Source organism: Cupressus sempervirens, chromosome 1, assembly GCF_028749045.1.
Source record: "Cupressus sempervirens isolate cs-2001-9-10 chromosome 1, ASM2874904v1, whole genome shotgun sequence".
Taxonomy (NCBI): Eukaryota; Viridiplantae; Streptophyta; class Pinopsida; order Cupressales; family Cupressaceae; genus Cupressus; species Cupressus sempervirens.
In genome coordinates, this window is record NC_143118.1 from 851744883 (window position 1) to 851816971 (window position 72089).

The following is a 72089-nucleotide window of genomic DNA, read 5'->3' on the forward strand; positions in this document are numbered from 1 at the left end:
TGTGATGACTATGAAGATTATGATCTAGAAGAGCATGAAAATGACATTATAGATCATAGAACTATCTACCAATTACACCATCAATAAGTATTTTTTGATAACAAAGACTATGATGAAGATAAGGTATGTGTTAGATCCTCAGATGTTGGTCATATAAATTTAAGAATGCCTTCTAAAGAGGAGATTGACAAAATTACTACAAAAATGATTTCTCAATTTCATAGTAATTATAGTTTGAGAAGAAAAATAGTTAATAATGAAGCTATGAAGCCTCTAGTATGTTCATAAAAAGATATTAGTCATAATATGAAGGATGACAGTAAGAAAGATAATACAATTACAACAAAAGTCAAAGACATTAAGGCCAAGAAATGGCAACCTAAAAGAAAGTGCAATTCTAGGTGAATGAAATAGTTAAGGCAAGTGTGCAAGAGAAGAACTTAGGATTTGATATTGCTGAGCAAATAGTGGTGCCTAGTGTTCAAAAGATCTCAACCTCGGGTACTCTTGTAAAACCTACTGTATGTGATCCAATAGACATGATATCTATGTTGTCTCAAATAACTATCAAAGTGCCTTTATCTAAATTGTTTATAATTGATGAACATAAGAGTAAAGCTTTATCATGGTTGGGTGGAATAGGTAAAATTAATAATACAACTAAACAAAACATCATACAACAAACCCCAGTGGTAGTTGAAGAAAATGAAATTGTGTCTCAAATTCCTCAAATGTTCTTAGATGATTCATCTATAGCTTACTTGTAGGACATTGAACCATTTTTTCTCTATTTGACTACAAAAGGAAGAATTCTAAAGAATTGCATGACAGATTTAGGAGCTTCTAATACTATTATGCCTTTCAAAGTTATGGAAGCCCTACATTTACAAGTAGACACCAAAAAAGGTAGATGTAGAGGTATGGATGCTAGGGAAGTGCCTATTATATGTACTATGGATGCATTATCCTTCAAATTAGTTGCATACCTTGATGTAGAATTGACAATGTCAGTCCTTTTAGTTGATATTCCTCCAAATTATGGAATTTTGCTATCCAAAAAATGGAGTGTTTCTATGGGAGGTAGCCTGAAATGTGACTTATCCTATGCTACATTCCATATAGGTGACAAGGTTGTTAAGGTAGATAGGGATCTAAGGGTCAACCATATTTTTAGGGATGATGTCGATAAAGATTCCACATGGTTTCTAGATACTAGTGTAAATTCATTCAATGCAAAGTTGATTATCCAAGAATTTGAGAAACTCCCAGTTGTGATTGCACATGAGGTTGAATGATGCATGGATTCACAGATTTTGAGGACCATATATTTTGATGGGGCAAGTTATAAAGAAGGTTCAGGAGTAGGAATAGTGTTTGTGTCTCTAGATTGAAACACTTTCAAATATTCATTCACATCAATTTTTCATGCACTAATAACATAGCAGAATATGAAGCACTCTTGTTGGGATTAAGAGTTGCAACTCATCATGGAATAAAGAAGTTACATGTTATTGGTGATTCTGAATTAGTAATTTCCCAAGTAAGAAAACTTATGCCTCTAAGAATAAGAGATTGAAATAATATAGAATTTCTATATGGTACCAAATTGATTCATTTGATGCTTTTGGTATCTCTTGGATGGAGAGGAGTCATAACAAGATGGCTGATCTATTTGCAAATGTGGCTATTAAACCTAAGGATGTATCATCTGCTGGAATTTCATAGATTGAGGTACACAATTGGCCTTTAATACTTGATAATATAGAACATTGGCAAGTTTTTGAGGATGATAGAGATATTTTAAACTTCTTGTCAACTGAAGAAAAATATCATGGATAAGAACTAGATTGTAGTGTCCTAATTGAAACAACAGATGACAAGGAGACAATTTTTGGCCAAGAAATTTTGTTGTTGAAAACAAACAAAGTACCCAAAGGATTGGTAGTTTTGGAAAGCATGTTTGATAACCAAGATAGAGTGAATTCTAGGATTAGGGATCAAAAACCACAACAACTTGAAGAGATAAACCTTGGTACTTTTTAAGCCCCAAAGAAGGTTTATATTGGTCAAAACCTATCTGCTGAAATGAGAAAGCCTCTGATTGATTTGCTAAGAAAGTATAGACATGTTTTTGTATGGTCTTATGATGATATTAAACCCAATAGAGAAGACCTATTCCAACATGTTATACCACCTAAGGAAAATGTTAAGCATTATAAGCAAAAGAAAAGACCAGTAAATCCCACCTTAGCTCTTAAAATGCAAGAAGAATTGATGAAGCTAAGGGATGGAGGAATAATTAAGCCAATTAGGGACTCTACTTGGGTCTCAAATTTAGTGCCTATTAGGAAAAAAAATAGAGACATAAGGCTTTTTATGGATTTTAGGAACATAAACATTGCTTCCTTGAAAGACAACTATGGTTGTCCAATATGGAAGCCATGCTGCAACAAATTACTGGTTCAGAATTGATGTCCATTATGGATGGATTTTTAAGTTACAACTAGGTTCTTGTAAATGGAAAGGAGTAGTTTAAGACTACCTTTACTACTTTATGGGGCACATATGCATATGTAAGAATGTCATTTGGGTTAATTAATGTAGGAGAAACTTTTTAGAGAGCCATGGATGTAGCTTTTCATGATTATATTGATAAGTTTATTGTAGTGTATCAAGATGACCTTACAACATATTCTAAGAAGGCTATAGAGCATTGTAAACATTTGGGAAAAAAAATTCATCAAAGCCCTAGAATATGGAGTATCCCTAAACCCAAAGAAATGTACATGTGGAGTAATAGAAGGGAGATTGTTAGGTCACATAGTGTCAAAGGATGATCTAATTTTAGGATCTAGATAATTATATGCTAAGTGAAATTGCATAAAGGTGCACAAATACTTAATGTCTAATGTATAACTGAAAATGCATTAAATATTAAAAATAACATGATCAATAGGAAGAGAGAGTTATATCAACAGAGATAGAGAAAAGAGAGAGAAAAGAACCAATTTGATTATGGAGTTCATCTGATCTAAGCAGACTACATCTCTGGGTCTAGCTCAACTGAGTGACCGATGTATTATTGATGCTCCCAAAGTTGATTTACAACATATTGTAGTCCATCCACAAAGTCATTATACAATTCCTAACTCAAACCATCTTGCATACAAGCTATCAAGGCGCAAGATTGGTTTCTAAATAGCAAGAAAGACCTCGCATGAAAAGGCTTTACTACAGAGACAAAGCATCATTACATCACATTCTCTTTATTCCTCTGTTAGTACCTGATATGGTCATAATTTTAAAACTTGTAATTTGTGTTTTTGAACCACTTTGAACCTTAGTTCAAAGTAGTTCAAAGTAGTTCAAATGACTCATTTTGTAGGTTCAACATAAGCAAGTTTTAGATTGGTCCTATGGATTCAGAATGCAACGATTCAAATGCTCTGCTCCAACTCATGATAATTCAATGAGCCTATAAGCTTGTTGGTTTGATGTGGCTTATTCTATGTTCAAAAATGTTCATGGGGTATGATAGGTTCGAAGCAGTTCAAATGGGTTCGAAAATGCAGATTTGTTAATTCAGAATGGTTCAAAAATTGTGTTCAACTTAATACCAGAATCCAGCCTTTGTTCATAATTCAGTTTCAATCAGCTCAATAGTTTCAAAAGATGCAAAAGTGTAGATCAAGATGAAGGTTTGGTTTGAAGGATTCAATTGCAAAACTTCAAGTGTAGAGTTTTGAACCACTTCGAACTGAAGTTCGAAGTCGTTCAAAGTGTTTCAAAATAGTTCAATTTTCTCATACAGGTTTAATTAACTATTCTGAGAGGTTCACATGTATGATTCAGTGGCTTGGTTTAGAAGTTCAAAATGGTTCAAAGTGATTCAGAGATCAGGTTCAAATGTCAAGTTTGATGGTTCAATAGGTTCGATGGCATGACAGTTCAAAATCACAATTTTGTATACTGATAAACAGTGACTTGTAACTTTTCACCCAGACATAATTTCACAAATCGCTCTGGTGAGAACATAAATGACTAGTCTAGCACCAGCATATCCAAAAATGAAGAAGATCCAACGGTGCAATCACAAGTTCAGAAGAGTTCATCCCACAAGTTCAAATGAGTTTGAATGGTTCAAACAGGTTCAACGGGTTCGATTATTCTAACAGTTTTATATACCTCCACTCAGTATTTGATAACTTTTGACTCAGACTTAATTTTCTCAATCGCTCTAGTCAAGTTGTGCGGAATTAGGATCTCACTAACATGTCTAAAAATGAAGGAAATCCAATAGTGGAATAATTAGTTATGGCTCCCGCACCGAGACCCATTTGACTGTAAAAAAAAATCCGCCTAGCAGCAAATTTTATTATTATTATTGGACTGATTTATTCATTTACCACTTGTCCAAATATGCTAAGATGACATTTGATTTAGTGAAAAACCTTTGAAAGCTAAATTTCATAAAAATCAAAGAAAATCTATCAAGGAAGGTGAAGAGAAATGGTTACAAGATTCAGTTATGGAAACTAAAAAGGTTTCATGGGAGATGAAAAGATAATAAATAAGCCAGCAGCAGAAAGAGCAAGGGTTCCACTTCTTTCAGTGCTGGAGACTTTGATGTTGTAGAATAGAAGAGTTGAGCTGGTGGGTTACATAGATTTTTCTCTTTGAGACTGTAGACTTTTTGCTACAACCAAGAGGGAAATCTTTTAGATTGTTTCTAGCATTAGTCCATTTTCTTGAGCAGGCCATGAGAAGCAGAGACATGGTTTTCTTTCTTTTCTTTCTGAACTGTGTGTCAAGAGAGTTGTATTTTGTTTAAAATACAAAGAAAACCTCAAGATTGTATTAATGGTGATTGTAATAGTGATGCATTTTATGCTTTTAGAGGAGGGAGACTTGAGAGTTAATTGTTTGTCAAAACTTTGAGTTTGAGCAATCTACTTTCCACTAATTGTGATATTTGTGTCACTTTGGTTTTCTCTGAAATATGTTGTTATATCTCCATATCTTCATTTCTATACTTTCTCAAGAAGATGGATAATGTGTTTCTTGATTTCGTCTTTTTTAGCATGTCAAGGTGAATGGAATTTGTGTCATTTACCATTTAATTTCTTGTAGTTGTTTAGTTTTTCTCGCATCTACACTATATTTACAGGTAGATGTTTGATATTCTTTTGTGCTTTCTGGTTAAAAGCATCCACATTCGATTCATTGAATATCCTATATGGGGAGCTGTACTCTATAAAAATTTAGAGGAAGGTTATCAATCCCTTGATAACCTATCTAGCTGTTGGTGTTAGCTTGTCCTTCCACTTTGGCATTCAGGGTCAGATTTGCACATATTCTCTTGTAGGACAATCTGTTCACTAATAGATTTTTGGCGACTCTGCTGGAGAAAGAATCACAGTTTCAGTGTTTTCTATTCTCAGAAATCTAAAGGTATCTCCCTGAAGATGGAGGTTGGCGGCTCTATTGAGGAAGAATTCTAGGAAGTCTTCCTTGCATATCAAGCAATCTTGAAGGATTGGGTTCCAAAAAAAGAAGAAGATACATTAGATATATTTTTCTTCATCCCAACATTCCAAAACAATCCTATCAGAGAGGTTACCAAAGAACTTGCAAAACAAGTGGGCTGGTTAAAATCTTCCTATGGTGCTATTCTCATCAAGAAGAAACCCCATGTGCAAGAATCAGCAAGTGAAAATGAGCAAAGCAGTAATGAAGAGCTTGTAGACTCAAATGAGAAGGCACTACTACATTCTTTCTTTAGCCCAGAGGTAGAATCTCACAAATCCATAGTACCACAAAAATAAGAAAGATTAGTTATCAAAAAAGATGACCTCACTGTAAAAAATTCAGATTGTGGTAATGAGGTTGAACACCATGAAGATTTGATAAATGAAGAAGTGGATGAGATGCTTGGTGTGCATAGCAATGATGCTTTACTTCCACCAAGTGAAGCTGAAAGTGATACATTCGATTGTGAAAATGGTGGTCAGCCCATTGAAGAACCTTGTCACTCTGAAAATGGAAGTGATGTTTGTGATGAGATAAAGATACCTTGGGCTGAAGTTTCTCATGATGAGATTCTTTTTGAAAAACTTGATGACTCAACCGAAATGCTGAAAAATACCTTTCTCAATGAGGAAGAAGATATTATGCAGAAATTTCTATCATCATCAAGCCAAATCTTTCCTCTCAGGCTGATTCAAGTATTCGTCCAAATCAAGTTGAAAATGAAACATTGGTAAATGAATCTATTTTTCAGTCTTCTATGCATGGTTTCTCTAATCTAGATTATAGAAGCAATTCTGATGACACCTTTGGAAAGAAAGAAGACAACATACATTGCATGCTTGATGACAGTTTGTTTCTTGGAAGAAGTGGAGATGTCATACATTCAAGATTTTATCTCACATTAGAGGAGGCATCTTTCTGCCTTGAAATTGATCATGATATTAAGAGCCACATGCAAAAGGTGACTATTAATGACAACATTTCTAGATATCATGCATCTTTTCTTGAATAAACTTCAACAATCTTTCCTTTTCAATTTGAAATGAAATCCTATCTGATGAGTGTGGAAGATCAATTCTCAAGTCAAAAGGAATGCTATGATGAATTGTGGTTGTTTGGGAAGGAATGTTTGCAAAGCACATTTATATGTGCTTTTAGCTTGCATTTTGGCATTGAAGATGTTGCTTGTACGTACTGGTATGGTGCTGCTCAAATGAGACATGACTTGCTGCTCTAGAAAGGATGCTACTTCTCCCCGCCGGTAAATGGATTTGCATAGATTTTTCTTTCTTTTGATTCTCTTGGTAGGTTTTATTCCTACCTTTGTAAATATTGTAAATAAGTTTTTGTTGTGTATAGCAATGGTTGGAATAATGTGCAAGCTTCGTGTTTGCTGGTAGTTTAGGTGTTGGTTGTTGGTTTTGTTTGTTGTTTTTTCCCTGCTCCCCTCTGCCCTCTCTACAAGTAGCTCTCAGTTTTCTTTTCTTGCTGACTCTATTGGCCCAATGGATAAGGCACTATTCTTTTCCCAGAGATTGCTGGAGTTCTCTATTTTTGCATCAAAAATAGTTCTGCAGTTAGAGCCCCTGTTAGTACCCAATATGGTCATAATTTTAAAACTTGTAATTTTTGTTTTTGAACCACTTTGAACCTTAGTTCAAAGTAGTTCAAAGTAGTTGAAATGACTCATCTTGTAGGTTCAACATAAGCAACTTTCAGATTGGTCCTATGGATTCAGAATGCAATGATTCAAATGCTCTGCTCCAACTCATGATAATTCAATGAGCCTATAGGCTTGTTGGTTTGATGTGGCTTATTCTATGTTTAGAAATGTTCATGGGGTATGATAGGTTCGAAGCAGTTCATATGGGTTTGAAAATGTAGATTTGTTAATTCAAAATGGTTCAAAAATTGTGTTCAACTTAATACCAGAATCTAGTCTTTGTTCATAATTTGGTTTCAATTAGCTCAATAGTTTCAAAAGATGCAAAAGTGTAGATCAAGATGAAGTTTTGGTTTGAAGGATTCAATTGCAAAACTTCAAGTGTAGAGTTTTGAACCACTTCGAACTGAAGTTCAAAGTCGTTCAAAGTGTTTCAAAATAGTTCAATTTTCTCATACATGTTTAATTATCTATTCTTAGAGGTTCACACGTATGATTTAGTGGCTTGGTTTAGAAATTCAAAATGGTTCAAAGTGATTTAGAGATCAGGTTCAAATGTCAAGTTTGATGGTTCAACAGGTTCGATGGCATGATAGTTCAAAATCACAATTTTGTATACTGATAAACAGTGACCTGTAACTTTTCACCCGGACATAATTTCACAAATTTCTCTAGTGAGAACATAAATGACTAGTCTAGCACCAACATATCCAAAAATGAAGAAGATCCAATAGTGCAATCACAAGTTCAAAAGAGTTCATCCCACGGGTTCAAATGAGTTCAAATGGTTCAAACAAGTTCAACGGGTTCGATTATTTTGGCAGTTTTATATACCTCCACTCAGTCTTTGATAACTTTCGACTTAGAAATAATTTTATCAATTTCTCTAGTCAAGTTGTGCAGAATTAGGATCTCACCAACATATCTAAAAATGAAGGAAATCCAATAGTGGAATAATTAGTTATGGCCCCTACACCGAGACCCATTTGACTGTCAAAACAAATCCTCCTAGCAGAAAATTTTATTATTATTATTGGATTGATTTATTCATTTGCCACTTGTCCAAATATACTAAGATGACATTTGATTTAGTGAAAAACCTTTGAAAGCTAAATGTCATAAAAATCAAAGAAAATCTATCAAGGAAGGTGAAGAGAAATGGTTTCAAGATTCAGTTATGGAAACTAAAAAGGTTTCATGGGAGATGAAAAGATAATAAATAAGCCAGTAGCAGAAAGAGCAGGGGTTCCACTTCTTTTGGTGCTAGAGACTTTGATGCTGCAGAATAGAAGAGTTGAGTTAGGGGGTTACATAGATTTTTCTCTCTGAGACTGTAGACTTTGTGCTACAACCAAGAGGGAAATCTTCCAGATTGTTTCTAGCATTAGTCCATTTTCTTGAGCAGGTCATGAGAAGTAGAGATAGGGTTTTCTTTCTTTTCTTTCTAAACTATGTGTCAAGAGAGTTGTATTTTGTTTAAAATACAAAGAAAACCTCAAGATTTTATTAATGGTGATTGTAATAGTGATGCATTTTATGCTTTTGGAGGAGGGAGACTTGAGAGTTAATTGTTTGTCAAAACTTTGAGTTTGAGCAATCTACTTTCCACTAATTGTGATCTTTGTGTCACTTTGGTTTTCTCTGAAATATGTTGTTATATCTCCATATCTTCATTTCTACACTTTCTCAAGAAGATGGATAATGTGTTTCTTGATTCTGTCTTTTGTAGCATGTCAAGGTGAATGGACTTTGTGTCATTTACCATTTAATTTCTTATAGTTGTTTAGTTGTTCTCACATCTATGATGTGTTTACAAGTAGATGTTTGATATTCTTTTGTGCTTTTTGGTTAAAAGAATCCACATTCGATTCATTGAATATCGCTGTACCCGATAAAAATTCAGAGGAAGGTTATCAATCCCACAATAACCTATCCAACTGTTGGTGTTAGCTTGTCCTTCCACTTGGGCATTCAGAGTCAAATTTGCACATATTCTCTCGAAGGACAATCTGTTCACTAACATCCTCCTACAAGAATTCTTCTTAATTAGAGAAACTCTCACATTCCTCTTGGCATCAATTGAATCAAATGAAAAATGCATTTGGAATGCCCTTAGAATGGCTCTTGAAAAATCTCCCCTCAAAAGCTTTATATAAGCATCTTTTATACATAAGAGTTAGCCAAAATAAGGCTATAACAAAAATTTTCAATAATAGGTCCTTCAATTAATTTCCCCCTCAAAATAACCCTTTAGCCCTTTTTAAAAGATTTGGCTTATGACAATTTTAGGGTAATAAATTAACCATAAACCTTATTTAACATAAGGTTGGTAGGTTGGTTAAAAGATAAATAGAAAATGCCACATATGCATTATCAAGTGCTATAAATAGTTTAGTGGTAATTAGATATTTTATCAGGCAGCCGATTGGGGTTTCCAACCCTATCGATGGCCACTACGTTTTCCAACTTAGTGGAAGTTTAAACCTTAAATATAATAAGGTGCCCATGATTCTCAAATGACATGTATGGTGTAGTGACAATTAGTTTCCATTAGAAATGGGGTAGTTGTGGGTTCGAATCCCACTATGAAATTTTGTCACCGCTAGCCTGTCCAAATGATGAGGTCATGCTAACATCATCCCAATTTATACTTTTACCTAAATTTCAAACTACCATATCTTCCACATATGAAGTTTGATGAAACAAATGCTGCTAGAAAGCTCTTGATGAGATATTCAATTTGAAATCAATTGTTCACCACTTCTGAGATGTTTATTTCTTCACCTTTTTTTATGCCCTCTAAACTAGGATTTGACTAAACTTTATCTGGCTATAACTTGAGCAAATGAACTCCTTTGAAGCATTTTCAAGTTCCATCAAGTTCAATTTGATGAGTTCTTTAATCTAACATTACTTCTGAGAGACATTGGAATACTTTAATTTTTAGTGGTAGATCCACCTGGATCGAAGGATGGTGTAAAGATTGACCCTAAAGAGTAGCTACCATTGATAAAGTTCCCAAGCCAAAAAATGTAAAAGTAATACAATCATTTTTGGGTAAGTTAATTTTTGAAGGATATTTGTTACTAATTTTGCTGAGATTAGTATACCAATATCTAAAATGCTATAAAAGGGAGTTGTTATCAATTGGGGTGGTGAACCTTCAAAATATTTTCAAGACATGAAGACTACTATAAAAATGCCCCAGTCCTTAGGACTCTTGATTATACAAAACCAATGCATATATATTCTTTTGCATCCTTTCATACTATGGTAGTAGTTCTATTGCAAAAAAATGAAGAAGGGTATGAGCGACCAATTGCATTTTTTAGTAAGTCCCTTCATCCTACTAAATTGAAATATGAGATAAATGAAAAATAGGCTTATGCCTTATTAAAGGCTATCAAAGCTTCAAGGTATTATCTTATAGGTGGCATTTTTATAGCATTTGTACCAAGCACAGCTATTAAGTACATATTTTCTTAGCGGGAAGTGTCTGGTAGGCAATGCAGATGAATCAATAGAATTTAGGAGTTTAAAATTAACATTCAAATCACCAAATTGGTCAGAGGTTAGGGATTATCAAAACTCATGGCTCAGTCAATCTTGGATGCCAATCAAATAAATGTGGTAGTAGATGATCTAAGGTCAGATTTATGTGATATCGATTAGTGTGAATGGTATACAAATGTTATATACTACTTGCAATACATGGAAGCTCCACCCCATTTAATATATAATGATAAGAGAAGCACAAAATTGCATGTAATAAGATACATTATTGTTAGAAATAGTCTGTGGTGGAGGAATTTTGAAGGACTACTACATAAATGCATTGATTAAGAAAAATCCAAGGAAATATTAAATGAGATGCATGCAAGAATCTATGGAGGACACTACATGGCTAAAACTACTGCTCATAAGGTAATGAGAGCTAGATTTTGGTGGCCCACTCTTTTCAAAGATACACAACTACTTGTTAGGAAATGTGATGCATGTCAGAGATTTGCAAGTAAGCTAAAGTTTTCTAGAAATACTCCTTTAAAACCATTTGAAGTTCAGGCACATTTCCAGAAATGGGGCATGGATTTTATAGGAGAAATTTCCCCTAAATCAAGTACTAGTTATTCATGGATCTTAGTACCTATAGATCATTTCACAAAGTGGGTAGAAGCCATTGCCACAAGAAATGCTACTAGAAAAGTGCTGAACAATTTTCTTTTGAATAATATCATTATAAGGTTTGGGTGCCCTTAAAGGAGTGTAACTAACAATGCAATGTGTTTTAGGTCAAAAGAATTCATAAAATTTTGTGATAAGTATGGCATAACTAGGTCAACATCCTCACCATATCATCCACATGGAAATGGACAAGCTAAATCTTCCAATAAGAGCTTGTTAAATGTTATAAAAAGGACTCTTGATGATAACAAAAAAACATGGGATGCCAAATTGTAGTTGGCAATATGGGCTAACAAGGTGATAATAAAGAAAGCAATATGTGTGGCATCTTTTGATCTAGAATATGGAATCCAGGCAAGAATGCCTCAAAACAATTTAATAGGCCTATACAATTACATTTAGATGTACAATGAAGATATCATTGATGATATGCAAGAAAGAATGGATGAATTGGTAGGATTAATTGAGACCAGAAAAGTGGCTTCTCTTAGAAATGAAAAATTGCAGTTACAAGTCAAAACATTAAATGATAAAAAGATAGTGAGTAAGAAGTTTGAAATTGAAGACCTAGTTCTCATGTGGAATGCTAGGATTGAAGATAAAGGGATGCATTAAAAGTTTGATCCTATATGGCTAGGTCCCTATCTTATTGAAGCTACATGGGGACAAGATTATTATATTTAGAAAGATTTATCAGGAAATATTCTTGAACTACCAATTCATGGACAGTTCTTAAAGAGGTATTTTTGCTGAAAATACTTGTTTCTTCCATGAACAATAGTCTTAGGGTTTTCTGTATATTTTTTAAATCTTTGTAAATTCTTGTGTGGCCTTGTATAGTTTTTCCTTTCTATGTCATTGCTCTCAAAGAGTTGTCATGAAATTTTTTTCAAGTATGTGGTCTACTTCTCCTAGGGATTCTAAACTCTCATATGAACATGCATATTCATCATCCCCAAAAAGAGCCACTTTTGGTCTTGTTTTCACTTCAAGTTTATCTAAATATATCTCTAAGTGAATGTTTTAGGTTCCTTTTATGAGAATTAGGGTTTGGTGATTTTAAATTTTGTTAACCCTAGAAGAACCCTAATTTTTGTTTCATTAAGTGTTTCCCTAGAAAGCCTTTGGTTTACGTTTACATAGCATGCCCTTTCAAAAAAGGTGTGCATAGGAAAATATTTTAAAGTACATCTTTTATTACTTCCCTAACACCTTTTAAAATTTGTTTACATAGTCTAATTTTACCCTAAGTCCTTGAAATTATTTTAACCTAAGCTTTCATTTTAATATTTTGTGAGATTACTTGAAAAAATCAATCGAGTAATGATAACCCTTGATCTTCCTTAAGATTGAGGGGTTGTCACTTTGTCACCATAAGAAATCACAAGTTATTTATTGCTAGTGACATATCGACCAGGCCTACAAGACCCAATTAGTGAAGAAACAAGATTTTAAAGTGAATGGCCCACACTATCAGATCCTCTTATGATTGATGGTGGTCACTTTGTTGCCATGGGAAACCACAAGGTTTTTATCCTTGGTGACATAGAAATCACCTACCACATCGATATTTGACATGACCAACCTTTGAATATGGAACTTTAATTTACATGTTATTAACTAGATATCAAGCTATCAAAATGTCATATGCCACAGAGGATTCACACTAAAGGAAATGTAATGTTGATCCGAATTGTCAGATATTCCCATTATCAATGGTGGTCGCTTTGTCACCATGGGAAGTTGCATGAATTTTATCCTTGGAAACATAGATACCAACAAGAAATACCATGGACCCACATCATGTACAATGAAATAATCATATGAGCTCTACCATTCAATGCAAAGATGATCAACGATGGTTTCTATGTTGCCAATGGGAGTTTCTCAACTTTTACCCTTGGTGACATAGAAAGAGCATGACACATGGGTCAAATGTAAGTCAGCAATAGTGAAATAAGAGGCTTATATGGAAGGATTCAATTGGATTGACCACCAACTTGGATGGTTGAAGCTGATTCAATAAAGGTTTTATTTCTTAATCTTTAGATTTTTCAAGAATTGATGACATGTTTCCAAATTTGAAAGGTGATGCTGCTCTGTTTCTCTATGATCCATTTATGAGAATTAAAGCTCCTTATGTGGATTAAAACTAGGGATATAGTGCAAATATTAGATATTTTCTTCGTACAAACATATTTTTTATTTTCTAAGGAGCTAGAACCTATTGAAGAGCTATTTTTTACCTATTAAATTGTGAAGAATTTTCTATACCAATGATTCACTATAGAATTAAAAAAGAAGGAAAAAAAGACCCAAGTAAGTATCTTAGTCCGTATATTATTCAAATAATTCTAGTTTTTCTGCATTATTATCAAATATGCCTCCAAAAAATGGTTTCTCAGGGAAAGTAGAATATGCCAATAGAAATATACATGATGATTTCCTCAAACAATTGAGTGAATCCATGAATGAGTTAGCCCAAATTAAGAAGATAGTCCCTGTAAACCCTAGGCTATAGATTGTAGATAGTTTGTAGCATAAGGGGAATTGGACTAGGGATTTCATAACGTCTAAAATAGGGCTCTAGTTGTTTAAGAAATGATTCTCAAAGAAGAAATTGTTTTCCACCTACGGGAATATTTGGAACTTTGATTTAGGAAATCTAGTCATCCTTGGGATTTTCATGGATTTTGACCTTCTCATAGCTATAGCCCAAAACTATGACCCAGTAGCTAGGATGGTGAGGAGAATAGATGGGGAGTGTCTGATAAAAATTACTACAGAAGAGATTCAAGAGGCTTTTGGATTGGAGGCAACCAAAGATTATCATGAGATCATTGATTTTTAGGGGTTAGAGAAATAATACTTGTCTCAAAAAGATCAAATTAGACAAGGTGCATTGAGAGGACACTTGGCCACAATTGGCAATTTGACTTTTGTCACAACATCAACAAAGAGCCTTTGAAGAAGAAATTTTTCATTACTAGGGCCATAGACATTTAGATGACCTTTATGTAGGGTTTTTAGTGAAGATGAACAAGAGTTTATGCCAATAAAGTTCATGTACGTGATGAAACAGATCTCTTCTTATGGTGTGGATATCATTTTTTATTTTGCATCTTATGTAGTAGAGGAAATTCACATTGGACTAATTGGAATTGCAAAGAGAAAAGTTGAGAAAATATTTGGCCATTATTCATTGTTGATACATATGTTCTTGTATAAAGGTTTTGCTTTCTTAAAAAAAGAAATGGAATTAAACATAGAATATGAGGGAGAAGCTATACCAGTCCAGTTATGGAGTGCAGATTGTTGGAATTACAATAGGAAAGGTGAACTTCTTAGAGGGGGATAAATCACTTGTTTAAACTTAGAACCTTAAAACTTGCACCACACATCCATCTCATACATTAAATGTACAAACTAAAATAACATGTAAATAATGTGTATCATGAACATGTAAGCAAGTAAACATTCACACACATATAACACTAGATATGATTAGCCAGAAACCATCCAAGTGAGAAGGTAAAATTGGGGTGGGGATGACACCCATAAATCTTCACTACTATAGTAATAAAGTGTATCCAATGAAGGTTACAATGTTTTTATCATGATACATGATCTACCCTATGAAAGCTCTACCCTGTTAAAGAATTTCAACACCCTATTAGAAATGTGCCTTGCTAAAGGACATTAACTTACAACTAAGTAAGCACATTTTTAAAAGATTTCAATATAGCCTATTAGGACTATTCTATTAAGATATTTTGACTAAAATTACCTATTAAAATGTCTCAACTTTGACCCTATGGTTAGCACTTGATTGCTTGATATCACCTCTAAAAAATTGTCTTCTTGATCAGATGTCTCTTTGCTGTATACTCTTCTCTTTCCTTTGTTCTACTCTAACAAGTTCTTGTAATGCAGTCTCAAATCATAACTCCTTAACCACCATGAATTCTGTATTTGTGCATGAAAAATTCTCTATACTCTACTTCAACACCTTACACACATGCTAGAGGGTTTAGGGTTTGTCCTCCTTAAGAATACTTTGCTTACTTAGGGTTAGGTATGAATCTATGGCTGATATTCATTAATTTTTTTGCTCAATCATTCCCATTTTCTAATTGGATGCATGTAATTACATGGGGAATCCAACTTCAAATTCATCCTTATCTCCAAAATATTGTAATTTATCCTTAAGTCGGCTCAAAAATGGTTTACATAGTTGTTTGTGCCATTACAAACAAATATGTCAAAACTGTCTTACTTGGCATTTGATGTCTCTGATGCTCAACATACACTAATCTTTTTGCTATGACTTATCATTTGTATCACTTGACATCCACTATTTACTTGGCTCCTAAATCTCTTGGCATACACTATCTACTCAACACTTGAGTAACTTAGCACATGAGTGGCTCAACACTCACTATAAACTCGACATGCTCTTGTACTACTTGTTCAACATGAACTAAGTAAATAACTTAAGTGTGTTGACACTCACTTGTCAAAACCAATCTGAGATCAACAATCTCCCCCTTTACATGAGTGTCAAAAACACTTAAGTATGCATTAATATCCTTAATCTCATTAGCATAACATACCTATAACTTAGCTTGTATACAAACTTCAAAATTTCAAAATTTTGCAATAACTTATATACATCAAAAGTTGATAGCTCGCACTAAGTTGATATGTCTATTTTATATCCAAAATTTTGTAATCCTATTATGTAAATATGCCTCAAATGATTCTCTTTGACTTCATGTTGTTTTTTTCTTTCTCCCCCTTAGCTTAATCTATCTTTTCTTTGTTCCTTTTCCTTGTTTCTCTTATCTTATGTCTCCCCCTTTGCTTACTCTCCTTATATCTCCCCAAAATTCTTATTCTCCCCTTGAAATATTTCTCCTCCTTTGTCTTATTCTCCCCCTTTGACACTTATGTCAATGGGCTATACACTTATAGTGTGTTTGTCCAAAAAAGATTTATGGACATCTAATATTATGTTAAGAGCTACATCCTAGTTCTCACATACTACATCTAATGACTTAATTTTGATAGCTAGCTTAGCAAAAAGGTGGACTAGACCATCTAGAGTAGAAAGATTTGGGTCTTTCTTCATTAAGATTTCAACATAGCCTAGTTCCTTGTGCAAAATTTCTATATGAGGGGTGAGAGTGGCTTGGATGCTATTTAGTTTGGCCCTTATATTGGCCTCATCTACTAATAATGTAGCTAGCTAAATCTGGGTTTGAAGAAATGTCCTAAAGTGCTTCTCACCCTAAGCTAGATTCATAGGTACTTTAGTACTTGATGAACTAATCTAACTTTCCAAGTTGAAGATGTGACTTCTAGTTTCTTGGGTGAAGAGTGATGGATTGCACAATTTAGTGTACAATGAGAATATGTTCTCAAGTACCTTTTTTTGTCACTTATGTTTGCACCCTTGTCCAGAGCCTATGCATGAGGACAACCTAGTGAAACATGGAAACAACCTCCAAGTTGTGGGACTTGAACTGTGAGGTTGAGTCTCCAGAGAAGGCCAGCTTCCTCTTACTATCAGGGTGCACCTAACTACTCTTGGAGGGGAAAAGGGAGAAGGAGAGCATGAAACAAATCTACCTAGCCTAATCTAAAGAGGCGATGCACCAAAATAGAGTGTTCAGACCAATCTTTGCCCATATATGCACTATTGAACCAGAATGAAACTAAGGATATACACATTTAGACTTGCTTTAATCAAATATCCACATGCAGATCAAGATGATCAAGATGAATGTCACAAGGAAAGAGAGATTCACTTATATACTATTCACAAGCCAACAAAGATACAGTCATGCAGATTAAAAACTTTCACAAAATAATGGTGAAAGCAAAGAGTTCTTGCACTTTCATACCAATGGCTAAAGGAGATAAAATAGAGAATCATACAATTTAGAGGCATAGGGGAATTTACACTGGAATTGCAGAGCAACAGTAGATAAAAGCCAGAGAAAGGTTTGAACTCAACAAAATCTACAAAAGTTACCTTTATAGTTTAGGCATAACTGAGATCTCTTCTAGCTAAAGTGACTTCGCAGCTACCTGCCATTAAGTCCTGCAGAGGACAATCAAGGGGAAATCTGATATGGACGTGGATCCAGACAAAATGATTTGGAACAGGGCCCTAAGAAGACCAAAATGGTGCCATAACTTTGCTCTGACCTGGTAGATGGATCGAAAGATGGGTGGTGGAGTGTTCTTCTCATTCTGCATTCATTTCATGGTAGTTGGAATCGATCATGAAGATTAGATTGCGCAACAAAACCGATTACCTTCATTTTTTGGGTTGTAAATCAGAAAAGTCAGCGAGTCAACCTATTTTTGGAAGCAGGATGGACCACATGGACCAACAGCCTCTTTTTATTTTGTCACCTCGCGGAAGTCCTACATAGTTGACCATCTCTTTGTCATGCCCAAAATTTACTGTTAAAACACAACAATTTTTTTAAAAAATTGTATGCTTTCTTCTTTGTGATTTTAAACAAATAAATTATTAATTAAGATAAACCAATAATTATATATATTTATACTCCAAATAAATCTAACCCCATATATAAATCAATTCTCCTAGCCACCCTCTAATCCCTTAGTACATGATTAAATATAGTTCAATAACCCGATGTAAGTTCCAACAATTAAAAAAATATGAACTAATTATAAACTTTTTGTTGATTGTTCCACTCATCAAACTCATATTATGTCTTATTGAGAGTCGTATTGATTTTTTAGATAAGGTGATCATAGAGTTTTCCATAGAGAATTACACTACTAGCGTCAACTATGACCAGGTACTCTCTTTTGGGAATTCAGGATTCATACCTTCTAATAAGAGGATAAAACATTATCTCTTTACTAATTCCTCATACAATCAAATGTTGGTTTGACGTAAAATAGTTAATCTAATCATGCTCATGTAATAATGGGATTATATATATATATATATATATATATATATATATATTAGTAATTTCAAAATTTCTTAAAGCATTTTCGAATATCTCCCTTAATAGTGCTAGTTGTAAGTTTACCAATCTCCCAAGCGAATCCTTTCATTTGTTTGGGTTGTTTACACTTGTCCTAAGATTGATTACAATTGTGTTATTTATCAACATTCAATTCTTATAGGTATAATTGATCCCTTAATGATCTTTAATTATTATAATTATCATTTTATTGAAATTTATATCTTTTATTTATTTATTTATTATTATTTTATTAAATTTATGAATTTAGCTATAAACAATAATGTATATTAATTTCACTTATGTCCTTAAATCTACGCTACCCATCATACTAAGAGAAATTTAAAGTCTAACATATTTACTAATAATAAGCATCCTTTAATACTAATACTCTAAATTATATCTATAATTTACCCTTAACCACTTGCTATCTACTCCAGCCTAAGATTCACACAATGGTCTAATCCAACCATAATACTTAGGATACAATTTTACCCTTCTTAACTAAGTTTTCAACCAATTTATATTAATGATATTATACCCCACCTATTTACCACTAGGAAACGCCATCATGGCTCAAGGACCTAAGGTGGGTACCCACTATCCCATTCTCTAAGGCATGATGGTGATGTGAGGGAAAGGGGATGCATTTACTAGTTGTTTCCAAAGAAAACTAAAATAGATCTTATCATTTCCCAAGAGATGGCATCTAAGAGGATAGTGAGGCCATGTTTTTGGCAAATGTGTTTGACTTCCTTACCTTCAAAGGATAATAGGTGCCAAACTTAGCCATTGCAGCATGGTATAAATGTTATGTTTTTACTATCAAGTTCTTATAACATTGCTAGCCAAGGACACATCACCTATACATATTGTTTTGGGCACCAAGTAGTCTTAATCTCCTATCTTAATGTTCCCCTTCTTACATTGGCGCCAAGAGTGTTTAAAGGTTGCCTAGGGGTTAGTCCCTGACATGGGGCAGTAACATGTCACTTTCAAATAGAAGCATGATTTCCCTCATTTATTTTAAATTTTATTAGCCTTTCCTTTACTCATCGTCCAAGACTCTAGGAGAACACTTTTGTGTTGGCCCAAGGTGAGGCACTTGGGATTTGGGGCTATCTTTAATGTTAGTGATGTATACTTTTTTTTTTTTTTTTTGTATTTTATATTTGTGTGAGATTTTTCTTACATAGGTCACCTCTTTGTTTAATTATTAGCTATGTATCTAGACTTCTTATTGTAGCCTCTAAATTATTATGTGTATTTTACTTTGTCACATTTTCTTAAAGAATGACACAAAGGTCATGGGCATAATGATGAGAAGCTCTCTTAAATGATTAAGAGCTAGCTAGTGTGAGGATTTCCCTTAGGTCAAGTTATTGATTTGTGCATATGATCCTAGGAATATTCTTTTCATTATAATATTGCTATGTATTTTTGGGAATGAGTTTCTTTCCTTTCCATACATTTTCTAGAGAACTAAAGTGCATCTACAACCAACCTTTCTTATAGAATTTTAAGCTAAGTCCAAAAAGGAGGTATTTCCTTCTATGTCTTCAAGGTGATGAATCAATGAGTTTTCTATTATCTATGTAGACTAGGGTTTCATTGTTTTAGATTACTTAAATGCACCCAAAAGTTTATATTCCAATCACTAATCTTCCAATGGATAAACTCATTCTCAAGAGAGGTTAACTTTCTATTAAGCAAGATACATCTCCATGTAAGCCTATATATAAACTATGCATAACTTGATACTTCTATTGCATCACAATTCATAATAGAGAACCATAAATTGAATGCATTTTAAAACTAATATTCAAAATATAATAATGATTGTTTCTAAACAAGAAACTCTCTCATATATGACTAAGAAGATAATCAAGTATTCTAATTGAAACTAAGAACATAAAGATAGAGACTTATAATGCAAATAGTTATGAGAACCTTCAAATTACTTCCTTTTCTCCCATGAACTCATACCCCACAGTAGTATATACAAAATGAAGATTTTCTTTTATAGCCCAATACAAAACAAAAGAACAAAAACTATACTTTTACAAATACAATATTTGATGCCATGAAAGACAATATCTCCTTTCAGACAAATGACATATCCCTTCTTCTCTACTATGCAATCATTCATTGCAACTATATGAACAATATGGAGAGTTCTCCATTACAGCAAAATGACAAGTTTTGTCTTCAAGCAACGTCCATAAGATGGTTATTCCAAGCTTGTTTCCATTGCTCCCTTGAGCACAAAATCTACAAATACATCACAAATAGACAACAAGGACCATGGGTGCTTTCCACCCAACCATAGGTCTCAAAGAGACCACCCCCGCGCTAGGGGAACAAGGCTCAAACCGGGTTACATACATCAAAAAATTTTGCATGAAGACACAACACAAAACAAAATCAACACCCTTCCATGGATTGCACAATGATTCACCATTGGAATCATAAAGCGTTGGGTGAAGGTGGGATCTTCAAGGAGGAGAAATTCATAAATATCATATTGCCAATACATTTTCCCTCTCAAGGCCACCACAACATAAACAACATATTTCCACTGCATTGCCTCTCAACGCCTTCAAAAAAACTATCTTCTCCTCATCCACCAAACCTCCTTGTACCTCCCAAACAACAAGATTCATGGCCATGAAGGAGCCCATGCTCCATAATAACAACCTCATCATGAGGTAAAAACAAAATTTTCTTTCTCACCTGCAATGTCAAGCCCAACTTATGTCCTTCACCCAAGGCTTCTCTACCCTCCCAAGGGTGAGTGAATCCTTCACACCCATAATCACAATCAATACTCACATTCAAACAAGAACAATAGAAAAAAAAATGAAGAACAACAAAAAAAAACCAAGAAAGGATCTCCAAAAGCACAAAACACATTCACTTTCCATTCCAACAAAAACAAAACCAAGAAGGTGAACCAAGAAATTTACAAGAACATCACACATTCTCACATTGTCACAATACATAATCAATGCTCATAATGCAACAAGAACACCACACTTTCACACAATACCCAAAAATCCATATCACAAGATTTACAATGCAAATGCATTCTCTATTAATGAACTCTCACACTTGCAGATTTGTTTAACCATGCTAAAAGCAAGAAATGAGAAAGAAACAAGTTTTGAGACACCAACCTTGGTCCAAGCTATGCTAAGGATAGTTGTAGTAGAGCTCCCTTAATCTCCCTCCAAAACCTAACAGTCTCTAAAATTAGAGAGTGGGTAGACACCCCACTAGTTTGGCCAAGACTCTCTAATAAAGCCTTCTCACTAACTTATTTTAGCAAAAACACTAAGCCACTACTTCTTACAAACTTGTCTCCTCTAACTTTTCTATTTTTGACTAAGTGGGAACATGGATATGACAACTCCAAATTCGAATTGATGGAAGAATGCATGGGTAAAGGGGCCCTCTAGGCTGTCTAAGCACTCACATGGTCAAAAATAGGTTCCTATCTTGATATACTATCACATGGCTATCTTATTCTCACATAAAAGATACTTTGGGACCACCTAATGACCCCTAAAAACCCTAGCCAAGTCCAAATTCGAATTTCCTTTGATTGAGACTCCTCATGGCATTTTTCTATGCGAGGTTAACTTGGGTACTACATTGGGGTTAGGTTTAGGTTAGGTTACTTCTTGCCAACCCTGAATGACATGGCATCTCCACATGGACAACACAAGTGTCAAATGACACACACAAAACAACACATTACATTAAAAGTGACTTGACTCCAATAATACATGAACTAAGCTATTACACACATATACAATTCACATACATGAAATAAAACACATTATAATGAGGTTTAAATCTTTTCCACTGATTCAACCTTGGCTATGTCATGTTTGTAGTAGTTTGAGCCTTAATTCCCTTTAAACCCATGGTCAAATTCTTGCACACTAAACTCAAGCATCAGTAGTCCAAGCAAATCATGTAAACAATAAGTACATAAGTGAAATAATCATTATCTCATTCAACATTAGACTTGCATATATTTCATCATCTCAAATTATCTTTCTATTTCTTGATCATTTCAAATATAACCTTCAAAATATTAAAATATCAAAACTTACATATCACATTCGACATTTGAGTTCCATACTTCATTCTTTTTAATTAAATTACTTTTTCCTAGTAATTTCCATGTAAAATGCTCAAAATACTATAACATCAAACTTTACTTATCATAACATGGTCAATTAAATATTCTAAATAGCTTCATAGTCTATTTTTATCATTGCGACAATATGCTAAATTTCACAACTATTGAATCCCTAGGTATGTGGGTTAGGTCTCAACGCATAACAAAATTTATCTTTTAACTCTAATTTCAACTTTAAACATTACATTCTTACATTACGAGCATTTCTACCATTCAATTTCTATTAAGGCAATGTCCATAGCTTAAAACATGAATAAATGCATCAATTAGGTCATAATATGCAGAGGTAATTGTGGATCATCAAAATGCAAATATCTAAATGACATAACCCTATAGTCTCAAAAGTGTATAAATACATAGGATTAAAATCACTGTAATGCAATTATCTCATTGGTATTATGACGGATCGGGTGAGGCCTCACACTCTTCATCACTAACCGTGTCAACTCCTCCAACTCCAGCTGCGACAGTTACACTATCTGCCAGCTGTTAACTGTCAACGTTGGTTGGACCCACGAGACATGTGTCACCAAGGCGCTATGTCGCTATGGTTAAAATTCTCATAGTTCTCCATAGCAAGATAGCACCCATCATTGATCTTTCTTAATCTGATGATCACGGAGACTCGTCATGTTCCGCACTTTGCTTTTCAACTTCTGGGCCCACAAAATGCTATCAGCACACCTGGTATCTACCTGGCACAACCTGGCATCATCCTTGAGGTTCATGAGATAATATGAGCCCACTTGACATGTGTCATTGAGACGCTATGTCGCTATGGTATATAGTGTGCAACTTTCCATAGTGTGATAATGCCAACCATCAATCTTCCTAAAATCTGACAATCGTGAAGACTCATCGTAATACTACACTTGTTCTTACCCAGGCCCATCATACTTGGTGCCATCTCGGCAACTGCACCACACTCGAATAACACCTGGCAATCCTTGGCACACATACCTTAGTGAGACCTGGCCCCCTGGTCCATGTGGTGAAAGGGTGCTATGTCACTATGGTTAAAATTCTCGTAGTTCTCCATAGCGAGATAGCGCCTGTTGTAGATCTGCCTTAGATCTACGGTGGTCCACAAAACTATATAACTATGTCTCGAGCTGGCTGAATGGATCAATGAAAAAATGCCACTGTATTCTGACCCATCTGACAACTACCATTGAGGATGAGATGTACTATCACTTTGAAGAAGGACAGGCCCATTCCATGCGTCGCCGAGGCATTATGTCGCTATGGGTATCTATCGTGCAACTCTCAATAGTGACATGATGCCAATTGTGTATCAAACTCACATCTATGGTGCTCAAACTCTTTGCAGGACTGCATACCTAGTTAATTTGATGGGCCAATAAGATCCACCTACATACTCTGACCTATCTAACATCTGCCACGAAAGAAAAGACACATATTCATCCTGCAGTCCACAAGATGAAAATGAACCCACATGCCATGCATCACCGAGGTGTTATGTTGCTATGGTTAAAATTCTCGTAGTTCTTCATAGCGAGGTAACGCCTGCCGTAGATCTGAACTGAACTAACGATGAGTAAGATAGATCTGACTTTTCAATGCATATCCAATAGGAACTAGCCACATGTGAACTATCTAACAAATCCTCACCGATATCTAACAAGGCACACCTTGGACCCACCAGACACGTGGCAGAAGGGTGCTATGTCACTAACGTATCCACCGTGCAACTTCTCATGGTGAGATAGCACCAACCATAGATATTCTTTAGATCTGACGACGGAAGACTTGTGAGATGCAAAACATATTATAAGGTTTGATTGGGTATTTAAAATAATAATAACTCTACACACTAGCCATTGGTGGGTAAAACACTTGAAATTTGAATCTTGGCGGGGTGTAAAAAATGATAACATTTCTGGCGACTCACAGGGGATGTGAGCCTGCTATGCATAAGACTAGTGGCCTAAAACATCCATTGGGCTATAGATTCAAAAAGATGTAGATCCTGTGCATTGCAAAACCCTAACCCTAGTTCTGAGAGAAGAAACCCAAAAATCTCTATCTCTGCAACTGGAACCAGAGACCAAAACTCCCTGCAATCTCCAAAATTTTGAAAACCTGCTATCTCGCAGAGAGACAACCCTGTGCTCATGCACTTCTTGGAAAATAGGAAATAAAAAAAGAATAGAACTAAACTAACTATATACATGGAACCCCAAACCCTATCAGAAACATGGCTTAATGTCATGTCCCCTTTTCAAATAATAATAATAATAAAAATCTTTGCTAAGGTAGGCAGGCCCAAGAAAGTGAAGTTTCGGAAAAAGGGGGTTAATCTTTGGAAACCGTTGGACTAATAAATGAAAATTATTATTAAAATATGTTTCATTAACCTCTCTTGGACGTGAGTTACAGTTATGCCCTCTTTTAAGGGGTTTGGAGGCATTTTGGGCTGATTCCAGAACTTGATTTTTGCTCATTTCTTTGTTATTCTTCAGAGGCTGCCAAACCTATGGAGAAGGAGACCCAAGAACGGGAGTTTGCAAGTTTCCAGGGAGATCCAAGAATAGGAGTTTGCAGCTTTCCAGGAAGGCTAAGGATGGGAGTTTGAAGCCATTCCATGTGCATGCTCATACAGAGTTTGCCTTTGTGCTGAATAGTGCAGATTTGTGAGTTTTCGGGTGTGTTTTTTGTATGAGTTTGGTGTTTACAGTTGAGTATTTCATACCAGTTTGGGTTGCTGCTGTATTTTAGACTTTAAGGTGTTAAAATAGATCTGAATATATGTATTGGGACGTGATTAAACTTCTGAGATAGATTATTAGTGTTTTTGTGGTGTTTCCGGGCATTTTTGTGTTAATTTCGGAAGCCCGATGAGCATAGTTTTTGTCCTACATTTGAGAACTGTTGTGTAAAAGCTATACGGATCTGGAAATGTCATTTTTTAGGCTGTTATGCTGCTGAAATTTCTGTAAAAATGTCCACTTTCAGATTTATTAATAATTTGTGAAGTTGTGAAGCTTTTGGCACTATTTTCAGCATACCCGATTTGGGGTTTCTTGAGAAATTTGGTAGATCTTTGGAATATTAGTTGTTTGATTTTAAAGATCTGATTTGAGGCTTGAAATATCATGTAAAATCAGAAAATGGACATTTTACTTAAGGTAAATCCCATTGACTGGGATGGGAAAAATCTCACCATTAGGCCTACTTAATTGGAAAGCATTGGTTTGCTTGCAACTGATAATTAGATAAGGACTGTAAGAATTTGGCTTAGGCCAAAATTAACCCAAGAACAAAAGATCTCAACAATAGCACACAGTAGACCAAAATAGGCAGAGTATGATCAGAATGATGATATTCGTTCAATAATGGATAAAACCAACATATTATGAGTACACTAGGAGTACCTGAATATAAAGGCCTCAGGAGAGCTTCTAGAATGCCTAGAAGTTAGCACCATGACATGTCATACAACCAGGCACATGTCCACCAGATATGGATTATCCTCCATTAAGCATGAGAATAAGTGCAATTATGTGAGGATAAGACTACAATGGTGTAGCGCGGAAATCAGTGGAGTAGACAACATGTGCTAAATGAGGAGTGCGGAAAACAAGTGAATGATGCATACTCCTGTGTTGTAGACACCATGTGCCTAATTAGAGTTGCGTAACTCAATGAGAGTTCACAAACTCCTAAGTCTCACCTAAAATAATAATAAAATAATGCAAAATAATTAAATAATGCATTAACCTAAGTAAAACTTAAGTAAGTGTAATAAGTAAATACTTATTTACACCAACACCCCCCCTTAAGTGCAAGTTAGGGGAATGCCCTTAAGCTTACGCAATCTAGGATGAAATGCAAGATGGGTCCCGGCTACTAGGCCATGTTAGGTACCCATGTACATAATGATATGCAATCTCCCATAAAGCGGGGAAAGAGGGAAAACCTCATGGGAAAAACCCTCCCCAAAAAGAGAGATAGATAGGATACATGGATGGAAGGAGTAATCAAGACCCCCCAATTATGACATACATCCAATATATACATAAGAGAATGATGAGAAGAGGTAGAGAGATAGAATAGGCTCCCCCCCCCCAAAGAAGAATGACAAACAATGAATGCTCCAATGAAGAAGCTGATCCAAGACTGCAGAATGGTGTTCCTCCCCTTAGGAAGAAACAATGCCAAGGGTAAAAATGAGACGCTTCCGCTGTGTGTGGAAAGAATCCCATGGATAAGTGATGTCTCTGAAACCTGCTCATCAGGCTGAAGAACCTATCCCAAAGAACTATCTGTCCCTGTAACTGATGAAAAACCCTGCTACAACTGCTGATCATAAGTATCCACATTCACTTCAACCTGTAAGGATCGATCCTGTAGAGAATGAACAAGAGAGTCTGAAACTCTCATGACAACTAAAGAAGGTAATTCTGCATCAAGAAGAAGAGGCAGATCATGAATACTATCCCCCAAATCTGTCACTAAACCTGTATCAGTTCAGTCCGCATGCATACATCGCCACAGTGATAGGTCCAGAACAGCAGGGTACATTCAGTTTTTCTCTGCCCTATTGATTTCGAAATATAAATTCAAAAATACCCAATATGGAAAAATAAATTGCAAAGAATAAATAATATTCAGATCCAAAAAACAATTAAACAGATCCGAAATTGACCATACCCAATTTGCATATCGGTGCTTTTGGGTGCCGGTTTGCAAAAAAAATTTGCCTCACGATCAACTTTCACCCAAGATAGGCGAATTTATAGTCAATCTTCACCGATTCAGTGCTCCAGATGCAACGAAGAGGTCAGATCTGGCTCTAGAAGCTCCCAAATTTTGTGGATCCTCCAAAATTGATGTGCTGAAGCATGTATGGTCTCGAATGGCTATGTGATGAGAATTCTCCTCGGCTCTGATACCATGTAAGAATTTGGCTTAGGCCAAAATTCACCCAAGAACAAAAGAGCTCAACAATAGCACACAATAGACCAAAATAGGCAGAGTATGATCAGAATGATGATATTCATTCAATAATGGATAAAACCAACATATTATGAGTACACTAGGAGTGCCTGAATATAAAGGCCTCAGGAGAGCTTCTAGAATGCCTAGAAGTTAGAACCATGACATGTCATACAACCAAGCACATGTCCACCAGATATGGATTATCCTCCATTAAGCATGAGAATAAGTGCGATGATGTGAGGATAAGACTACAATGGTGTAGCGTGGAAATCAGTGGAGTAGACAACATGTGCTAAATGAGGAGTGCGAAAAACAAGTGAATGATGCATACTCCTATGTTGTAGACACCATGTGCCTAATTAGAGTTGCGTAACTCAATGAGAGTTCACAAACTCCTAAGTCTCACCTAAAATAATAATAAAATAATGCAAAATAATTAAATAATGCATTAACCTAAGTAAAACTTAAGTAAGTATAATAAGTAAATACTTATTTACACCAACAAGGACTACTCCACAACACATCAAACTTTGAGTGTCTTCCTAGTTTTTCCCTATCTACATCCCACTTCAGAACCAAAGCTCCCTCCCTGAAGATCCTGACCCTAGCCTTCTTGTCAAAACTCCTCTTCACCTGCTGCTGGTGTGCCTCTAGGGTCTGCATGGCTTGATTTCTCTTTTCTTCTAGCTCCATCAGTTCTACCATTCTCACTATCATGGCATCATCCTCAATCAACTCTAGCTGATGAGCTAGTTCTAGGGCTGGGAACTCCAATGAAATTGGAAGGCTTGCTTCTCTACCATATACCAACACAACTGGTGAATTCCCTATTGATCTTTTAGGTGTTATCCTGTTAGCCCACAGTGCAGTCTTCATCCTTTTATGCCAACACCTCTGATTATCCTCTATTGTCCTTTTCATGATTTTGATTAGGTTCTTGTTGGATGACTCGGCCAAACTGTTACCCCAGGATAGTAATTTGAGGATGTGCTGATATAGATATTATGATCCACTACCCATGCACAAATCTGAGCTCCAACAAAAGACTTGACATTATCTGAAATAATGGTTGAAGGGGCACCAAACCTGGTCACAATTCCATCAAGGAACTCAACAACTGAAGATTCGATGGCATCCTTCAATGCCACTGCCTCTGTCCACCTGGTAAAGTAATCTCTAGCAGCTAAAATCCATTTGTGACCAAAACTGGAAGGAGGACTAATAGGGCCTATGAAATCCAACCCCCACTAAGAAAAAGGTTGATCCACCTAGATAGGATGGAGGGGAAGAGCTACAAGTATTTGTTTGCTAGAGAAGAAGGCACATTTTTCACACTTCCTTACATACTTATGACAGTCATGGAACAAATATGGCCAGTAATAACCAGCCCTACTGATCTTCATTGCAGTTGTTCTAGCCGAGAAGTGGCCACCATCAGGACCATCATGAAGTTCCTTGATCATTCTTTTAGCTTGGTTTATATCAAGGCACCTTAATAGGGCTCCATTAAAATCTCTTCTAAAAAGGATATCATCAACTATGACATAAAGAATTTATTGTAGCCTATATTGTCTCCTTTTAGTTTTTTCTAATCCTTGAGGGTATCCATTCCCTAATAAGAAATTCTTCATGTCATCCATCCAATTCCTTGGGCCATCATTTCTTGCTTCCTATTCTTCTGTTAGTACCATGACAACTTCTTCATCAGGCTCTTGAGATAATAACATCTGATTACACAATCCCTTACCTCTTACCAGCTTAGTGACCTGGATATCGACATCATACTTAATCACTCTTGTAATCCAACCAGCCCTTTTCTCACTAATATCTTTGCTCAAAAGGAAATCCTTCACACTGGCATGGGGTACTAACAAATGAATCTTGTTATGGGATAGGAGGTGTCTGAATTTCCTTAAAGCTCTGATGATTGCAAGGGCTTGCTTCTCTACATAACTATACCTATCTTCATACTTCTTAAGCCCTTTACTAAAGAAAGCTATGGGTTGTTCTTCATTCTTGTTATTTGTTTGAGTCAAGACAGCAGAAATGCTTGACTCACCACCTATGGTATAAAGAATGAAATCCTTCTCAAATTTTGGGTTTATGAGAGTAGGGGTTGAGGCTATGGCTATCTTGATCTCTTCAAAACTTTCCTTCACTTCCTTGGTCCATGCAAAGACCATACCTTTCCTAAGCATAGCTGTAAGAGGTTTCACCATGGTAGCAAGATTTGAGATAAATCTTCTCACAAAATTTATCCTGCCTAGGAAAGTTTGTAGCCCTTTCTTGTGTTTAGGAAGAGGGAGAGCGAGTATTGCTTTTGTTCTCTCTGGATCAATGGTTAAGCCATCCTTAGATACAATATACCCTAATAATTTTCCTTGGTTAGTAGCGAAGACACACTTGCTTGGGTTAAGGGAAACCCCAAACTCTCTACATCTTAAGAATACCTGTCTGAGATGATCAAAATGATCATCTACATTTTTTGAATACACAGTGATATCATCAAGGTAAACTAAGAAAAACTTGTCGATCAATTTCTTGAAGGCCATCTCCATTGCCTTCTGAAATGTAGCACCTACATTGGTTAGCCCAAATGGCATCTTACAAAAAGCATAGGTACCCCATTTAGTGGTAAATGCAATCTTGTACCTATCAGACTCTTTAACCAGCACTTGATTGTAACCAAAGAATACATCAAGAAATGAGAATCTCTTTGAACCACTGACCTTGGACAAAATTTGCTCCATATAAGGAAGGGGATGGTGATCTTTAAGGGAAGCTTGGTTAAGGTCCCTAAACTCCACACATAATCTAATTTCCCCATTCTTCTTCCTAACAGGGACAAGATTTGCTACCCATGATGAGTGCTTGATAGGGAAAATTATATTGGCCTCAATCAACTTGGATAGCTCTTTTCTCATTAATGGTTCAATCTTGGGATTCATTGGTCTTTGTTTTTATCTCACTGGTTTTGCATCATCAACTAAATCTATGGTATGCTGAAATAACCTTGGGTCAAAACCCTTTAAGTCATCATATGTCTAGCAAATATATCATTAAATTCCTGACATAGATGAATAAAATTTTCTTGTTCAATTTCAGAACATACCTTCCCCATGTTTAAGGATTTTCCATCAGCAACCATGACTGGAGTATGGTCACCCTCATCAGCAGCTAGGTTCATGGCCCTGCCCTTTGCTTGATCATCAGAATTAAAAACACTCTCTAAAGTAATGAGACCTTTAGACAGCTTGTTAGAACTGCAATGAATGATCTAATCACCATATTGATCTTGTAGTCTTGACTGATTTCTCTCTGAAAATTCTGCCTCATTCTGTAAGAAGCTGACAATTTTCTCATCAGACTCAAACACTTGCCAGTGGGTGTTATTGTCAAGGATGGCAGGCCTTACTACCACTCTAATTTGTTTCTTCTTCTCCTCCTCAAGATTCCCTAGCACATCATAAGATGCACCTATTGCTGCAAGTCTATCAACATGTCTATTTTCTTTTCTAGGGATGCTTTGGATGTTAAATGCATTGAAACCCTCAAGTAAATCCCAAACTCTATGTTTATAAGACTTGAGCAAACCATTTTTGGCAATATTCTGATTTCTCACTTGATTAACCACCAACTCACTATCTCCATAGACCCTTAATGCTTGAATTCCTCTTTTTTGAGCAAGTAAGAGACCTTGGATCAAGGATTCATACTCGGCCACATTATTGGTGCAACTAAATTAGAGCCTAAAGGAGAAGTAATACCTTATTTGTGTAGGGGAAATTAACATTACACCAGCTCCTGATCCATTTTTATTCCTTGATCCATCAAAGTACATACTCCATATTCCACTTTCATCTTCTTTAGCATCCACAAGATTGGGAACCAGGGCATCCTTTTCCAATATACAATATGTACTGAGACGTGTCTCGAGGATCTCTAACATAGGGTCAAATTGATATGCATCAACCCACTCATCCAAGAAGAAATCAGGTATCTCTGTCACGGGAGTGGTGGGTTCCTTCACTATGTCATTCTCATCCATCTCTAGAATAGGGCAATTCCTGTTCATGGGGTTGGGGGTGTAAGATTCAGTATGATGGAGGGCTTGAGGCTCTGCTCTAATTGAAGCATTAGCTCCATATCTAGTTTTAAAAGACATATATGACCAATCAAAAGATATGAAACCACCTATTTGGGCAGTAAAGTCTCTTGATAGAAAGATGGAAAAATATGGCTTGACTTCAACAATAGAGATATCTTGGGTTACAGTACAACTAGGGCATGCATGTAGGGCCATCTCCACATTCCTAAGGATCCCTACAGTCTTGATAGTACTACCATCCAACTGCAATACATCCCTAACAATGGGCTCATATTTCATTCCCAAAGCATCAGCAACACACCTAGGCATCACTGAACTACTGGCCCCTGAATCAATCATGCAATTATGGACTAGTTTGCCTCCTATAATTAGGGAAACATAGAATGGAGGAGGTCTAACCCTTTTACTTGTTTCTTCCTCCCTTGATGGTTGTACTAGGCTTGTGGTACTTTCCATGCTAGGTGTCGGATCCTTTGGTTCAATTCTTTCTAACTCTTCCTGCAACAACCTCCTTTACATTGGTATAGTAGCAACAACATCCCACATGGAGATATTCACATTTGTCTTCTTCATTTTCTCTACCATACTAAATGGCATAGCAGTTGTTTTGGTAGAAACCTTAGGGGTTGAAACTATATGAGGTTGTGATGGGATGGCCTGAGGGTCACTTATATCATTTCTGCCATGGTTTTGCCTTTGCTGTTGAAAGGCACTTGATTGATTATTTGCTGCTTGCTCATGCGGTACTACATTTGAAGTTGAGGCCTGATTGGGAGGAGGAGGGACAACATCTTACATAGCTCTTCTTTTGCTTCTAGTGTTATGAGCAATGGAATCCTAGTTTACATTACAATGCTCCTCCATCTGATGATTCATAAAAGAGCAATCACCCTGTCTTTGCATATCTAAGACATACTTAAATTGGTCGTCCTTGTATGCTTGTTTTGCTGCAAGTTCTTGGACTTTCAAGGCTAGATAATATGCAGCCTTCTAACATATACAATAGGCATAGGAGTAGTTACAGGAGGGACAAAAATCTTGATCTTGAGCCATATTGTTTTGATGGACTATGGCCCTACTTTGGTTTACATTTGAGGTTGAAGCCTGGCCACCCTGCCTACTCTAATCAAAAGAATGGTTCCAATGATTAGGATTTGGAGGCCTACCACTATTCAAATTTTGATATTGCAATTGATGAGGCTTACTACCTTGAGCTTTCTGTCTTTCTAAAGTCACCACTTTGTTGCTCACTTTCTGCATCATAGAGAAATTATCCTCCAGCCTCCTTCCTTGGTCTTCTAACTTCCTCCCTTGATCCTACAATCTTTTATCAAGGTTCTTGTCTCTTTTTTCCATGTTCTACATCATAGATTGCATCATCTCCTTGATCTCATCTATCCCATGTGAGGATGTGGAAGCTTGAGGGACTGGAGTAAGGGATTGTGATATAGAAGTTGTGGGAAGGGGAGCCATTTCTGGTTGATGATTTGGAACATCAGGGAAGAAAGGCATAGGAGGCCTTGGAGCTAACTTACCTCCTTGTATCAAGATGTTTTCCACCCTTATTGCTATGTCATAAGTGTTAGGCAAGGTATCTCCTCTCATAGTTTGGATTGTAGTGGCAATGTTGCTGTTAAAAGCTCTAAGGTAATGCAAGAAGGCATTACCAGGGGTAGGTTTCACTGAAGTAGGTATTCTATCCCATGTCTTTTGGAATCTATAGTTAAAATCAGTCATACGTTCATGGGGGGCTCTTTTTATAGTAGTCAACTACTCTAAAAGTGACAAATAATCACTCTTATCCTCAAAATGTTTGCACAATCCTGCTCCTAATCCATCCCAATTTGTTATAGAACCATGAGCTAAACCTCTATACCATTGTAGTGCTTTTCCTTTCAAGGATGAGGCTAGGAGCCTAACTGCAACATCATCCTCTATAATGCCATGGATATTGCAGACATTTGCAACCTCTTGAATGTGTTCTGAGGGGGAGGTAGAAGTTTCACCAGTAAATTCTGGTATACTTTTGAGTGCGGCTACTGGTATGTCATGTCTTTGGGCTAACAAGAGAGGGCTCCCACAATTAAAGGTGGAAAAATTATGAGCTCTATTCAATTCCATATAGACAAGTGGTCTACTAATACATGTTGATAGTAGTCTAGGCTGAGATCTAACAGCAGGAGGAGTAGAAATAGATCTTGCAGGAGTATTTGTTACTACTGTGCTCCTAACTGGTGATAAGGATATTCTAGTCTTCCTTCTTCTAGGGTTTGAAAGTGAAAGCTCTTGGTATTGAAAATTACCTCTAGAAGATGTCCTTGTCTCAATTCTGGGCATGAATCACTACAACTTTGGTCTGGAACCAGATATGTGTTTGAAGCTCAGAGTCACCAAGTACTTTGAAGAATGAGCCTCTTGAAGGCTTAAACACTGAAGCCAGTACTATCTCTTCAGTATTAATCTTGAAATCTTCCCTTTTGACACCAGTAGACTTGAAATTTTTTGAAATTTTGTCCCATTGGGTATGCCAAAAATTATTGTCACTTAGGTTTGCACCCTTATCCAGAGCCTATGCATGAGGACAACCTAGTGAAACATGGAAACAACCTCCAAGCTGTGGGACTTGAACTATGAGGTTGAGTCTCCAGAGAAGGTCGGCTTCCTCTTACTATCAAGGCGCACCTAACTACTCTTGGAGGGGAAAAGGGAGAAGGAGAGCATGAAACAAATCTACCTAGCCTAATCTAAAGAGGTGATGCACCAAAATAGAGTGTTCAAACCAATCTCTGCCCATATATGCACTATTGAACCAGAATGGAACTAAGGATATACACATTTAGACTTGCTTTAATCAAATAACCACATGTAGATCAAGATGATCAAGAAGAATGTCACAAGGAAAGAGAGATTCACTTATATACCATTCACAAGCCAATAGAGATACAGTCATGCAGATTATAGACTTTCACAAAACAATGGCAATGGCAAAGAGTTCTTGCACTTTCATACCAATGGCTGAAGGAGATAAAATAGAGAATCATACAGTTCAGAGGCACAGAGGAATTTATACTAGAATTGTAGAGCAATAGCAAAGAAAAGCCAGAGAAAGGTCTGACCTCAACAAAATCTACAAAAATTTTCTTTATAGTTCAGGCATAACTGAGATCTCTTCTAGCTGAAGTGACTTCACAGCTACCTGCCATTAAGTCCTGCAGAGGACAATCAAGGAGAAATCTGATCTGGATGTGGATCCAGACACAATGATTTGGAACAGGGCCCTAAGAAGACCAAAATAGCACCATAACTACACTCTAACCTGGTAGATGGATCAAAAGATGGGTGGTGGAGTGTTCTTCTCATTCTGCATTCATTTCATGGTAGTTGGAATCAATCATGAAGATTAGATCATGCAACCAAAATGATTACCTTCATTTTTTGGGTTGTGAATCAGTAGAGTCAGTGAGTCAACCTATTTTTGTAAGAAAGATGGACCACATGGACCAATAGCCTCTTTTTATTTTTCCACCTCGTGGAAGTCGTACATAGTTGACCATCCCTTCATCACTAACCATGCCAACTCCTCTAACTCTAACTATGATGGTTACACTAACTACCAATCGTTAACTGTCAATGTTGGTCGGGCTCGTGAGACACATGTCACCAAGGTGCTATGTTGCTTTGGTTAAAATTGTCATAGTTCTCCATAGCGAGATAATGCCCATCATTGATCTTTCTTAATCTGATGATCGTGGAGAGTCATTGTGTTCTATGCTTTGCTTTTCAACTTTTCAGCCCATAAAATGCTGTTAGCACACTTGGTATCTACTTGGCACAACTTGGCATCATCTTTGAGGTTCACGAGATAACACGGGCCCACCTGACATGTGTCACTAAGGTGCTATGTCGCTATGGTATATAGTGTGCAACTTTCAATAGTGCGATAACGCTAACCATCAATCTTCTTGAAATCTAACGATCGTGAAGACTCATCATAATACTACGCTTGTTCTTGCCTAGGCCCATCATACTTGGCACCATCTTGGCAACTACACCACACTTGAATGACACCTTGAAATCCTTGGCACACATACCTTGGTGAGACCTAGAGCCCTGGTCCATGTGGTGAAAGGGTGCTATGTCGCTATGGTTAAAATTCTTGCAGTTCTCCATAGCGAGATAGTGCCTGCGATAGATTTGCCTTACATCTACGATGGTGCACAAAACTGTATAATTGCATCTTGAGCTGGCTGAATGGACCAATGAAAAAATGCCACTATATTCTGACCCATCTGACAATTGCCACTAAGGATGAGATGTACTATCACTTTAAAGAAGGGCGGGCCCATTACGTCATCTATGCCATGCATCATCGAGGCATTATGTCGCTATGGGTATCTATCATACAACTCTCAATAGCGACATGATGCCAATCATGGATCAAACTCACATCTATAGTGCTCAAACTCTTTGCAGGACTGCATACCTAGTTAATTGGATGGGCCAATAAGATCTGCCTTCGTACTCTGACTTTTTTGACAGCTACCATGAAAGAAAAGACACTTGTTCATCCTGCAATCCACAAGATGAAAATGAACCCACATGCCACGCGTCACCAAGGTGTTATGTCACTATGGTTAAAATTCTCATAGTTCTCCATAGCGAGATAGTGCCTGTCATAGATCTGAACTGATCTAACGGTGAGCAAGATAGATCTGACTTCTCAATGCATAGCCAATAGGAACTAGCCACATGTCAACTATCTAAGAAATCCTTGCCGATATTAAACAGGGAACACCTGGGACCCATCGGACACATGGCAGAAGGGCACTATGTCGCTAACGTATCCACTGTGCAACTTCCCATTGTGAGATAGTGCCAACCATAGATATTCTTTAGATATGACGACGGAAGACTTGTGGGCCACAGAACATATTATAAGGTTTGATCAGGTATTTAAAATAATAATAACTCTGCACACTAGCTAGTTGCGGGTAAAACACTTGAAATTTGAATCTTGGAGGGGCGTAAAAAATGATAACACCTTCTTCACATCCTCAACATTAGTTGACAATGCAATTTGTGTCAATGCTATATCACTTGATATCTTTTCATTTACTTTTCTTTGAATTTTTTTTGACCATTCTAATAATTTTGTTTTTGTATCTAGGTTGACATCACTAACCTGTTCCACTATATTTGTTAGCTATTCCATTAGTGGCTTGGTCTCATCCATATTTGGTAGAATAAATACATCTAAAAATATGTCTTCTATATCCTACAATGATTTCTTCTACTTGTACTCCCTTCTAATCAATTCTTGATGCTTCTTCCTTGCTAGGGCTTGTTGGAGTATGTCCATTTGTTCTATGGTCATTGTATCATAGTCATAATTGGGTAGAACAATTTCTTCATGATGTAGGAGCATCAAGCTTAGATTTTGGTGGAGTTATGCTTTTCATGGTTAGGGATGTGTTGGAGACACATTGGAGAACCTTTCCTCATGATTTCTTAGAGATTGGATGGATTGAGTTGAAGTTTGAGTTATTTTTACCTTGCTGCTAGAACTGTGTTTTTCTGGTTTCTGGGTCCTTGTTGTAGGCTATGTAATTATTTTTTCACAAATAATGAGAGGGTTATATTTTCAAGGGTGAAATATGGACAAGATTAATTCATTTTATCAAAGGTGCAAGTTCTAATTCATCATAAGTTGGGAGATATGGCAATTCTCTTGGAGCATCAATTTCTGGTCGTTTTGTGTGATAATTTTCTGTGTGACTTTCAGGATGGATGCACACTTATCCTTGGTGAATCAGCCTTTTCACATTTAAGGGGTTGTAGAGAACCTAAAATACTACCCAAAATTTGAATCATGAGTTCTAATTCAATTGGAGCTAAGAAATATCATGATTTTTCTTGTATATCAATTCTTGGACATTTAATTTTTGTTGGAGGTCCACTTGTGCCTCTTCAAGTATTTAATTTTAGTTTTAGAATTCTATGCCAAATTTTGGCTTATATTAGTATAAGTAGGAATCTTGGATAGATTCTTAATCATTAAGTTTGGTAGAGGAGTCTTATGTGGAGCGTAGGGAAGTCTTAGGTGGAGCAACTTGGAGGTAGAAGTTCGTATTTGAGTCTAGAGATCTATTCTTCTTTGAAAAATGTATTCTTCTTTGTAATGGCCATAACCCAAAAGGCCATACAACTAGGCATGTTGGATGTAAACTTATTTATTTGAATATATGATATATTGTCTCTCTCTTGATCTAAATCTTGCTCCTCTTTTTCATTTTCTGCTATGTGATTGTTTGCTTGTTTTTGGATCACCTCATTTTGGGGTAGATCTAGATTAGCATTGCATTAGTTGTTATCAGAGCTCAATTTTTTTAAGTGTGCAAGTAGATCACTAAAGTTTGAGGTAGTTTATACTAGGACTTTGGTTGGGAAAATTTTATCAAATAAGGGTTTTGATTTTGGAAGTCCAAGCTAATTGGCAATGGTGTAGGGTGGCAAATATACAAATTTGACCTGCACTTGTAGAGGACTCACCATTTGATTTTTTTTTTATATCTATAAAGATGCTTCAAGGAAGGAGAAATGTTGATCTAGAGTATTGGAATGCTAAGGAAATTTGCAGCTAGAATAGAAGCTATTGAGTTAGTACAAAATCATGGAAGACATCTTGATGAATATGATTCTTTTTGGGATGATTTACATGAAAGGATTTATGATCTAGAAAAGTCTAATTTGAGGTAGCATTTGAGGATTAGAAAGAAGGTTTATTAGCTAGTTTAAGATATTATGAAGAGAACAAGATAGTTCATGGAGGTACATGATGATTTTGTTGAAATGGAGGAAGCATCTTTTGGTTTTCATGAGCAGATGAATATATTTGACATGCAAATTGTAGAGCATCTTATTGTGCATAATGAGATTGCTAAAGAGGAGAGTTTAACTTATGTTGGTAAGTAATTAGATGTTATGGATGTGATTGAGGACTAATATATTGTTTCCATTTCTGATCTAGAGCTATATGTTCATTTTGTTATGAATGATATTGATCTTGATGTTGCTTGTGGTAAGAAGATAGATTTACTTGTTGGTAATGTGGTTGAGGGTTTTAAAGGTGTTATTGATGTTAATTTACATGATGTTGTTGTTTTTGGTATGGATATGAACTTATATGTTTCTATTGAGATGCTGAAGGATACAAATGTTGTTACTAATATGGATTTTCATGATGTTGTTAATCTATATTTTACTGGAAGAATGATTATATATATTGTTATGAGTATGGATGACATAGGGTTATTCTTGCATGTTGCTAATATGGATTCATTTACTATTGATTTGGTGGAGGATTTCTATATTATGGATTTATATGCTTTTTCTATGATGGATCTGAGTTTATATATTGTTGCTGATCTGGTTTTCATGTATGACGATGATGTTATGGATAATGTTGATAATAAGTTGCAAATGGAGCATTGTGATTTTTAGTTGAGTTTGTATGTCAATTAGTTGGATGAGATTATAATTTTTGAATGGATGAAGCATAGATGTTTTATTTTTAGATTTTTTCTATTGACTTTGATGAAGTGGAAGCCTTTGGTAAAGATGAAGTTGGTTGCAGATTTTTCTTTGGGGATCAAAGTATGGGACATACTTTTCTATTTACCTGGGGAGTCTGATGTAGGAGCATCGAGATTGGATTTTGGTGGATTTATTTTTTTTATGGTTAGATATGTTGGAGATACCTTGGAGAACCTTTTCTCATGATTTCATAGAGATCAAATGGATTAAGTTGAAATTTGAGCTATTTTTACCTTGCTACTGGAACTGTGGTATTTTGGTTTTTGGGTGCCTATTGCAGGCTGTGTAACTAATTTTTCACAATGTATTAGAGGATGAAATTTTTAGAGATTAAATAGGGCCTATATTTATTTCTTTTATCAAAGGTTCAAGTTCTAATACCTCATAAGTTGGGAGATATGGAAATTCTCCTCGAGTATCAATTTTTGGAAAATTTGCACAATAATTTTCTATGTGTGACTTTGGGGATGGATGGACACTTATCCTTGGTGAATAATCCTTTTTTAATTTAAGTGGTTGTAGAGACCCTAAAATTCTACCCACAGTATGAAGTACAAGTTCTAATTCAATTAGAGCTTGGAGATATCATGATTTTGCTCAGATATCGATTCAAGGACATTTAATTTTTGTTGGAGGCTAACATGTGGCTCTTCAAGTATTTAATTTTAGTTTTAGAATTTTACACTGACTTGTGACTTAGATTAGTATAAGTAGGGATCTTGGGTAGAGTCTCAATCATTAAGTTTGGTAGAGGAGTCTTACATGGAGTGTAGGGAAGTCTTACATGGAGTAGCTTGGAGGTAGAAGTTCGTATTTGAGTATGGAGATTTGTTCTTCTTTGAAAGATGTATTCTTATTTGTAATGGCCATAACTTGGAAGGATATATGTCCAAGAATTTTGGATATAAAATTATTGATTTGAATATATGATATATTTTCTCTATTTGGTTCTTAATCTCACTCCTCTTGTTCATTTTTTGTTGTTTGTTTGTTTGTTGGTTTTTGGATCACCTCACTTTAGGGTACATATAGATTAGAACTACATCACTTCATCAAGGTTCACATATCCATATTGAATTACTTCTTTAGCCTTTGATGAACTCAGGCTTGGCACTAAGATCTACAATGGAGTTGCATCTGTGCTTGACTTTTGAAGAGTTTGAGTGGAAGGAGTGCCAAATGCTTGTAAGGTTACTAGTGTTTGGATGGAAACTTGCTCCATCACCTTAGGCATCAAATCTACCTCTTCAAGCTTGCCCTATTCTATCACAATGACCTAGCTTGCACCTTGATCCTGTGCTATAGGTGTAGATAACTCTATCTAACTTATTTCTTGCTATTTTATAGTAGTGGTTTTTACTTCCACTATATCCTTCTCAATAGTATCAACCATTACTAATTTACCTTTAGGTTCTTTGACCAAAGTTTGTGCATGGGTGACTTTAAGGATCATCAAAGATGGTTCTTGTGGATTCACCTTTTGCTTTTCAATTTTAGTCACTAATTTTGCAGTTCATCCAACTGACCAGTACATGATTATCAAAAAGTTTTTCCTATAGTGTGGAATGATTTAGGATCTTCTTGAGATCTTGCTCTATTGATGTTCTAAGTTATGACATCAAAAACATCCTGAATAGTTACTACTTCAGTATCCATACTTGTTACATGTTGAGGACTGGCACTCAACAATTGTGGTCTTGCACACTCTGTTCTTCATGTTGCTCTTCCTTAGTTTTTTCCTTGTCATCTATTTGCATTTCTTCTCCTCCCTCAATAGTGTCATCATATTTATCATCTTCTTCATCATCCTTGATCTCTATGGGTTCATGATCTTCTTCCTTGACTATAGTTAACCCATATGTTACTTTCCACATTTGAGTGGTCTTCTTAACTACATCTTCAATATATTTTATAAAATTCTAAGGCTCTGTATTTAGTTAAAAACCTAGCTGCATATTTCTTTATAGCCTTAGCAATCTATGCCTTAGTTAGTTCAAGGATTACTTGTGCTAGAGATGTTTCTATAATTTTTCTCTTCAAGTTTAGACAATAGTGCCATTTCTACTAAACTTTGTCATATAAACTCTTTGGCATTGAGTTAGCAAGTTCAAGTGGGGTAGTTTTGAACTTTTCCATCATAGAATATATGGCTTCCTCCACTTGATTTTTCTCCACTTTACCCAAATTATCAAAATCAACATGTGTAAATCATGATAAGTCTACACTATTCTTAACATTTTCTCATAAATTTTCAAGATCTAATAGAGAATTGTGACTCAACACCTTAAATTGGCTATTGTCATCTGATTCTATTTTCTCCTTATTATATTCTACCTATGTAACATATTTCCTTCTTGTGCTCTTTTGCTCTTGACTTCCTTGCTCTACTGGTTTAATCTTTTCCTTAGCCTTTTGAGCTATTGTGCATGTACTAGCCCTTGTATTGGGTGTTGTTGGCTTGGCTTGGCTTGGTTTAAAAGTATTTTTAGCCTTTTCCATAGGTTGTGCCTTGTACTTCCTCTTCTTTGTATTAGTGGATGTAGGTGCTTCCTTAGCTTCTTCTTCCTTAGCACCTTTAGCTAATTTAGTCTCCTCCTCTTCTTGCTAGTCTTCTCCCATACCTTGTGTTTGGGAATATTCTTCCTCTATATCTTCTTCTTCCTCTTGCATGACACCCTCTCCAAATTTATCTTTTAGCTTCTTTGCTATCTTCTCCTTCTTCTTCATTACAAAATTTATCTTCAATTCCATGGTAATTTTGGACTTTTCCAACTCATAGTTCCCAAATGGCTTGGCATTTTTATCTACTTCTTCTACAAGTAAAGACGTTATAGCTGTAGAGGCTTCATCCACATTTATTTTATATCCTAGGGGTCTCAACCATCCCACCCTTGGTGTAGTAGCTTGTACAAAAGTATAGTCGGCATCCACTAGGAAACAAATGTCTTCATAGTGTTTCTCTACTAGTGACACTGGTATTCTTAGTCTCTTCATCATTGGTAGCTTGAAGTCTTCAAAGTAGCTAGTCATCATAGATTCAAAGTTCTCTCCCAATTTCTCAATGTATTCACCTATTTGTACTACCACTAATCTATTGGTTTTCCATAAAATTGTTCCAAATGTAGGTAATGTGTTTTGCACATAAAATAATATGCATATAAGTATAGAACCAAATTTATATTGTACACTCTTTGTCTTTCTAATGGCTCCTAGGTTCTTAACCAATTGTTACAATTGTAGCTCTACTAGATCATATCTGTGATCTTTCTTTGCAATATTGTATCCAACATATACAACTATATAGGGAACACTATTTAATCTAGTAGATTGGTAAAACTTGTGTGACATAACCCTCACAACAAACTCTATCAAAGGATTAGTGATTATTTCAATTGTCATGCCTCTCTTGTTCCATACAACTCTAGTGTTCTTTTCAATCACCTCCTTAGCATCACTTCTCAATTTCTTAGTCTAATCTAGGGTTGGGTAACTAGTAACCCTATGGATTATCCTTTTAGTTAGCTTTATAGGTTCATTATCTAGCCATAATGAACTATCATGAATTTGGCTAAGCACTATCCTAATCCATTTAGTTTTAAACACATTTGGAAAATATAGGGCTTGTGTAAACCCTTTCCTCTCAACAATTTTGAATACTTTTTTCAACATACCATTATCATAGAGTCTATTGTATTCTTCCCTACTCTCCATATCACCAATGTTATCTATCATACAATTATAGCATTTTCTCACATCTTGCACCATTAAAACATTCAGTGGTATCATGGATAACACACTAGAAGGGTCTTTCTTGTAAGAAATATCAAGAATAGATTTGAAAATTGGTTTCTTAACTTAATTACACACTAATTGAACATTCAAAACTTCCTTTACCTCTACATTCTTTGAACTTGATGTCATTTGTGTGAAACTAGGCTTTACAAAAAATTAAATAGTGTAGCTCAGCTCTTGATAAATACCTTATGAGATCTAATGAACTAGTGTAGAATCATTTCTTAGATCTTCTGCAACTACTTTGAATGGATTTCTAGGTTGCCTTCTACTCTCCATGCTCTTTCTTGAATTTGAAATGATGTGAAATGAGTCAAAAATTGATCAAATACCCTTTGGAAATCTTGCAATAAATGTTAAGTGCTTACACAACTGTAAGCTTGACATCAACCAATTTTATGCTCACTTGGAATCAATTAACATTTCAACCACTCAGCATCCATTACGAGCTTGACATCTTCTAGAATTTTAGTTGGCACACATAAGAAATATTTCATGCTTGTCAGTGACATGAAAAACTTAAAGATTTATCTTGGATTTATAATTACATCTTGTATCTTTATTCATGCTAATGTAATCTTTTTCAATACTAAATCCTTTGGAACTAATGTATGATATAACCTTATGTATATTAGTCCCACACACCTCTTGATTGCCTAGTTTTATGAGGCATGATCACCTGACCCATTAGGTGAAGTAATCCCTTCTCTATTTGATTACTATAATCATATTTCTTCTTCCATGTCTTATTCATTTCATTTATGATATTTTCAACATCTTCCTTGCCTTTGCCTTTGTCAAACTCACAACTTGGTGCCTTTGACCTTTTTGAGCAATACCTACTGATGTGACTAGTCTTCAAGAAAATAAAACATGTTGTTTGACTCAACCACCTATTGTAGTCACCTCTAAAGTATGTCCTAATACAATTCTCAGGGACATGTCGATATTCTTGACGATAATGACAACTATATCTTTCATTATACTCCTAGTTATAAGAGTTGCCATCATTCCTTACCTTTGTTTTCTTGTTTGATGACCACATGGGTTTGGATCTGCACTAAAATGCTCTATGTTCATACTTATGATAGTTGTAGAAATATCCTTCAAATATTTTTGTGTGCATGATCTTGGTTTTGCATTCATGTGCTTGATGACCTTGTTTGTCATACTTATGACAATGAACCATTCTCTTATGATTGACATTCTAATTTGTAGTTCTACGCTTGCATATATTAGCAGTATGTCCTTTCTTACCATAATTATGACAAGTAGGTTTTTAATTCTTACCTTTTTTGTTCCTTTCTTTAGCACTTTTGGACAACTCTCCTTCTTCAGTTCTTGTGTATCCCAATCTAGATGTATCATTATTGGATCTAAGAGATCTCAATAGTTGCTCAAAGTATTTGATGGCTTCATTTGGCTTATTGAAAATTTTAGCAAACTCCTTTTCCCCTTTTAGGTCATTTTGTAGTTGTCATTCTGCAACTTCAATGTAGTTATCTCAATGTGTTTGGCATTCAATTCATAGTTGGCATTCATCATTTGACTTAGGGTATCCAATTGTATTTTGGATATCTTGGTTAGCTCTATTGACTTCTCTTCTAGTCTATTGACCAAAACTCTTTTATCATCTTCAATCATGGCTTTATCTTCCATGGCTTTCTTCTTTTGTTTAGTCACCTCACATAGCAATATGGCTTGTGATTCTTACTCTAACTTGAGATTTCTAATTTCCTTATCTTGGGCTGTATTCTTTTCCATTAGATCTACAACTACTACATCAAATTCATTTGAGTTTTCATCCACAAACAATTTAGAAGTGTCTATCTCTTTGTATAGTGTGTCATTCTCTAAAATAGCAATTTCCTTCCTTCTCTTCAAGGATTTCTTTAGTTCTTCTCTTGCTTCATTCAGTTGATGTAGAATGAGATGTATTTCAATCTCCTAATTCTCAATAGTGTTTCCCAACTTGTAAAATTCCATTTCAAGATCTTTCATCAAAGTTGCAAAGCTTTTCTTTCAGAGAACAAGGCTTTGATACCAATTGTTGGAATTATAATAGGAAAGGTAAAATTTTGAGGGGGGGTGAATCAACAATTTAAACTTGGACCCTTAAAAAATTTCACCACACATCCATCTCATACATTCAATGTACAAACTGAAATAACATTTAAATAATGTATATCATAAACATGTAAGCAAGTAAACATTCACACACACATAAAACCAGATATGATTACCCATAAACCCTCCAAGCGAGAAGGTAAAACTGGGGTGGGGATGACACCAAAAAATCTTCACTACTATAGTAATAAAGTGTATCCATGAAGGTTACAATGTTTTGATCATGAGACATGGTATACCTTATGAAAGGTCTACCCTGTTAAAGGCTTACAAAGACTATTAGGTCTCACCTTATTAAAGGATTTCAACACCCTATTAGAAGTGTGCCTTGCTAATGGATTTTAAATTACAACTAAGTAAGCACCCCATTAAAGAATTTCAATACAACTTTTTATGACTACACTATTAAGAAATTTGGACTAAAATCACCTGTTAAAATGTCTCAGCTTTGATCCTATAGTTAGCACTTGATTGCTTGATAATAGATCACCTCTAAACAATTTTCTTCTTGATCCTTCTTGATTAGATGTCTCTTTTTTGTATACTCTTCTCTTTCCCCTATTCTGCTCTAATTGGTTCTTACAATGAAATCTCAAATCATAACTCCTTAGACACCATGAATGCTCTACTTGCACATGAAAAAATATCTATTCTCTACTTCAACACCTTACACATGTGCTAGAGAGTTAGGGTTTGTCCTCCTTAAGAAGACTTTAGTGACTTTGGGTTAGGTATGAATCTATGACTGAGATTTATCCATTTTTCCACTTAATTCTTCCCATTTTCTGAATGGCTACATGTAATTGCATAGGGAATCCAACTTAAGGTTTGTCCTCATCTCCAAAATATCATAATTGATCCTTAAGTCAGCTTTAAAATGGTTTATATAGTTGTTTGTGCCATTACAATCAAATATATCAAAACTATCTTACTCAACATTTGAAGTCTCTGGTGTACAACATTCACTAATCTTTCTACTTTGACTCAACATCTATATCACTTGGCATCCACTATTTACCCAACTTTTGAATCATTTGGCATACACTATCTTCTCAAAACTTGGGTGACTCGGCACATGAGTGACTTGGCACTCGACATGCTCTATAATATATGCATGTTGTGCTTGGCATATACTACTTAGTCAACTTTTGCTAAGTAAATAACTTAAGTGTGTTGACACTCACTTGTCAAAACTAATATGAGATCAATAGATATGACCTGAGATGCAAAAGAGGCTATCTTTGTGAGATTTGATAGATACTTTGCATCGAGATTAAGGAACCTCATATTAAGGGACAATCCCAGAATATCTAAGGCACTGCTAGATTTTATTAGGCCTATGGACAACCTTGCTAGTTTGAAGGTGTTCCACAATTGGGTAGATATCATACCATACCCTATGTCTATATTTTTTAGAGTGTATGGATTCCAAGGGACTCCCCATATATCTCCCTACCAAGTACATCTAAAGGTGGGAATGGCTGAAATTCTATGGAAGATAGGTGGATTAGAGGAAGCGCAACTGACTAGTCACTTTAGGGGCTCAATTTTCCCATCTTACACAGTGGCTCACTAGTTCATTATCATCAAGTATGGCTGGTTTTTTTTGTATAAATTTTTAGATCAATATAAATTAAAAAAAAAAAAAAATCTCATGATCGCTTCAATGATAGTGTAGGATTTTTTGATATATTTAGACAGAGGGCCAAAATTTGTACCAAGAAATATCAACCTTACTTCCCTAAAGATATAATTAGAAATGAATTCTCTCTCCAATAGAAAGAGATCAAGAAGGAAAAGTGGAGAGTTTATTCCAAGGTATTAGAATTTATTAATTATTTTGATAAAGATTACAAGCCTCTAAAAGATGCAAAAATAGAGGCAGATAAAATAAATAAGTTGATGATCACTTTTCTAGAGATCATGGAGGCTATGAATTAGAAGAAATTATTCTTTATTGATTCTTATCCTGATAAGGCCCGAGAGGTCATGAAAAAGTTATCTTTTACCCTTGTAGTAGGATCAGGGTAACTTTTTATTCAAAGGAGACCTAGCTACAATATCATTCGAAATAAAGGTCTACAATTGATAGAGGTAAATAGATAGTTAGGTCAACTAGTATTGTTATGGAGGAGAGGCTTGATGAGCCAATGCCCAAGAAGCAAAAGATAGAAGAGAGAAAGGTTCCTTAGGTAGAGGAGTACTCACCCTCTCAATCCCCATTGCATTTAGGAGATGAGTAGCTCACTAAGGAGAAAATGGAGTAGTTGGGATCCCAAGGGGGAGTGATAAAATTATCTTTTTATCACTATTTTAGAGTTTTTATCATAAAGAGCCTTCCATGCCTAGCCTAGAATTAACTATTGCTGATTATAGAGGAAGGAAATTGGACCCTTTGGTAGAAAAAGCTAGTCAAGAATTTCTTTTTAATGATAGCTTTGTCAAATCTAGAGCTTTCTACTAGTTTGCATGGAGGAAAAATATTCAACTATTTGAGGAAAGGTGCAATAAGATGAAATTAGAGCATCTTAAATGGAAGAGGTAGCTCTATAGAACCAAATAAAAGATGAAATTATGTAAGAGTTTAAGAGCTTGATCCTTGAAGAGGGAAGAAAATGATAAAATCATCCGGGGTCTTGCTTCTGCAAATTGGGACATTACAGATGAAATGGTTTTTAACTCTATTATTAAAAAGTTGAATGCATATGAAAAAGTGAAAAAGGAGCTAAAAGCTGCCAAATTTAGTGAAACTCATGCTATATTAGTTATTTGGTCTTTGAGAAAAGGATCTAGAGCTAGCTCCTCTCAGCTTGATGATACTAATATGATAGGAAATTTGATTGTAAATAAGGTGGTGGATACTCCAAGTAAAGAGGTTGTAGAGCTAAATGTTGGAACAACCAACCTCACCCTAGCCACAACCTTGAGGGAGAAGAAGGAAAGATTTAACTAGAAGAAAAATATGAAAAAGTTTTGGCTACTTATAATAAAGAAGTGCAGAAGAGGATAGAACTTGAGAATAAGTTGATGAGGTACCAAGGACCGTCTAGCAGGCCAAGAATTACTTATCCTTGTCCACCAATGGAGCCCTTTAAATCCACTCCTCTAATTGACATTCTAAATACACCATAGATACCTCAATATTATACTACAAATGATTTTGAAGAAGAAAAGACAAAACTTTGGGTATTGCATCTAGAACTAGATATTTAGTATGATGACAAGTTGAGGAAATAAATTGTGTATTTACTAGATAAAATTGGTTGGCCAACATTTTGTGAGAAATTATTAAATGTAATAAACATGTGGAATGAGATGAAATAAAATGAGGAGGCTTTGAAGCTAATTTTTAGTAAATAGAATAACAAAGATAAAGATGTGACTCTTCTATGTTTTTTAGTTATCAATTTATCTTGTGAAAAAATAGAAAGGACTTTGATTTGACAAATGATCTCTTTGATTTTGATAATAAGAGAAGTGCATTGCAAAGAAGGATGATTAAATATCTTACAAAGTATAAGAGTAAAAACTTTGGACTCTTCCCCCATGCCTTGGATAAAAGGGATAAATTAAAAAATAAAGAAGAGTTGGCCTAGGAATTAGATGACCTATTGTGTCTTAGGATGAATAGAATCATAAATGAAAAGGGAAATGCATGGTGGGAAAATACAACTGAAGAAGTTGTAAAAGTGCAATTATCTTATGATTCTTTAAGAGAAGATTTTATTGAAATAGGCAAATTGGGAGATTATGTGAAGAAGAAAAATCATGATATTTTGAATTTTAATTTGCTAGATGACACACTTTTTAACAAGTGGATGGAAGATTTTGTTCATCCAAAGCAGTTGGAACTGGGTGAAACTGATGATGATGAAATGGAGTAGGATGATTTTCAAGTAACTGACACATAGGTTATGTTAGAATTAATAATCTTTCCTTGGTTTTATTTATTTATTTATTGGGATAAACCAAGGTATCCCTTATGTATTATTTATTTTTCCTCTAGTCCACATGTAAAGGACATGTCATTCTTGTCCTATTGTCCACTTGTGAGGACAACTCATTTTTTTATTTCCTTTAATAAGGAAAATAGATATTCCTCCTTAAGAGAAACTTGACACTTTGCACACACCTTTTATGAATGTGGCATTCATAGAAATGGGAGTTACACATGCAAAGACATGCAACTCCTTTCTCATCTCTTTAAAAGAGGTGCTTCTCTCTCTCATTTTCATCTAGTCTCCATTATTCACATCAAGTTTTTGATGCTATTGTAAATGAGCTATTTTGCTTCATTTCTTCTCTCTCTCTCTCTCATTCTTAGGCTTTTGCCTCATTCATAATACTCACAAGGGGTTTTCTTTGTTTTTGATGCAGGAGCATCCAGAGGTATAAGGGCAATCCTGTGTCACCCAAAAAAAAAATGTACTTAGACTTAGTTTCTATTTTATGTCTTTACATTTTTGGATACCCATTTGGCTCAAATAAAGGTTCCAACTCTCATAGTTCAACTATCAGTGCATTTAAAAATCCTGAAAAAATAGGAGCATGCAATTTGACCATCATTTTGGTGACCTAGAAGGTGTGACTTTGCCAGATGAATGTAATTGAGATTTAGAGCATTCCAGAAAAAGAAATCAGGTCAAAAGGCCCCACGGTTTGAAAGTTATTGCAGTTTTTCGGGTTTTGGAGACCCCCTAAGAATGCTTCAGAGTCAGTTTTGGGGCATTAAATGACCTCGAAAAGGGCCAAAAAATGGGGGACGAGCGAAGCTTGTCCATAGGGCTATAGAGCGCTTCGAGAGCTTTCCGAAAATGTAAACGGTTCGTCAATCGGAGTTACGGTTCAAAAGTTATGCCTCCCGGAAGTTCGGCTACCGTTTCTGGATTCTTCTAGAATTGCACCGACTTCTAACGCAGCTTCTGGAACCTTCTATTTTGTCGGTGGATGCCTACTAGCACTTTCTAGAATGTACTCCTAGTCCTTAACCCTCCGGGGTCTATTTAAGGAGATTTCTGGCATTGTAAAAGACAGTTCGGATTGGAGCTTGAGAGGAGGTGCTAAAAGGAGAAATATTCTCCAGATTTATGGTATTGTAAGCCCGCAGGGCATGTTTTGAGTTTATTTTCTCTGCACTGTTTGTACCAGCTTATTTTCTCAGTTAATATAATTCCCCCTTTCTATTGTGTCTATTCTGGTTGTTGGGTTGGGTCTCCATCAAGTGGTATCAGAGCGGGTTTTCCTGAGTGTGTAGACAGAGCGCCGACTGTGAGGCAGTTTGCACCAGGACTGTGTGGTTGTGGGTTTGAGTTAGAAGATGCCTCCATGAAGAGAGCGTGGTGGAAGGGCCAGAGCTGTTGATCCTGAGGAGGTTAGAGCCCTACAGAGATAGGTACAAGCATTGCAAGAGGAGCTTCGTAGAGGAGCAAACATTGCCGCAGATGACAATAGTGAGGATGACAATGAAGAGGAAGTAATGGAAGTTGACGGGGAAGTTCTGAATCCTGTAGAGGAAAGGCTTTTTAGGGCCATTTCTAGGTTTGGAAAAAGACCTACAATTGAAGTGGGTATATTTTCGAGAAATTTGAAACCAGATGAGTTGATCGACTGGATCAATGAACTAGATGAATACTTTGAGTATGAGGATATAAGGGACCCAGATCGAGTTAAGTTTGCAAAGGCCAAACTAAAAGGCCATGCCAAAATCTGGTGGCAAGAGGTTCAACTGGAAAGACTTAGAAGAGGAAAGGAGAAGATCACAAGATGGGATCGCATGGTGGACAAATTGAAGAAGCAGTTCATTCCTGTGGACTACGAGCTAGATCTGTTTAAGAAGATGCATGGGTTAAAGCAAGCAGGAAGATCAGTCCAAGAATATACAGAGGAGTTTTACCGACTCCTGATTAGATCGGGGCATGCAGAAGCAAATAAGGAGAAGGTTGCTCGTTATATCAGTGGGTTACGACCTAGCATCCAGGAAGAACTAAGTCTGGTAAGAATGACCAGCGTTGAAGAAGCATACCAGTTTGCCCTACGAGTTGAAGAGAAGCTGAGTAAAAGGTTTGAAGGAAGACAAAGAGGGCGTGGTCAAGGAGGAAGGGGAAGCGGTAGATCATCTGGAGGCCGCAATGAAACTCAAAAGAAAAATGAAGATGAGGGTACTAGCAGGAACCAGAGGAATGAGGGTTTCAACCGCTCCCGTGATCAAGACTTTGGAAATCAAAGAGGAAGAGGTAGAGGACGTGGGCAAGGAAGAGGAGGCTTCCGTGGTACCTGTTTCCATTGCAATGAAGAAGGTCATCGTGCCTTTGAATGCCCTCAATGACAAGGAAGGACAGATAGGAGAGCTGAGGGCCAAGCTAGGGTTGCTCATGTGGATGAGGATGCACAATCATCACATTCAGAGGATGCAGAAAGAGGAGAGGCCTTGGTAAATGAAAGAGTCCTACTAAGTGGTGAGAATGAACCAGGACAACGGAGGAGTTTGTTCCGTACCAGATGCAAGTGTGAGGATAAATGTTGTGATGTGATCATTGATGGTGGTAGTACTGATAACCTAGTATCAGAAGAGATGGTCTCTAAGTTGAAGCTCAAGAGGGAGAAACATCCCCAGCCCTATCGGATTTCTTGGGTAAAAGATGATCATAAGGTCCTGGTAAGTGAACAATGTTTAGTAAAATTCAAAATTGGTAGTTACCATGATGAAGTCCTCTGTGATGTTATTTCGATGGATGTTTGCCATCTATTGTTGGGTAGACCATGGCAGTTTGATAGACATGCAATACATGATGGACATGCAAACACATACTCTCTGACAAAGGATGGAGTTCGCCACAAATTGAAGCCCATGAAAAAGGAAGGTGAAAAGGTATGTAGCAGTGCTAGGATTTGTCTTGTTGATGGAAGGAAGTTTTTAGATGGCATGAAACATCAGCGTATGTGCTATGCTTTGATTCCTAGGAAAGATAAAGAAGGTAGTAGTGAAATACCATTGGAAGTTTCAGATTTACTAGGAGAATTTGGAGATATTATCTCTGATAATGTTCCAGATGGATTGCCACCAGTACGGCAAATCAGTCATCAGATAGATCTGATTCCAGGAGCTAGTTTGCCTAACAAGGCTGCTCACAGGATGACTCCTACTGAAACAGAGGAGCTAAATAGACAGGTTCAGGAGCTGTTGAGGAAGGGCTTGATTCGAGAGAGCCTGAGTCCATGTGCAGTACCTGCAGTACTTGCACCAAAGAAGGATGGAGAGTGGAGGATGTGTACAGATTCTCGAGCTATAAATAGGATAACCATCAAGTACCGGTTTCCTTTACCAAGGATGGATGATCTTATGGACTGCTTGAGTGGAGCTCAGTACTTCACAAAGATAGATCTGAAGAGTGGCTATCATCAGATACGGATACGAGAAGGAGATGAGTGCAAAACAGCCTTCAAGACCAAGGAGGGTCTTTATGAGTGGTTAGTCATGCCCTTTGGATTGACGAACGCCCCAAGCACCTTCATGCGGCTCATGAATGAGGTACTTAAGAAGTTCTTGGGAAAATTTGTTATTGTCTATTTGGATGATATTTTAATTTTCAGCAAGACCTTGGAAGAACATTTGCTGCATATTCGTAGTGTCTTTGAAAGGCTGAGGGAAGAGAAACTGTTAATTAATCTAAAGAAGTGTGTCTTTGCAAAAAGGGAGTTAGTCTATTTGGGATTTGTTATATCACCTGAAGGACTCAAAATGGATCCAGAGAAGGTTAAAGCTATCTTGGAATGGCCTACTCCAAGGTCTGCTACTGAGGTAAGATCATTTCATGGTCTGGTTAGTTTTTACAGGAAGTTTATTAAGAATTTCAGTGGCATATGTGCACCCCTAACTGATACAATAAGAGGGGATAGAAAAGAGTTCAAATGGACTGCAGCAGCTGCGAGAAGTTTTGAATTGCTGAAGAAGAAGGTGACTGAACAGCCTGTGTTGGCACTTCCAGATTTCAGAAAAGTATTCCAGGTGGACTGTGATGCTAGTGGTAGCGCTATTGGGGCTGTATTAAGCCAAGAAGGTAAGCCTATTGCATATTTTAGTGAAAAATTGAATGATGCAAAGAAGAAGTATTCTGTTTATGATCAAGAGTTCTATGCAATAGTTCAGGCCTTAAAGAAATGGAGGCATTATTTGTTGCCAAAGGAATTTGTTTTGTATACTGATCATCAGGCATTACAGTACCTAAATAGCCAAGGTAAATTGAATCAGAGGCATATGAAGTGGGTAGAATTCTTGCAGAGTTATACATTTGTGTTGAAGCATAGAAGTGGAAAATCTAACAGGGTTGCAGATGCATTAAGTAGGAGACAATTGTTGCTTACAACAATGCAGGTTGAAGTAGTTGGGTTTGATGAACTCAAGAATTTGTACCCTAAGGATCCTGATTTTGCTGAAGCATGGAAAGCTTGTAAAGAACCTGTTGCTGTAGATAGAACCAAGTGGTTAGACTATTTGATTCAGGATGGCATGTTGTTCAAAGGTAGTCAATTGTGCATTCCAAGGAGTTCCATGAGGGAAAATCTGATTAAGGAGAAACACAGTGGAGGGATGGCAGGACATTTTGGTCGGGATAAGACCATTTCCATTCTTAGAGAACATTATTTTTGGCCCCAAATTACACAGGATGTGAAGAAGTTTGTACAGAGTTGCCAGGTTTGTCAAGTTGCCAAGGGGTTTAGTCAAAATACTGGCCTATATCAGCCATTGCCTGTTCCATCAAGGCCATGGGAGGACATAAGTATGGATTTTGTTCTTGGATTGCCAAGGACACAAAGGGGTAATGACTCAGTATTTGTGGTGGTTGATAGGTTCTCCAAAATGGCACATTTCATTCCATGCCACAAAACTCATGATGTTGTCCATATTGCAGACTTGTTTTTCAAAGAGGTGGTAAGACTACATGGTCTTCCAAGGAGTATAGTTTCTGACCGAGATACTAAATTTGTGGGGTATTTCTGGAGGACATTGTGGAAGAAGTTGAGAACAGACTTGAAATTCAGTTCCACACATCACCCACAGACTGATGGCCAAACAGAAGTGGTAAATAGAAGTTTGGGCAATTTGCTGAGATGTTTAGTTGGGGATAAGCCCAAGGGATGGGATTTGATTCTACCACAGGCAGAGTTTGCTTATAATAACTCTGTAAATAGGAGTACTGGAAAATCACCATTTCAAATTGTATATGGAAATAGCCCAAGGACTGCACCAGAATTGAGGAAGATAGAACAAGGGGAGAGAACAAGTGCTGAAGCTGAGGAATTTGCTGAACACATCAAGCGTCTACATGAGGAGGTCCAAGCACACATTATCAAGATGAATCAAGAGTATAAAGCTAGGGCTGATCAAAGGAGAAGACATAAGGAATTCCAGGTAGGGGATCTTGTCATGGTGCACTTACGAAAAGAAAGATTTCCAGTTGGTACTTACAACAAGCTAAAAATGAAGAAATTTGGCCCCTGCAAAATTTTGAAGAAACATAACTCAGGAAATGCATATGAGGTGGAGCTGCCAGATGGTATTCACATTTCTCCCATTTTCAACATTGCAGATTTGACAGAGTATCATGATGATGGTACTGATGAGGAGCTGGTTTTAGAGCCATGTCCAATTCCTGCTTCTAAGAAGGAGGAGATAGAAGACATTCTAGATCAACGTGTGGGTAGGAGTACCAGAAACAGGCAGTATGAAGAGTATTTGGTCAAATGGAAAGGACGACCGATCGAAGACTCAACTTGGATTTCAGCAACTGAGGTTTCCCATTTGGGATTTCCTCTACCATCCATAAAGTGACAAGGTCACTTTTCAATCTACCCTGGGTGTCTGATGCAGGAGCATCCAGAGGTATAAGGGCAATCCTGTGTCACCCAAAAAAAAAATGTACTTAGACTTAGTTTCTATTTTATGTCTTTGCATTTTTGGATACCCATTTGGCTCAAATAAAGGTTCCAACTCTCATAGTTCAACTATCAGTGCATTTAAAAATCTCGAAAAAATAGGAGCATGCAATTTGACCATCATTTTGGTGACCTAGAAGGTGTGACTTTGCCAGATGAATGTAATTGAGATTTAGAGCATTCCAGAAAAAGAATCAGGTCAAAAGGCCCCACGGTTTGAAAGTTATTGCAGTTTTTCGGGTTTTGGAGACCCCCTAAGAATGCTTCAGAGTCAATTTTGGGGCATTAAATGACCTCGAAAAGGGCCGAAAAATGGGGGACGAGCAAAGCTTGTCCATAGGGCTATAGAGCGCTTCGAGAGCTTTCCGAAAATGTAAACGGTTCGTCAATCGGAGTTACGGTTCAAAAGTTATGCCTCCCGGAAGTTCGGCTACCGTTTCTGGATTCTTCTAGAATTGCACCGACTTCTAACGCAGCTTCCGGAACCTTCTATTTTGTCGGTGGATGCCTACTAGCACTTTCTAGAATGTACTCCTAGTCCTTAACCCTCCGGGGTCTATTTAAGGAGATTTCTGGCATTGTAAAAGACAGTTCGGATTGGAGCTTGAGAGGAGGTGCTAAAAGGAGAAATATTCTCCAGATTTATGGTATTGTAAGCCCGCAGGGCATGTTTTGAGTTTATTTTCTCTGCACTGTTTGTACCAGCTTATTTTCTCAGTTAATATAATTCCCCCTTTCTATTGTGTCTATTCTGGTTGTTGGGTTGTGTCTCCATCAGTTTTCCCCTTATCAAATCCTTGTCTCTTGTGTTGCTTCCTCTTTGGTATTGCTCCATAGATCTTGTATCATTTGTATGGTAAAACTCTTATTGCTCTCTTGGATTAAATCTATTATTTCATGCTATTTCATTTTATTATATTTTATCATTTCAATCACTTTTTCTTACATGGTATCAGAGCTACTAATCCTTGTTTTGAGCTTGTGTTAAGGGTTCATTAGAAGAGCTTGATATTGTGAAGATCTTGAAGTTTGAAATATTAAAAGTATTATCTTATTCTTTTGTAGATTTTCTTCTTTCTTATTCATTCTAACCCTCTTTGGAAGGCTTGTTGCCAAAGAGTTCTTCATTTTTTATTTTTTCTAACCTCCTTTGGAAGGCTTGCCACCAAAGGATTCTTTATTTTTTATTTTTTTTATTGTATCTAACCCTATTTCTGTTGCAGGTTTTTTAAGTTTTTTGAAATTCAAGTTTTTTTTTGTTTTTTTTTAGAATGGAAAGTACAACAGTTCATATTTTTCTTATATCTCATAATCTATGATCTGGGTTTGGTTGAAATTTTAACAGCATTTAGAAGACATAAAAATGAAAAAACCCTTTAAATTTCATTTGTATCAAAATAGTATTGCAAAAGTTATTGTACTATATGTGCAGTATTATTTGTTTTTCAAGTTTTAAGACAGTAGTTCGTATTTTTATGATATCTCTCAATCTGTGATCTAGGTTTGGTTGAAATTTGAACAGCATTTAGAAGACATAAAAATGAAAAACCCTTTAAATTTTATTAAAAATAGAGTTAAATTAAAAAAGTTATCGCTCTTTGTGTGTAACACGTTTTTTTTAATTTTTCAAATTTTTATTTTTCCTGTTTCTTCAATCTGACCTGTGGTTTTGCAGGGAACATTTTAGTTTTTACTTTTGACTCTCTAAATCTCTTAATAATTATTTAACATTCTTGTGGATAATAAGTCTCACTTTTTTATTTCAAATCTATTATCTAAATTTTAAACGTAATTTTTAAATCATGTCGACTTTAATTCCAGAAATCAAGTTAAATAACTTAAACTATCATGCTTGGAAAACTCATCTTTCTTTTATATTTCATTTTAAGTATATTTTAGATGTTGCTACTGACCCTTCTGTAGTTCCTAGTACCTCAGCTACACAAGATGAAAAAAATGCATGAAATACTAAAAATGAGGAAGCCCTTTGCCTCATTGGTATATCTCTTAACCTATATTTATATGTTCTAATTTCTCATTGCACTAATGCCCACGAAGCTTGAGATATTTTAAAGCAAACGTATGACAGGCCATCTGAATCACGCAAGATTCAATTGCAAGACAATTTGGAAGACTTAAGGTATATTGATTTCAAATCTATGGATGAATTTTTACTTAAATTTGATTATATTAAAAGTCAACTAATTGGATTAGGTGTTACTCTCACTGATATTAGATTAATTACCATTATTTTAAAGAAATGTCTTCCTAGACAATTTCAACAATTTATTACTAATGTTCATTCTCAACTTGCTATTCCTACTTTGTCTACTCAATTAACTTATAGTATTTTTCAAAATTTATTACGTCAAGAGGAAGCTAAGTTGTTACAATTTGGTACTCTTAGATCTAATCAACATGCTTTTGTGGCTAAAAGTCAGAATCAGAATTTCAAATCTTCTAATAATGATTCTCCCAATACTTATAATAATAATAATCACAATAATCATCCAAACACTCATCGTAATAATACTCATTCTAATGAATCTAATAAAAAACCCCACTGTACTTATTGTGGGAAAGATGGTCATGTAACTAATAATTGTTTTAAAAAACAAAAAGATAAGCAACCTATCAATAACAATAATCAAAACTCTCATCCATCTCGTCATGCTTTTACTATTAGTTACAATGTTCCTAAAAATTTAGAATGGATTATTGATACTAGTGCATCTCAACATGTTACTTTTTATAAAGAAGTGTTTGATTCTTTAAAACCCGATCCTTCTAATATTTCAATTCAATTAGCTGATAATCATAGTTGCAAAGTTGAAGGATTTGGTAATGTTAATATTCCAAATGGAAAATTACATGATGTCCTTTATGTTCCTGAGTTGAAATACAATCTTCTTTCTGTTGTAAAATTATGTCAAAATTACAAAGTTGAGTTTCATAGGGACATGTGCTCTGTTATTGATCCTAACACTAATGAAGTTATTGCTAATGCTAAGTTAGGTGATGATAACTTATTTAAATTTTCTGGGTTCACCTCTTTTAGACACTCTTTGCACAAAGATATTACTTTTAATATGGAACATGAAAGGCTTGCTCATTTGAAAAATGAGCATATCTCATCTAATACAGTTGAAAATTTACCTCATATTGCTTCCTCAAAGATGGCATGTACAAAGTGCATGAGTGAAAACATGCAAAATACCAGAGGTTATCAAGCTTATAATCCTATTACTAACAAAGTGCACATAGCACGAAATATTTGTCTTGCAAGAAATGGTGTGCATGATTTTTCTAATGCTCAAAATGAACAAGTTCATGGAAGCAGAATTGTGTTAGTGGAGGACCAGCCTCCTTCTCTAAACCCTACTCCTCATATATCTACCTTTATTCCTCCTATTCTTTCTTACAATGGTAATGGTAATGATGCATTTATAGATCATGGTAATAATGCTAATATTGATAATGGTAATAATGCTAATGTTGAAACAAATGATGCATTCATACATCATGACTCTTCCTCTAGTGATAAATTTGTTAAGAGAAAAAATAAATGGTTTCAAAAAGTACTTAGTAAAAAAGATCAATTTTTAGAATGGGTGGACTTCAACTTAGGAGGATTAATTACTGCAAATATTGTTTGATGTTAATAATTCTCTTTTATCATCTTTGGCATTTCTCTTTAGTATGTTGCCTAGAAATTATGTTCTATATATGATCTTAATTCTATTTGCATGATTTCATATCATGATAGTTTAGGTATATTTATTCATGTGTATATATGGGGGCCCACATATATATCCTGATAAATATACAAATTATTGTGTCTCTTGTGACTTATCAAATATGAGTGCATTCTTTATTTCACATAAGTAAATTTATTTTATTTATTCCTTCAAATTATGAGTTATTATACACTATTGCTTTCAAAATTTATTTTGTTCTACTGATTTGCACATAAGTGCAGTTTATGCTTTTCTAGCATCATTCTATTGCCATATTGGCACTTTATGGTTAATACCATTTATTATTGGAGTTTCCCTCCAATTTTAGTTAATTTGACCCATCTTGAAGGAATTTTACTCTTATTTGAAGGCAGTCAATTGTTAATACTCATACTTCTTCCCTTTGACATCTTTGAAAATATGTCATATAATGTTATGTATACTTCTTTGCTTAAATCATGAGTCATGCAGGTTATGGATTGATCACCCATTAACTTGCAATAAAATGACTTATTAGTGGACTATCGATATCTACGTGATTGAAGCATTGTTGATGTTGGATTCATTAGCTAGCCTTTTCTATGGTCTTTTTTTGAAAGTTTTGATAACATATTTGTTCTTTGCAGGATATGATTTATCTTGATTTCTTTGCGGTACCAAGTTACACTTATATTTACTCTATGAGAATTTACTTATACATAAAAAGTTTCTAACTTGAATATAAGATAAAATTATCCTTGTGGATAGGTGCCTTTATTTTTATGTTTCAGGTAATCCATCAAGGCACATACAAGATATCATTATTCGTTGTACAGATCCTATGCCACATGAATCCACTTGAAGATGTAACACACTTAAAGAATTATCCACTTCTCTTGGCTCTCCAATGATGTACCCATGATAATAAGAGACTTCTTGCACAATGAAGATATTTCAAAAAATTAAGTTGTAATATTGTAAATTGGTTTTGACAACAACTCCCCAAGTAAAGATTAAAGGGGGGTGTTAGAATTAATAATCTTTCCTTGGTTGTATTTATTTATTTATTGGGATAAACCAAGGTATCCCCTATGTATTATTTATTTTTCCTCTAGTACACATGTAAAGGACATGTCATTCTTGTCCTATTGTCCACTTATGAGGACAACTCATTTTTGTATTTCCTTTAATAAGGAAAATAGATATTCCTCCTTAAGAGGAACTTGACACTTTGCACACACTTTTTATGAATGTGGCATTCATAGAAATGGGAGTTACACATGCAAAGACATGCAACTCCTTTCTCATCTCTTTAAAATAGGTGCTTCTCTCTCTCATTTTCATCTAGTCTCCATTATTCACATCAAGTTTTTGATGCTATTGTAAATAAGCTATTTTGCTCCATTTCTTCTCTCTCTCTCTCTCTCTCTCTCTCTCTCTCTCTCTCTCTCTCTCTCTCATTCTTAGGCTTTTTCCTCATTCATAATACTCACAAGGGGTTTTCTTTGCTTTCCCCTTATCAAATCCTTGTCTCTTGTGTTGCTTCCTCTTTGGTATTGCTCTGTAGATCTTGTATCATTTGTATGGTAAAACTCTTATTGCTCTCTTGGATTAAATCTATTATTTCATGTTATTTCATTTTATTATATTTTATCATTTCAATCACTTTTTCTTACAGGTTAAAATAATAGAAGACAAAAATACACAAACCACTACATAGACAAATACATATGTACAAACCAGGTTCATCCAATTTCTTAGTTTCCTTGTCTATGTCCTGAGAGAGAAGATTTATGGAAACTGAGAAATTCCACTTGCTTAAGTTCATCCAATTTCTTAGTTTCTAGTTTCCTTGTCTTGTACATAAAAAACACTTACCTGAGAGAGAAGATAAATGGTTCATCCAATTTTTTAGTTTCCTTGTCTTGTCTATTTTCTTTAGATTTGTTAGAAGATTGATAGGATTCAGTCTTATCATCAAATTTATCTTTTTCTTTCAGATCTGATCCATTTTCAGGTTTCTTTGCAGACATCTTAAATAGGTAACCAAGACCAGTCTTATCATAGGTAGTTCTTTGTATTAACATTGATTCATCAAGTTTTTTTATGCAAGAATAAATCTTTTCAAGCCATATCTTGCACTAAGTTAGTTCACCTTTCGCAGTAGTATTGTACTTATAAAGTTCTTCATGATCTACTTTTAATGTTTCAAATTCAGATGTCCTCTTGGCTAGATTTTCTCTAAAATATACATTTTTATTCTACAAATAAAATTCAAATTGTCTAGGATCATTATTCAAACTCAACTTTAGATTGGTAATCTTCATTTCATGCTTCAAGATCTTGTATTCTATCATTAGTTTTGAATATTCATCATCACTAGTTTTAGATTCAATAGATTCAGGCTTTGATTTGAGATATTTAATCTTGTCCTTCAATTGTCCAATGTACATACTTTGGAGTCTTCATATCTATCTTTCAGCTTATCTCTTTCTTTAGTAAGGAGATCAGTTTGTTCAAGTGCCTCTTCAAGGTTCTTCATTAACTATTCCATATCCATAGGGATCTTACTCAAGTTGTTAAACCTCTTTTGATTAATTGAGCACTAATACCAATTGTTACAAATAATGAATACTTGGGGGGGTGGGGGTGGGGTGAATCAGTATTCTACAAACTTTTGTTGCCAATTGGATATTATTAATTACTCTGAACCATACATAAGAAAGTAAACAAGCAATGCTAAATAGTAAAAATAACCATGTGTAGATAGAACTCATAACACCATATTTTGTTAACTAGGGAAGCCCTAGCCAAGGGAAAACCTCGGTGGGGATGATACCCACTAGATGATGTGGTAACATAAATGTTTCTTGTTAGAGTATGGACCCTTTTAGGAGTTTATAAACTCATTCAGTACATATAAGTTTCTGTGCAGCTTAAATATCTTTCTTTTATATTGTTCATACTGTTGTTTGAGGTTATACACATCATCATCAAAACGTATACTATTTCCATATATCTTCTCTTTCAAGAATAACATCGTATAAAAAAGTTATACATAAAATGATACACTGATGTAAACCATTTCCATACTTAGACAATTTTTTGAGTACCAAAAAGATAAGTATCTTTATTTCTAAGGTTTACTACAAGAAAGTGCATCATGTGTTGCCATTAATGACAAAATTTACATATATAAATATAGCCAATTGTCAACAAGGATAACCTATCACCAAGAGAACAATGGTACGATGCATTAATGGTGACTTGAAGACTAAATTTTGTTAAAAGAGAGAAATCAAACAAAAAAAATTCACCATGAGTTTCCAAAGTTAAGAGTGAAGAGCATTCCAAAACCCCCAAATGATTCAAAGAAATTATTGTTGAATATTACTCTCATGTTTGAGCCATTACCAAGCAAGCATGGCATCTTCTAGCTATGAGATAAAGAAGGGTTCAAAAATGTTGATCAAAGGCATTGATTGTAAAGCACCCCCATTTAAATTGAGTTTTGAAATTGTGTAAGGACTTGATCCTATTGGAGCACAATCAAAGATTCCTCCCATAGTACTTTTAATTCATGATATTCAATCATTTTACCATTGCTCAATTCAATAGCTAGGAATGCTAGAGATGAATGAAGCATTCAATGAGATGTGTGTGGATGATGTTTTGAAACCTAAGAAAAAACATTTGGAGACCAAAGTTTTAATGCATATCCTACATATGTTGATGGATTTCCAAGAAAAATGGATCAGATTCATCTTTAGCCAATTTCATGATATGCATTTGTAGTTGGATCATCCTATCCAGTTTATGAAGATGATACACAAAATTATTGGTTTTCCCATGTTAAATAAGGCAAAGACCACAAAACCCCAGGTTGGGTTTAAATAGCCAAGAGAACTCTTGCCGAGTGAGATTATAGAGGGGTGAAATTGAATGGAGTGACAAACATGGAGATAAATTTCAAAATCCATGTGATTGCACATAAGATTTACAACTTGAGCTGTTGAAAAAATGTTTCCTATGAAGCTGTTGACCTAGCTTTCAAGATAGTGAAGAATAACCTATCTTATGACCTTGTCGAGTTGCTATTGAACCAAATAAGATAAAATATGGAGACCATCTAAGTTTCAAAGAACAATCCATGTAAGTTTGACTACCTATTGACTTGTTTATTATTTTATGTGTAAAAGTTCTTTCCTTCCAAATGAATTGTGGTGTGGAAGATGGATACACCAATTTGATATCAAATCAATGAATTCATAGGAGAAATGGGTGAGAATTTTGAAAGTATTATGGATTCCTATTTTGAGTCATTTAAAGAGAAAATGCAAAGTAGATTCAAAATCCCCAAGAAATTGGTGAAAGATTATGAACAAGACATGTTTTCTTTTTGTCTATGATAAAGTTCACATCTAGGTAGTAAGGCCAAGAGTGGCATGGGTTAAGCCTTTAGGATATGGGTTAACATAGATGATGCAAAGGATATAATTGAGGTTCTCTTAAATGATCCAATCAACCCCAAGGCACCATATTTTGGTACCTATGACGAAGAAAAGGCTAGAATTTCATAGGAAATCAAGCTTCCCCTAACCATGAAAAGAAGAAGAAAGAAAATTGAGAAAATCCTAATGGGCAAAAAATCTTCTAGTTCAACTCTTTTGTTGACTGAAGGAAAAGGAGATGATATTGAGGAAGAATAAGGAGAGGAAGAAAATGTAGAGGAAGAGAAAATTGAAGAAGAGGTTCCCCCTAAGAAGAAAGGGAAGGTCATAATTACTAAACCTACAAAATTCTCCCTTGCTGTATTTATTAGAAGGTCTACCAAATCAAGAAAGAAAGTAAAACTTGGAGATGATGAAGATAAAGATGAGCATATCACATTCAAGATATTTTCCCCTACCTTTGAAAAAAGATTGAAAATATTACAATAAGGTGGAGGTAAATCAAATTTCAGATCCTTAAGGTATGATTCAAGGTCCAAAGAAGAGCATAAATAAATTGAGGATGCCCTAGTGGCAAAAATGGCTAAGTAGAAATATTTCCCTAATGAGCTAAAAGTAAAAGTTCCTAAAGTCTTATTGAGGGTGGTAGAGCCTCAATGAAAAAATATAGTAAAAATTGCTAGAGATATTGGAGAACAAAATTTAAGACAACTTATGCCGAGACTTACTGATAAGAAAGTGAAGGAATCATTAAAGGTGAATTAAAAAAATCTAACACCTAAGATTAATGCATTCCTAATCCTATCTAATGATATTGAATCTATTGTAAAGTCTAGCACTATTGCATGAAAGAATATCTATGGGTTGCACAACCCTAGTGATTAAGTTGTGCAACTTGATGATGAAGACAAGGATGTAGAAGAAGAAGATGTAGAAAAAGATGTTGAGAAAATAAATGATGAGGAAGAAGAAAATGTAGAAGATGATGCTGAATATGAAGAGGATAATTAAGAAATAGGAGGAGATCTTACTGACATACATAGTATTGAAGACTCAGATGTAGAAAAGATAGTAGCAGAGGTAATGGCCTCTCTTCCTAACTCTTCGAGAAAATCCTTAGTGCCATCCAGCTCAAAGAAGACTGCTACCAAGTTAATTGAGGCTAACCCTACTTCACCAAACACCAAACTAACCATTAGAGAAATAATACCAAGTGCCATGATGAGTGAAGTTTCTATCACTTCATCTACTGAGCAATAGACTCCAATCATTCTAGCATCAAGCCTAACCGAGTCACAACAAGGTATTGCAAGAATTTCTACTATTAGTTCTATGTCTCCTACATTTATTACTATTTCTACCATTTCTACTATTATTTTTACTATTTCTACTATTTTTTCTACCATGTCAAGTGCTATGAAAGTTAAGGTTAACCCTCAATTGAGCACTGATGTATTAAGCAAAGGAAAGAAAATTGTTGCTTCTGCTATTCAAAAGAAAAAAGGGTAAAGAAGTAGATGCCTCTACTAAAGAAATTGATCTAGAGGAGGAAATTATGATACTAGATTAGGATCTTTCCAACCTAACTCCTAATAAAATGGATACTCTTGGTGATCTATGGATAAAGAGGGCCAAACAGAAAAAGCTTAGAGAAGAGAAGAAAAAGGAAAACCAAGTGCTTGAAGACATTAGAAACATATTTGTTGATGCACTGAACATTGAGGTTGATGAGATTTTTTTTTTGTATCAACTTATTGAAGTAGTTCACAAGTATAATGAGGATATGAATAGACAAGACAAACTTCTATAGAGGGAAGAAAGAAAATTTGAGGAAAAAGTTTTCGAAAAGGTGGCATAGAGGATAACTATTAACCAAGTAGAGTTATCTAATATTCTTGTTATATTTAAAGTTTTTGTAAATAATGTTGTTGATTTTTTTGTAAAGTTAAGTGATATATCTAACTTTACTAAGGAAATAAAAGAGAAATTGTCAACAACACATCAATTGTCACTTGATAATAGTTGCAGTTTTGTATATTTTATAAAAATTAGATATCTAACAGATCTGTAGGCTAAATTGTTGAGGGAAGAAGCTAGGATAAGAGTTACACTAGCAGAGATACAAGGCATGATCCTTTCCAACATGGATGCAATACAAAAACACATTGTACATGCAAAAACATTGATCCATGACAATAATTTCTCTATAGTTGATCACATTATGGAGTTATTAGCTGAGGTGCAAATTTCTTTGCACTATTGAAAAGTATTGCAAGAGAATTGGGACAAGACAATGTCCATACTTTTGAAGGTACACAATGATTTTCTTTCACATTTTGGTGTTACCTTGTAAATTTTTCATTTTTGGTATTTGTGTCAAAAAGGGGGAGTTTTATTATCATACTCTATATTTATATATATAAGGATAATAAGGATGGAAATATATGTACAATATGAATGACATATATACTAGAAAAAAATATGTTTACAAAACTAATTTTTGGAAAATAAGGAAAATAGAGTAAGAGGTTATCGAGATACAATAGAAAATAGCACTAAAAAATGAGTTGAAGACCTAGATTGTTGATAGGGGGAGTTTTGACTTGTATTTTGAGTATTCAAATTTTTGGTATGATAAGTGGTTTTATCACTAATTCCAAAAGGGGAGATTGTTGACATTATGATCAAATCATTTGTCTATTAGTGACTAAACACTTAATCAATTGATTATATTGCTACCAAGCTCTACAATTACTACTGAGCTTATCATACTACTAGTAGTGCAAACCAAGTGTTTTAGTTGCTTCCAAGATAATTAGTTAGATTGTAGTTCATGCCAAGCTTCATACTGTCTCACAAGTACCTAAGACACAATATAGTATTTATTGAGCTTTATAGTATCCCCCAAGCTTCTGAGGTAAAGTGTAGTGTTACTAGAGTGTAGCAGAGTCTACTAAACTTTCCAGTATAAGTGATGAAGGATATAGTGTTGGTCAAGCTCTGTAGTATAACTCGAGCTTATTAGTTGCCCAAGTTTATAGTAAATCAGTGTCTACCAAGTTCTTCAATGTTCACCAAGTCATCTAGTATTGACTAAGTTCCTACTACTCTAAGTGATCAGTATGGATTGAACTTCAACATCAACTGAGTGCCAGAGCTTGTTGAGTGTTGACAATGTTTTCTGAGTGTCAAAACATCACTAGAGTTGTCTTCAAAGCCCGAGTTACAATTTATAGCTGACTTACTAAAGATTGTTTGAGTTTAGTATTGTAGTCAACTCTAGAAGGTAATTAAGTAGATTGGTATATATGTAATGCATTGTATCATATCCAAAAATGTAATGTGAATAATAATAATAAGAACAAGCATGCATGAAAATTAGAAGGCTACAAGTAGTATAAGGAAAAGTGGAGACTTATCCATCACAATGAAGTGATCATTGTTATTAAAAGGAATCTCATTTAGAAAATGAAGTTGTAGATTAGTCAAATCCTAATTGATTCATCCTAATAGGTGCATTAGTCAAATCCTCTAACAAGGTGGATGTAACAATTCTCTATAGAATCTCCTAATAGAGTGCATACTTCATTGCATAAGTTATCAATTGTAAGCCTTAATAGGCCAAATTTATACTACGGTCATAAAGCTTGTGGGTATCATCCCCATCCCATTTTTAGTTTCTATTTTGGAAGGTTTCTATGTCACCAAATATTGTGTCAAGTGTTACAAATATTTTATTGATTTCAATACTTCATGCATGTAGTTAGATTAGATTACATTGTGAATGTTTAATTGGTGGATTAAAGTATAAGTTTTATTGGTTCCTGATTCACCCCCCTAGACTCAATGACCTAATCTATATTAAATTTCCAAAAAAATAAACTTACCAGAGTTACAAGCATTGCTTTCCATGGTGGCATTTATACTCTTCATTTTGTGGGATGGAGTTTGTGGTATCACCAAAAAATGGAGAGGATTGAGAGGAAATGGGAAGGCGCTTGTATTGAGTTCTTTGATGGTTCAACTTGTGGGATACTTTGATAGGAAAAATGTTGATATTTTTGGCATGTCTAAAGAGCACTAGGCTAAAATTATAGCCAAGGAAAGCATCACATAAAAGAAGCTTATAAAGGAATCCAAGAGTGCTAGGAATTGGTCAAGGTATTTAGTATTATTGGTGAAATAAATGGAAGTTTTTTGTAGGAACCTCAAAATTAAAATATGTCATTTAAGATGGAAGCAGTGGCCATGGTCAATCCTTTGGTGGGGCTAATGATAATGTTTGAGTGGGATTCAAAGATGGATGTATGTGTAGAGGACATGATAAAATCTTATAAAGAAATAGAGGACTTTCATGAGAATATATGAATTGACCCCATGGATATGTTTGGTACATGTAACTTTGAAGCTTTTGAGAGGAGTTTGGAGGCTAGCAAGAAACTTAGATGGATAGAAAAGAAAATTAAGTACTAATGAAAAGATACCCAAGAAACTCCACAACAAAACTCCTCTTGGATTTCCTAAAGAGAGAGAAGGAATATTTAGTATCACAATCTTATATGTTACATTCGTGAAAGGTAGATGCAAATACATTATATTTACTAGATCTTATTATGCATTGTATAATAATCTAAGAAACTACAAAGAAAAAAATTGACAAATTTTATTTTGGTGGATGACTACATGGGGAAATCCTCATTATTCATAACCCATAGAAGAAAGGGATCCAACTGGCCAACTATTGTTTGTTATGTTACAACACAACAAAATCAATTCAACACCTCATCATACATTGTCCCTTTTCTTTTGAGGTTTGGAGGGAGATTTTGTCTACGTGGGAGATTTAGTGATGCTTCAATGAGGACCTCCATTAGTTTATTAATTAGGATGGGCCCTCTAATCAACCATACATCAAAGCCTTCTAGAGAGTCATTCCTCCTATGTGTCATGGAAAATTTGGAAGGAATGGAAAAAGTATACATTTTGGGATAAAGATGCTCCTATATTGGTGGTGGTTCAACATATGATTACAATCCTAAAGGAATGCAATGAGATTTGGCATTGGGAACCCCTTCCCCCCCCCCCTCCCCCCCAAACCCCCATGGGAATAAGAAATGATATGGGCTACTTCTTGGGACTTAAGTCTAAAGGTGGAAAGATTTGATCATTCTAAAGCTAGTGTGAGATGTAAAATAATTTTGCATCCGACTCTTGAAACATGGATTAATATCAATTTTGATGGCTTGATCATTTTTGAAAGGACTATGGCTGATGATGTTGTTTGGGATAATATTGGAAAGCTGGTGGCTACCTATGTTGGGAACTATGGAGGGGGATTAAATAATGAAGCATAAGATTTGGCCCTACTATGGGGAATGAGGATAGTGAAAGCTAGAAGAATTAATAGATTGGCTATCAAGGGAGATTCTATGCTAATTATCAAAGTTTTGAAGGGAGAACGTTAGTGTAGCTAGAAGATCAAAGTGATAATAGAGGAAATCTACACCTTATTGGATGCGCTTCATGAAGTCTAGGTGGATTACATCTATCAAGAAGGTAACAAAGTTGTGGATGACCTAGCTAAAATAGGTCATAACATGGAAGGAATAAAGGAATGAGATGATGTCAACCAACCCCACCATCCACACAAATGATGGTGGAAAGAGAACGTGTTCATTATGGTGTAAGATCATGAATCACAAAAGGTGACACATTGGTATGGATCCAAGAGGGTGGGAAATTCCTTGAATTAAAGGCTATAAAGTTTAGAATATTTGGAAAAAAATTGTGATTATTTCCATTTGGGGTTCCCTCACTATGAGAATTAGTTACAATGGCAAGAAGATGATTTGCCCAAATTTTTTTAGAATTATAAAACTGCCAAGGAAAGGCATTGTGAATAAACATAATTGCAATTCCCTTGCACTTTACTACATGCATAAGGGTTATAACTGGCAATGGTTAACTTCAATGAGAAAGGTATTATTCACACACACTCAAACCATAGGGAGATTGGAAATTATGATGTCTTATAATTTTATGATGGGAATCAATTGCTTCCTAATGTTGATTTTTAGCATTATATCTTTAAATTACCTTGGCTTCCAAGTTTTTTCCAATAACAAGGGGATGTCACCACAAACTAAGGATTTGGTGAGTGAGCTCAGTGAAGACATGAGTGCCAATGTAAATCATATTGAATTAAATGAGATTGAAGATTGTATCAAGAATAGTGAGGTGACATGAATTTATTTGCATGAAGATGGATTGTTATAGCTCATGGAATGCATTGAAGGGTATGATGAGCATGTGTCCCTATAATTTATCAACACTTGGAATAATAGGAAGGTGAAAATTAATGGTGTGGTTTTTTAAATGATGGAGGAGCTTGTCATGAAAGTTGGTGGTCTATCTCTTAAGGGAAGGAGGTCACATAAATACTCTAGAGTTTCAGAGGAAATGAGCTTGAAGATCTTGTTCACAAGGGGGGTGGATTATATAGAGAGGACCTACCCAAACCCTAAGACACAGTGTGTTACACCATTATACACTACATTATACTTGAAGATGAGTTCTATGTTAGAGTAAATAATTAATTATCAATTATTTATTCTATTGCTTAAGCTTACTTAGGTAAATGCATTTTATTTATTAGTTGTAGTCTAGGAGTTAATTATAAGTTGTCGACAATACGGGAGTTTATTCTCTCCTAAGTCATACTTATCTTCTCACATTGTTCGAGGAATTTCCACCTTATGTGGATGTATGCTTAGTTGTCACACTTATCTCCTAGCATCTTCTAGCTTGTTCTAGAAGATTCCTAGAGCTCTTTATATTCGGGCTCCCTCATTGTATTTTCATATCACACAATCACTTTTCATTGCATATTGTAAATACATTTTCTTTTTGTTTCAATATCTTGTGGTCTCTCATGTCCATTTAGGGTTTTACCCTTGCTCCATGCTCTTCCTCTCCTTGGCTTCTCTTTGACAGGTTTTTGCATGCAAGTGATCTTGGGTGTCTTCGGAGTTGGCTTTCATCAACTCCAACATTCTAAGTTTTGTACTATTACCACTTTCCTATTTTAAACCACTTTAGGAACCAAGATTTGATTTCCTTCCCACACTTTATTTTGTATTTGATGGAGGATAGTGTTTTTAATGCTAAGAAAAAGATGGAGGAAGGAAGATCCTTTTATATTCTGCACCAAACCTTCATATTTAAAATCTATAAATTCTAACTCACCCTCAAATTACCTCTTTTCTAATACCCTTGCAATTGTTATGTCTCAAGTTTCCATGGACCCTAACTTTCTATCAGCCTCGAAGAAGGTGGACAAAAGCCCCTAATTACTAGGAAAAAAATCAGCATTATTGACTTTGATACTAATACTAGGCAGAGCAATAAAGCTTCAAAGAGGTCCAATAAATGGCTTAAAATGGAAAAAATTAAGATATCCCTCAAATATGAGGTGAGTTCTAAGTCCACATAGACTGAAATAAAATCCACTAGGAGGTGGAGGAAAGTTATATGCCTTGGCTCTAGGAGTAAGTATGTTCCTAGCCCTTCCAAAATTTTGGACACCTTGGAAGCCAACCCATCCCTAGATAAAAGATTGGAGGAAGATATCACCTCCCCTATGAAGGATTCTACTAAGGGTGAGGGGAAGAAAGGACATCATAGTCATGGGCAGGATCAAATAAAAACTTGGTTGGATGGGCTAGAGAAATCCACGCATAACTTGGCTGACTATCGGGAGGCCCTTTACTATAATGCTGGAACCCTTGTTGAGCTCTCTATGAAGGTCACACATTTAGCAACCACCACTCTATACTTTTTATAGGTGAACAAGGAGGAGAAGGAAGTGGGAAAAGAGAGTGAGACCACTCACTCCCTCAACAACTTTGTTGCCCAATTTTTAGTTCATTCCTATATACTATCTACCATAGATTATTTTACTAAATGGGTGAAAGCCAAGCCAATGAAGAAGACTTTATCAGAAGGGGTATGTGATTTTCTCGAAGAACATATATTTGTCAGGTTTGGATTTCCTATGAAATTGATAATGGATAATTCATCTTATTTTTCTTCCTTGGAAATTATTGAGTTTTTCTATGATAATGGTATTCAAGTTGGTCATTCATCTAATTATTTTCTTGAAGGAAATGGGTAGGCCAAATCTAGTAATAAAAAGCTTACTAATATTTTGAAGAAATTGGTCTCAGATAATAATAAAAAGTTGGCAGAAGAAGATACATGATGCTTTATGGGTTGATAGAACCACACCTAAAGGAGCCATTGGTATCTTACCTTTTAAGTTAGTTTATGTAGTGGAAGCTAATTTTCGATTGCCTCTAGAGCTTGACGCATGTAAATTTAAGACTGTGATTGAAAAGGATGTTTTCAAAGATGGATTAGAAAAGGGAATTTTGTATCATACTAATCTAGAGGAAGAGAAGGAAGAAATGGTTGATAGAATCACTAAACATCAGGGAAGAGTCAAGAAGTTATTTGATAAAAGAGCAAGACCAAAGAAATTTATGGAAGGTGACTTGGTTTTTTTGTGGGATAAGAGATATTAACCAAGAGGGAAGCATTTTAAGTTTTAGTCTTTGTGGAAAGTGACATTTTAGATCATAAAAGTGAACCAGAAAAACTCTTTCAAGTTGGCATATCCCACTAGAGAAGCCCTGCCATGTTCTTATAATGGGTAGAATTTGAAGTTGTATCAAATGCAGAATTGAAGGTAGGTAACCCTTCTGTAATAACTAGTTAGGTAGGTTTTTCTTTCATGCAATTTTCTTTTTCTT